Raw genomic sequence first — 72,089 nt, forward strand, 5'->3', positions numbered from 1 at the left:
TAATGTTACACATCAAATATCTAAGCTTTGTAAATTTTGAGGAGGACATTCATTATTATTAATTTCCTTTTGCTTGCCATGTTATGATACATGGCCAGTTTTCCGCCGAGCTTTGTTATATATGTGCTAAAGTAGCTGAAAGTCCTTTAAAATGACGTGTTTTACTAAGGAACTACATTACCAAATAGATATTCTTGTGGTCCTGTGCTAAAGGTATATAAAATATGCCACTGAAGTTAAAATTTGAGTCCCTGATTTGATATAAACAAATAATCGTATCTGGAAGTACAATGCCTTGAACTTAGATAATATTTTTCATGTTGCATTTCTACCGGATCCTTACAAGTATGTTTACAAATCTTGCGGCTGGGAGAAAAATCACATTATATTTGACCTTATAACTTACATGTGTATAAAATTGTACACGGATGTAAATGATACTATATCACGTCACTAATCATTGTGTGTTTGCGTGATTTTTATTTAAGTATTTGATCTTCAAAGTCAAGGTCATTGATGAGTAAAGATCATGATTAATTAGATTTTATTTAAATGTTACACCGACTTTACATCCGGCTTGTTAGTATTTTAGAGCGGGAACTTTAGGCATAAAATATAAATGTGTTTGTTTCCCCTTCACTTTACGTTCAAATAAAAGAAATAACTGCAAAAAATATATATAATATGAAGAAAAGTAATGCATGAAGTTTGCCGAATTGTGTAAAATCTTTGACAGACAAATATACAAAAAGAGCACCGCTAGGCGCAGCATTATATGCCCGACAGTGTTTTTTTTGTTTTTGTTTTTGTAAGGATGAAGCATTTGTAAGACAAGGGAATTAGATAAAGTATTACCTCCTTCAGAAAGCAATCCTCCTTTATAACTTAAGAACCTTCATATATATATACGCACCGGGTTTAACATAATATAATCAAATTTTAAGGGCATCTTATAGATGTACTCAATAAAAGTGACCATCTTATGAAGTTTGACAGTTGTAAAACTGTTAACAATATTAAGGTTATTTGATATTGACCTTTGACCTTGTGACCCAAATATAGATATGGATCTTTTATTCAATATACATGTAGGCAATCATTCTATGACGTTTGAACACTGTTAGCTAACTGGAACTTGTTTGCTCCAGAAAGCACAATTTTCAGTGCAAAGATCATTGTGACCCTGACCTTTGACCTTATGACCTTAAAATCAATAGGGGTCATGTATTGGACATGGCTGTTCATCCTATAAATTTTTACAGCTGTAGGTGACTTTAGTTATTGAGCGGAAACTGTTTCAGTTTAAAGGTAATAGTGACATTGCCCTTTAACCTTGTGACCCAAAAATCAATAGGGGAATTCGACCCAATAGTGACAATCATCCTATAAAGTTTAATCACTGTGGGCCAAATGGAACTTAAGTTTTGCTCCAGAAACCAAAATTTTCAGTGTAAAGATCATTGTGACCTTGACCTTTTAACCTTATGAACCTAAAGTCAATAGGAGTCATGTGTTTAACCTGGCTGTTCATCCTATAAAATGTTACAGCTATAGGTTGATTAATATTTAAGTAAAGGAGCGGAAACTGTTTTCAGTTCTAAGCTGATAGTGACCTTGACCTTTGACCTTGTGACCCCAAAATCAAGAGGGGTATTTTTTCTTAGATGGACTATCATCCTATGCAGTTTGAATATTTTGGGCTAAATGGAACTTAAGTTATGCTCCGGAAACTGTTTTCAGTTTTAAGGTAAAAGTGACCTTGACCTTTAACCTTGTGACCCAAAAACCAATAGATGTCTTCTATCTAATATGGACAATCATCCTATGAAATTTGAATGTTGTGGGTCAAATGAAACTAAAGTTATGCTCTGGGAACCAAATTGCTAATGGACGGAAGGACAGACAGAAAGACGGACGGACACCAGGGGTATAACATAATTTGCCCGACATTCTTTTTGGCATATAAAAAGGAATGAGCGCATTTAACTGCTTACCATTATATTTTAAGTTTGACTATAAATAGTTACAGGATAAGATCATATTTTAGAAAATGTACGCCAGCTTGACGAACACGCACAAGCAGGTTATATCACGCCTGGGTTTCCTGGCTTCCTGTCTCATTACGGTTCCAATTCAAACTGACATTCGGAAATTCTTTTTACCATCAATACTAATATCAAGTTTGGCAAAAATTCACCAAAATGGGACTCCAAATGCGTTCATTGTTTTTTTTTGTATTTTTTTATTATTATTATTATTCACCCGTAAAATACGTAAAACTAATAGGACATATTGAATAAATAGCGTGAGTGAATATTTTGCCGAAAATTTGCAGATGTGTAGTAAAAATTGTGAAACTGGTGTTGTATATATGGAACATTCTGTCAAAGAGCTCGGTTTGAGGCTTTGCCTTGTTTATATTATTCCCTGCGGTCTGGAGACCGCAGGGTATTGGTACGCGTTTAATTTTTGAGGCATGGAGGAGCACGTGACCTGTTTTCGGTACATGGAGGAGCATGTGATCTGTAAACCGTACATGATTGGTTAATTGACCTTATCGAAAACCTTGCTAAATACCGTTTGCCGGTACGTTACGGATAATCCTCTAGGGCATAAGTCAGAATTACACCTAATTGAGAACAAAAACTATTACGTGATATTTTTAATTTTCTATAATTATAATACCGTTTAAGGTGGAAAAACTTAAATGATGTGTTTGAAAATTATCAATGTTTCTTAAATATGTATCTCAAAATGTTACAAACAATAAATTGTTTATACTGAAAATCTACAAAATTAAAATATTCGTAGTGGCATCTGCCATAATAAATAGAGATGTTTTCTGCGAAAACTTGTGTGTTTGCTTTTTTTTCTTTTTTTGCTCGGAATTATTCATAAAATGGTAGGCCTATTTAATCATTTTCTTAAAAAGAAATAATTGTTTTATGTTCGACCTTCTCCGGTCATTAACGGTCACCAGTTTCCAAAGACCTTCTTCTATATTGATCGATTATTGTCAACTATATTCCTGATACAAACGTTTATTTATCCACCCACCCAAACAATGTTGAAGACAGTTAAATGAAATATCCTTATATCATCAAAAATATTCCCCGCAGGAAACCATTTTACTTGTATTCTACTTACCTATGACATTTGTCTAATGTAAGCTAAATGTGTAAGCATTGCAAAACGATAATGTCACATACATTGTATTGTACAACTTTAAATGATTCTTATTCAGTGTTGGGTCGCACTCGGAAACCACTTATCAAACCCTTAAGGGTCGGAATATCTAGGCTATTATTCATAATTACCTCTCAATTAATACGGATTGAAAGCAATTTTACCACGTTGTTTTAGATGTAAACATAAAGTCTATTTTTTGTACAACTATGAATGAAAATATGTCTGACAATCAAAAATAATTTGAAATTGCCCACTAATGTATAAGTATAACCAAATAAAAATTAATGTCAACAGGTAGACATTTTGTACTTTCTACAACCATAATGATAAGTATATCAACAATGTTATGTTTATTTTTATATTAGTTCTTGAATTGACTTAATTTTGTTTGATTTTTATCCAATGTTTTGGAATAAATTAGAGAAGCAACTATTAGTATTTAGTTACTATTTGTTTACATGTTTAGTTTCTTAGCGTAGGTTAGACCAAAGTGCCTTATTCGTTCTATGTATTCTTACTATTGTGTTCGAGGTCCTTATACGAAATTTGACGGAAAGGGCCGAAAAGATGTGCATGGCTTTTCACATAGCAATTATTACATCCCCTGACTGCCATTTTAGGGGTAATTCCCATTATGTCATTTGCTTAAAATAAGATTAATATCTCTATTGTTATATTTTGGTTCATTATATACCCAACCACAAAAGAAAGTAGTAGTTCTTGTTAAGTAAATGAAAGACATATGTTTACAAAGCTAAAATTTTAATTTGCTGATTCCCAGATTATATAACTGTGTTCGAAACTGATGAAACCATGTATTATTTAACAACATGCTGCGCATCCATAAAATTGCAACTTTCAGAACTGTTCTCAATATTAACTCATCCGTTGAAATTACAGTCCTAAATTTCAAATAATTGTTAATACATGTAGCAAATGTAAACAAAGAGATGTGTTGGTTTATTCTTATTTCTCTTTATTTTATACAAAATTTAGTTTTAGTTCGATTGTGAAGAAAGCTTAACACAGTCTCGAATACGTTCTAGGAACCAACCAGTACTGAACAATGAGTGTAAAGTTTTTTGTTAAGTTTTCCTGTTAACACAATACTAAAAAGATGTTATTAAGTGGATTATTGTGAAAGCACTTATCATTAAACCGAACGCTCTTATAAATACATATAAGTTGACATCTTTGTACGGACTACTAATGATGTTAAGAAGGAGAGAAAAAAACAAAATTGTTGAAACTTGGTTTTCTGGCCAATTTTTAAAATTCAATTGATTCGGAACATTTTTTTCTGTATACGAAAACAGTTTCACATCGACTATGCTGTAACGATACACTAACCTCATGAAAGGATACGTTTGGATACAAGTATGCATGAAGTATGGACTGAATGAGGGTCCATCCGCTCCGTTAGTCACTGGAGTACGTACCTCGGACATGTCACCATTAATGTCCTGAAATTTTGCATTCAGTAATTCACTGAATCATACGAAATAATACATTGTTGAGTAACGTTTCAAGCGGTTTTGACAAGTTATATCACTAATTAAGAAATAATATATCCCAAACAGTGATTTTATCGCTCAATAACATCACTGTTTGGAGTTCGGATGCGAGGAATTATATCACGAGGGCGTAGCCCGAGTGATATAATGATGCGCATCCGAACGATAAAGATAAAAAGAAACAACATCTTTTACTTATTAGTAGTCAATCAGAAAGAATAAATAAAGTATCCATTTTCAATTCAGCTAAAACTACAAATAAAGGATTAAAGTGTGTCAACAAATTTGAAAGAAATAAAAGGTGAATGGCCGAATATACCCAAGAAATGCTTTTATTTTTATTTCTAAAATAATGTTTTGATGAACTCTTGTTGTTCCCAAAAAGGTCCTTGTTTGCCATTTACATGAATTATCTTTTCCTTCTGTTACTTTTCTTGCAATAATTTCAGTTATAATGATAAGGTATTTTGTAAGGAAAACAAAAATACCACTTTGTTTACAATTTGCTACTTTAATGACAAAGAATGTTTCGGTCAGCGCTATTCCCACTAGGAGACCAGTATTTAACATGCCCTAAAACCATTATTCACATGCCATAACACTTATTGTTGCCCTTTATACAAAAGAAAAGAAACACATTAGTTTCTGAAGCATAATAAGCATTTAAACTGATCAGATTGACATATTTTGAACAATGTATGAAATTAGACGGTGTAAACTATTTTGAACTATTTATGAAGAAAACAATAGACACGTTTGTTGGTTTGAAATACATAGACTAATATTACTATTTCAACCGCATTAAAAATGGCTTTTGTTTTTACTTCAGGGAATGCTAAATGAACATGAATATCATTATGAGATTAATGTTATCTGATCCACTGATGATGGGTTATTATTTCATTTATTTTACGTATAGACCAGTATTGAAAATATCATATTTCATTTCCTTTTATTTTAGAAATTTAGTTTAAAGCGAGTATGAAGTATGTACGAAGCAAGCATTAACATTTCTAAAGTATGTTTATAATGAACCATGAATGTTTTACTACACTGCAATATCAGAGATTCTTGTCAGCTTACGAACTTTAAGTTTTCTTGGCTTCAAATATGTTTTGAATGGTAACAACAGTCGTTGTTCTATGGCACAAAAGTGTGACAAAAATAACTTCTGATAGATTCACGTATTACAGTCTTCGTTCGCTCGAACTCGGAGGGCCTGTGAAAATTTGTTACAGAGATCGGTAGTTCGAGCCAACCGAGGTTAAACTATTATTACATAGAATATAGGCCCAAAGGTTTTCCATCTTACATCGGTCAAATGATAAATACATGTACGTCAATATAATTGTTTGTTAGTACATCTGTTTGTCGAATACGTCATATTTAGAATTGACGGTACGCTTTGTTAATCTATATTCATGCATATTGTAATTGGTTGAGATCGATTGGGCGAACATTATCCAAACTGTGAACAATGTTCAAAATATATTTATATGTTTATTATGGGATGAGTTTGATTTCAAACAATGAATTTAATAAAATATTGAAAAAAGCAACATTTTACAGCAGCATCTATTTGTAGTCATTTACTTAATTAAACACACGTACAAGTATCATTCTATAAATAAATTGCACTGTTACAATTCACGACACATGAACCACGGTCGTAATTAAAGCCGTCCGGGTAAACGTCATTTATTTATTGACTTTTGAGCATTTCAGGAGTTATTTTCTTTTTATTGTTACTTAAGACGGCAAATATAAAATTTAACATAACAAACAAATCAGTTACAACACTTTTTATTTTGTATCAATAATTGCCTTTGTCACGATCATGAGGTGTTAAAATCATGTGTCGCCGACTGCCAAATATTTAGAACATGCCGAACAGACTCTTTTGTTGTCTGTTTGTGTTCGACTGAAAATGTGTGATTTACACTATATATCTGCAAAAGGGACCAGAGATCAGGTTCGAGAGTTCGAGCGATGGGTGTTCGAGCGATCCGATGTAGAACAATATATATTGTATAGGAAATTTGCCGCGACTGGGCGATGAGTTCGAGCGAGGGGAGGTATTCGAGCGATCCGAGTTTGAGCGAACGAATTTTTACTGTATATTGTATTTTATTATATGATCTAAATATAGATGCAATCTCAGTGGTCCAAACGGTGAACCATTTATTAAGTCATATTCACCGGGTGAAGTATCATATTAACAGGCTAAATTGGATTTTCCAACTATAAAAATAGATTTAGACTCATATTCAATGAACATACATCGTAGATTGTTAACTGCGCGAGCGTATAAAATGTAAGTGTTGCGTTTTGTTTTTAATGTCATATTTCTCAATTAAAATATCATTTTGTTACTATAATAGTTTAAAGCTGCACCGCAATGATGTTAATAAACTTGAATTACTTTTGTTTGTGCAGCGTTCTCGCAGTCGTTGAACGACTGACGTCATCTTGTCTTCAGTGCGTCTTTTTTCCCCGTGCTTTAATGAAAATTGACAAACGTTGTGTTTTGCATTTTATTATAAGGCTTAAAGCAGCAGGACTTTACCGTCGTAGTAATATTTCAAAATCCCTCCTCAAAACATTTATATATAGTTTAAAGAAATGGTAATGACACTTCAAAATGTTCATATTTTAACATCCTTGTTATGAAGAAAAACATTTTGCTTTTCCGCCAACGGGATTCGTACGAAATCCGTTTTTTTTCTAGTTCTATATGATTGTACAGGTCAGTATGTCGACCAGTGATCCGGAACGAACAGACTCCGGGATTTTATCAAACATAGAGGGAAACGAATAAACTGCTTAGGTTTTGATATTTATAGTATTTTGTGGCACTAAAATATAATTGATTAATTTTATAATATATATGATAGCCAATATATCGATTTAAACTTTAGCTTGAAATATGATGAGAGCTAAACCATTGACGAAAATTAATATACGACTCCGGGGTACCGGATACTGGGAATTTTCCGAATCACTGTTGTTACACGTGATCATATTGAATCAATTATCTTCTATTTGTACATGCTACTGCGCTAGTAATGTAGTAGATTGTGCAGAGAAGGAACACGATATATTGATGCTTTTGGCAACATTCTTTCTTGAATTTAGATGTCGGTAATAATGGATTTACACAATTTTACTAATTAAATCTTAATTTACATTTTATTTCATTTTTTCCATATTACCATCTGGAGGCGTGTCTCTTTATCTTTGTGTGTGCGTACGTGCGTGCGTGTGTGCGTGCGTGCGAGTGTTTACGCGAGTGCGCGAGTGCATGCGCGCGTGCGTGTGTGTGTGTGTTTCAATTGTATCAAAGCGCATCATAAGGTTATAAATTCTTTAAAGATTTTCTGACATGTAATTATTGTATTTCTTTATCTATTAAAGTGAAAATCACTCAAAGCTAGGTAGTTATCGTAACATGATACATTGATTGTTTAAACCTCTTATATCATGTACTGATTAAGTTTCATATCTCTTGTGTAAGTGTCTTCTTTAATCAGGTGAACTTGTAAAAGCATTTTATGTATAGATACCATTGGCGTGACATCTTGAATTATTGCATTATGTTGCATGCAGTAAAAGGGTTCAATCAAACTTGAAATATTAATATATCTACGAAACAATCACAAATGTAAAGATACATTCAAATGAAAGAAATTGGCACAACTCATACTGATTATAACTTTTCTTAGGTCAGTATGGTATTGGTGATATAACAAAGTAAGGCAAAATTGCATGAAACGGTTATCAAATGACTAGTTTAATGGTTCATTGATTATAGTAATAAGACACTATGTACAATCAGTCACGAACAAACAAATGATTCATAACTTCCTGTGCAAATCATGAAGATCAGGAATTGATTTTCATGATTTATTTAAAAGACCTTTGCTTCAATAATCACATTGCTGATTCATGATCTATCAAATTTATAAACATTTATATATATTTTACAAGCAGTAGAGTGCACTTAATTAGCTCACCAGAACCGAAGGTTCAGGGTGAGCTATAAGTATCAAAGGGGGATACTCCGGCAGCCGTCGTCCGTCGTCATACGTCAACAATCGTCTTCTTTTCTGAAACGACTGTGCAGCTTTACTTCAAATTTGGTCTGTAGTATCAATATGACAGTCACACTTTAATTTGCTTATGTCATTTCAATTAGGAAAAACATTTAAACTTTTAGGGGCCATTAGAGCTAAAAATAGGAAAAACATTTTAACACCTTCTTCTACAGAACTAATTGATGGATGATCATCAAACTTTGTCTAACATTCTTGGATAGTCTTTTATCAAGTTTGCTGGCACCTTTTAGAGGTCTCTAGGGCTAAAAATAGAAATACCTTTAAATGTCTATTTCCACAGAACTAATTGATGGATGATCACCAAACTTTGTCGGTAGCCTTGTTTGGTTTTTGTTCATATCAATTTGATTGGCCCTTATAGGGGCCGCTTTAGCTAAAAATAGAAAAACCTCACGACATACTCTTCTACAGAACTAATTGATGGATGATCACCAAATTTTGTCTGTAGTAGTCTTTTATCAAGTTTGCTCATATTTATTTAATTGGCCCCTTAAAGCTAAATATAGAAATACCTTTAAACGTCTCCTTCTACAGAACTAATTTATAAATGATCACCAAATTTTGTCTGTAGCATTTTAAGGTACACATTTATCAAGTTTGTTACTATTAGTTTGATTGGGCCCTTTTAGTGGTCACTATTTAAGCTAGAAATAGAACAACCTATGAACATCATTTCCTACTAACATAATTGATAAATGATCACCAAACTTTGTTTGTAGCATTCTTGGTAGTCTTTTCTTGAGTTTACTCATACTTATTGATTGGCACCCTTTAGGAGCCGCTAAAGCTAAAAATAGAGATACCTTTTAACGTCCTTTTCTACAGAACTAATGGATGGATGATCACTAAATTTTGTTTGTAGCATTCTTAGGTAGTCTTTTATCTAGTTTGCTCATATTAATTTGATTGGCCCCTTTAAGGCGCCGCTTAATTAAAAAAAGCTTTGAACATCATCTCCTATTGAAATAAATGATGGATGGTCACCAAACTTTGTCAGTAGCATTCTTAGGTAGTCTTTTATCAAATTTGCTCATATTAATTTGATTGGTTCCGTTTAAGCTAAAGCTTTAATGCCCCAAGTCATGGAATTTCTTAAAATTATTGTTTAAAGATATTCTTTGCTCAAATTTAATATTAAAAAATATTGACAATGGATCATTTTCAACACAGAAAAGCAGTTGTTTCTGGTGCGCGAATCAGGGCCATCATGGCCCTCTTGTCTTGTTTTGTTGTTTTTCCCCTTTATAATGTAAAAAGCTTGACACCTATACTGGATTTGTTGTTGTTTTCTCACAGTTTTAGCGCTTATCTAAATTAACAAAAAAGTATTAAATTCATGTACCCACATTTTTTAAAATGCGCTATTTATAAATATGTTATAGGTGACTTTCAAATTGTAGAAATATAATGTAATTTTCAAATTAAATCTACAAAACAGAAAGTTTACTAAAGAGGAGAACATCATTTAGTCTTCATTTATTTTTCTAATGAATTATAAGTACTGCGTGAAGAAAGTTCAAAGGCGTTCTTAAGACCAAAGATGTCTAAAAAAGACTTGATATTTACTAGATTATGCATCTTAGTTCCTCGTTATTGTTCCATCATTGTTCATCCATTTCTTCCTTCCTTTTTCTAATATCTTTTTTTTTCTTTGAATATGTTGTGCGTATCTGCTAATATACAGCTGTAAGCAATCAAATGAGATATTATTCTGCTTCTTTTTATTAAATTCTTAAACGAAAAAAAATTACTTAAATAGATGTTTGTCTTTTTGTACTTTTTTGTGAGTTACTTTATTCTTTAATCATTTGTTTTATTTTTTCTCTCCTTTTTACTGCTTGCTCTTACATATGTTACATTGTTAAATACGTAACTATTATGTGAATGTCTTTGAATACTTCAACTTACCGTTGTGTATGGTAATGCCATGAACTGTGTTATTGTAAATTATTACAACTGTGAGAGGACACTCATAAGCTTTATAGCTTTCTGCCCAATCCTAAAATGTACTTTGTTAATATTGTTCACTTGTTAAATGTTTTGTTTAATAAATACGTTTAATGGCGTTTGAGATGTTTATCATCTTATAAGTCAATAGATCGATAAACTCTCATCCCCTTCTTGTATGAATCACAGCCATTTTATCTTAGGGGTATTTTAGACCCTATAAACATATTGTTTACTCTTTAGTTTTTGATCCTTAAGATGTACTTTTAGACTATAAAAGCTAATCAGCATGTTATTTTTAAAAATACATGGTGCACAAATCAAGACGTTTATTATAAAATATTTGTAAAAAAAAAGAAAAGAACACAAGTAATGATAAACAAGTTTTGTATTTGGTGAGCAATAGGGATCGCAAGAAAAGCAAAAAATAATGACACCTTTTTAGCGGAATTTAAATAAAGCCATTACCTGAAAATGATACACTTGTCAATAATATCTTGGCTAAAGGAACCGTTTAAATACAATAGGATTATATAAAATGCATTTGTTTTATGAATTAACGTTTATGATTGTATCTTTCTTTTGCAGGTCTACAGGAACCATGGATTTGATAGACACGCAAACATTTGGCTTTATTATTGCTTTTCTCGTCGCTTTTGTCGGATTGGTCATAGCATGCTCGAAACGTTTTCCAAACGGTAAAAGGATTTCTTTTTTCTTATATATTAATGCGTATAAGTTTAACAATAAGGGACATCCGTGGTCGAGTTGTTAGGGTCGTTAACATCAAACACTTGCCCCACTACGTTGTGGGTTCGAAACCCACTAAGGATGTGAGGATTCAATATTTATTTCATGTATTGAATCTATCCAGCTGGCTTACGGAACGTCAGTGATGCTACTCACTTGCCTAAAGCAATACAAGGTGGGGTATTTTAGGTCTCCCGCAACCAGTAAAGCTTGAAACTTGCCACATGAACTATATAGTGATTGAAGACATATCAGCCAAACAAACAAGAGTGTCGCAAATGAGGTGTTTTATTCGCCCTAATGCACATTTGTTTGAGTACTCAATCAGGGGAGAGACCAAATCAAGAAACTTATCTGATGATGAATATCAGGTTTTGCAGAGATATACAATAAAAACAATTTGGGAATAAGGAAGTAACGGCTATGATATGACTATTATTCTCAGATATTTTTAGTTCATTATGAACAAATTTTGAGTGTCTGATCACAACAAAAGGCACGTTTTTAAACATTATTTTCGGACACCCGTACCCCCTTTTTGGTGTGGAGACAAATACAGGTAAACTACATGACGGTATAACATTAAATATATAAATATAACGGTTATTCGTTTGGGTTTTATTTTATGGGCCATTTATTTTCAATTAGAATATAATTTTGAATTAGGACCACAAATGGACACGTGGATGTCATTGATCAGAACTTTTCACTATGTAGAGAATATGTTTAAGCGGCCGGATAGCTCAGTCAGTAGAGCAGTAGAACAGTATTTCAAGTTCTATTTTCAAGTTCTCGTTGTCGAGTCCCGGTCAGGCTGCACGGTTTTTATATACGTGTGACATTTGGTGCCAAAAGTGGGTAACCGAGAGAAATTCCAGCGTATCGGGGGAGTATGACACTATTCAGAACTTTTCACTTTTTATTGTATGAGGTCGGAAAGCTCAGTCGGTACGGCCACGAAACGGTATCCGATGGTCCCGGGCTCGATGCTCAGACTGCACATCTTTCTCACCCTGTGACATGAAAAACTACATGCGCATTAATCATTATCCTCTTCAACTCTTGCTAATATTCACAGAGGTGATCAAAAAGCGGTTTACGTTTACTTCCATCACACATCAATCGCTTGATTTAATAATGTTTTGAGCTTATTTTTGTTTATTTTCTTTATCCTAGTGCTGACTTTTACATACCCATGACAACAAACATTTCTAAAAATAGACTACATCAAATGACAATGCATGAATTGAAAAGAACTGTATAAGGGTCTAATAGCTTTTCAATTTTTTTTTTTATACTTAAATTTGTAAAACTTACTGTTCAATATTGCGCTTAATTATGTTTACCGGAAATCAACAGATCTTTTTAATCGATGCACATTTCGATGAATCATATGAAGTTGGTCCCTCGTGAATAATATCCGGACTGCAGGAATACCCTCGTTTTATAGGACATTGTGTTATACATAATTTGCTTGGATTACACATGATTAAGTACTGGAAGAGGACCCAACCTGATATTTGGCGGGTTGTGTCGGGGCTTCCTTTAACGAAACCGTTAATAACAACAGCAGTTGAATTTTGTTTAAGTTTTGTTTTACAAAGGGATTTAATAATAAGACAGATTAAATTATTCCAGAAGTCAGTAGGTTCGATTGATTGGGAACAATATTTATTGGATTTTTATGTCCATAAGATACACCTTGATTCATTTTACATTAAAAACTCTGCAAAGTTTTCTCTGTCCGGGCTTGGCCAAAAGTCCAGTTTTCAGACAATTCCGTTTTCAGAGGTTTTATACATTTATTTGTAATTAAGATGTGTTTGAACATTGACTTTGTTTAAACATTTTTGTATTTACTTTTCAACCCTTTATATAGGTCATATTTTTATTCCTCTTTTTGCAATAAATGTCTTGAGTAATTATGTTTTGCTTATTCATAAATATAATATTAAAGAAAATTAGAAATTAAAACAGCTCATTATCTGAAATAGAACCTGCCATTGAAATAAATGATATTTGGACATTTTTATCATAATTCTTACTTCATGTTCATGCACATTTTTCAGCTTAACAGAAATCATTTAACAAAATGTTCCTAACCCTCTTCCACATTATATAATTATATAACAATTATGATTTAACACATACTTTTAATTTTTCATCATACCTAAAAGATAATGTAATTACCATTGACTGGTAGTTGAAGATTTTATCCGATCATCATGGGATTATGTTTAAATGCACATGAAATACACAGGAAGTTGACACTTAAATATTATTGATGTCCGGTTTTCAAAAGATTTCTAATGCACGTTTTACATAGAACAGAACAAAACATAACATATCGTTTATTATATTTTAGATTTAAACATAGTGTTCCATATAATATATATATAATAATTATAACATAAAATAAAGATCATGTCAAATAAATTATTAAATTAATATGAATATAAATATAAAAATCATTCGCGAAACTGAGGTTTAATTTGACAAAGGAAGTAGCACTTTAAACAATCGACTTGAAATTTAGAGTATATGATAAGTCATTTTGTCGTAGCAAATTTCCTCAAATTTTAAGAGCACATTTTATAAACATCACTAATTGTGTCATTGTCTCATGATTCACATATCTTAGCAGTTCCATAAGCTTAAACATATTTGAGTGAAGTGTGTTATATTCACTTATATACCGTTTCCTTACTACTCTGTATCTCGCACATATAAGCATAAAGTGAAATTCGTCTGCTACCTCGCCATTTTATCATATTTGACACTCTCCTGTCTATTATATTATATACCAATAATACACGTTTGACTTTTATATCACTTCTCCATTCCTGAAGAAAACAGTCAATCACAATCTGTTTAAAACATGGAATCACATTTTTACCGTCTATGATACTGTCTTGTATATTTCCCAAAGATATCCATGTCCATGTTTCCTAATAAAACTTTTAACTTATATGCCCAGTTCTTTTAACCATGAATAGCATAATTTAACAGCTTCCTGTATGCGTTCTTTATGATACAATTTTTGGTATTTAAGTCTGTAATTTAGAACTTGAATATCTCTACAAGACGATTAATATAAAGTGGATAGCGACCTGACTCTCCATATACAGAATCATTACACACTGGCATTTTAGCAGTAAGAAGTCTTTTACAAAACCTTAACTGCACTTTTTAAATATCTTTCGTTTTTTGATTACTCCACACCTCTGCTGCATTACTTAATATAGATGTTACACATAAACCAAACAGTTGACATTGAATTTTGGAGTAGAATCGAATTCACGAATATTATAGGGTTAACTACGAAAGACCGGTAGGGCCATTTCATGAATTTCCGATTTCATCTTCATGACTTCACAATTTAAACCTCGTGAATTCTCGTTTTCAAAATACGGAATTCACGAATTCACGATTCAGCTTCACGAATTCACGACTTCAACTTCACGAATTCACGATTTCAACTGCATGAATTCACGATTTCAACTTCACGAATTTTACGATTTCAACTTCATGAATTCACGATTTCAACTTCACGAATTCAACTTCATGAATTCACGATTTCAACTTCACGAATTCACGATTTCAACTTCACGAATTCACGATTTCAACTTCACAAATTCACGATTTCAACTTCATGAAGTTGAAATCGTGAATTCATGAAGCTGAAGTCGAGAATTTATGAAGTTGAAATGTCCCCACCGGTCTTTATAGGTTAACAAATGCATATACTTTATTGCTTTACCAATTTACGATTGCTGGTTATAATTAAAATTACGTTTTAAACCAACTACAGTTCCAGATAATTACATGTATCTACAATATCCAACGATTTCCCGTTATACTACCATTTCCTTTTCGTCTCTCAACGTTCACGTCGGTACATTTGCTTGAGAACTTTTAACCCAACCGACAAAATAAATTCGTAGTTGTCTAAAAATGTGCTAAAAGAACAACATATTCTACTTGCCACCGTTTTCAAAAACCAAAAACTTTAATTAAAAACCGGTGCCTGAAAATCTCCCCCGAAAACTTTTAACAAGATGAATTTTTCGATCCCTTGAAGATTTCAGCAAAAAAATTTGTTGTATTGAAGGTTTTTTTTTCAACTTTTTCGGCTTTTCTAGTTGGGTTTCCAAATTTCTACTTAATTTTTTTGGGCCCCCCCTTGGATTTTCCTTTTAAAATTTTGTTTTACGTCCTTATTGGAACGAAAAGGCTTCATAACCCTTTACCCCTTTTTCCTTTTTTTAATTTTCCCCCTTTTTTCCCCTTTAGGCCCCCCTTATATTACGGGAAACCTACGCCGCTTTTAAAGGAATGGCCCTTTTTGTACTTTGGGAAGGTTTCCAAAAACCCCGCCGTGACAATTCTGGTTTTTTAAAATTCAAAATTTCCCCATTTTGAAAATGTTAACTGCTTAAGCTTTCTAGGGGGGCCCGGGGAAAACTTGCACTTCCAAGGGTTCCATAAAAAGCTAAAATCCCCGGAGCCTGCAAACTTTTTTCTTTTCCTGTTGGGGCTTTTTTTAGGGACTTATTTATCTATTTTTACAGTGCTTTTTATCGTGTTCTACAAAGACCTCATTACCCGTAAATTTTTTCCAGATATTTCAAGGTTAAACATTTTGTACCATACCGCGTTCCTATAAACGCTGTTAAAACATTTGCTCAGGGTCTGAGGGTCAGAAATGATATTATTTTTATACTCTTAGGTTAAACGATTTATTAATAGAGGTGTAAACAGTTTTGCTAGGACACTGATCAATGTTATTCAAAGATAAAGATTAACATCTTTTTCGTTTCCCTTTCATTAAATAATGGGATTATTATACCTTCCGATCATTTATCAGGGGAAAAAACGGTATGGAAAGATCTGTTAAATGGCAGATACATTTGGTGAACTATTTAATACAAATGATTTTAAGACTGATTCAATTAATTTATTTGATATATAACAAATCTAGAACGCTAGCTAAATACATTGTAAAATCATACTTGTACAGACGTGAAAGCATTTACAGATAAATTTATAGTTATAGCTACGATTTTTACAAATGAATTTGTTAATATAATTACTTATGACTTTATGTAAATATTTCATGTTTATTGAAGGTGACTTATAGGCCCAATGGGCCGGCGATTTAATATGTTGTATTATTTGAATTTGTAAAATATGTTTACACTGTCATTATAATAAATAAATTACTTATATATCCCCTGATTTAATGAACAATTATCAATAGAGCCTGCCTTTCACGTTTTAAAGTTTTCAATGCCGCTAAAACCTCTGCTCTGATATTTAAAATTGGGTTCCAAAAAGCTCCGGGAATTTTTTAAAATTTAGAATTTTTTCCCCGGAAAATTATTATTAAAAAATTCCCCCCTTTTTTTTTTTCCCCAAAGGAAATTTTTCCCCGGTTTTTAAAAAACCAACCATTTTTTAAATGAATTTAAAAAAATTTCTTTTTTTATTTTTCCAAAAAAGTTTTTTTAAAAAAAAAATTTTTTGGTTTTTTATAAATAAACTTGTAAAAAACAAGGAGGTAAAAAAAATATTTTTCTAAAAAAATCCCTTTTTGGAAAATTTCCACTTAATTCTAGAGTGACTATATAGAGACTGTCAAGTTGTTCCTACTTTCTCCTATTGTAATAAGTGTCCCTTCTTTTTCCTACGTTAATCCCACTTTCTGTTTTAAATTCCTACTTTTTAAGTACTCAAAAATTTGCAAAAATAATTGTACTTATAAATCTGTGTTAAGTATCAATTCAGGATAGATTGTAAGAATGTTTCATCTGTGTAGCACAAAGACCCATGCTGGCTGTCCCACATGCTATTTAAGGTTACCTGTGACAGTCAGATGGGTTTTAGCCTTGACCAGATGGAGGACATAATAATCTCTTTTGAAAGTTCAAGATTTGGCTTGAAGGTATTAGTTTCTGAAGAAAGACCTGCTTAGTGAATATAGTCTGTTTTTATTGACCTGTTAGTTATGAATATATTATAGCACTCATTTAAATATTAGATCCCACTTCGGTTTTGTCCGTCATATTATTCAAGAGAATTACTATGGAGTATATAACTAATGTTTAGTAAAATTAAGTCACACTAGCTTGTATGGGTTCTCGTCACATCCACGGTAACTATTTATTTTTGATGCATATTTTAATGAAAATGGCCGAGTGCTTGCAAAATTGTCTCCACTGATATGTAACAATTTAGAAACACTGATTTGTTTTGTTTTGCATAGTCTTTAACAGCACTGAAATGACATTTATTGATTTCAAATCAGAATGAAATCTGAATTTTAATTCTTTTATTATGTTATAGGGTTAACGCACGTTTTTCCGTGTTATAACGTCTGCATAGTCCCGAGGAACGGTTGGTGCCCGAGCCCGGTAGGGCGAGGGCTCCAACAGTTCCGAGGGACTCTGCAGACTTTATAACACGAAATAAACGTGCGTTGACGCTATTATAGCATAAAATTTTTAAAACAGATTCATGATGTATATTATATAAAAACACAAACATAAAATCCTTGTGCTTGAACGGTATTTATCCAACTCTACATGTTTTAGGTATGCGTTTTATTTTTTTCCGGGGCCAACAACTTGAGAACCGAACGAAATTTCGAATTTTAATTGATTTAACAAAGTTTAACTTTGGGGATATATTAAGTTAAGAAAAACATAACATTACTGTAATCTCCCCAAGACAAAACAGACGCCTCAGAAATTCCTAGAATGATTACAGATTGGCGGTAGGAAAAAGATCAGTGACATCAGATTCAAATTCAGAATCGTTTTTTTTAAGCACGCAAGTTTAAAAAAAATCAGGCATAAAACATTATTCTCTCAAAGAAACATACAGGACATTTATCAATATAAACGTCAATAAAACAACGTTTTTTTTTTTATATTCATTTTGTGCTTTCCATTTTTGTAAGTTAATCGGGGGATTAAACTGAATGACAGATTCTATTTGTTTACATTGAAAACTGTCAGTTTCTAAGAAAGGGCGACAACCAAGATAAGCGGCGATGTCTATACGCCGTATTGCCGGCATAATTACTTGAATGCTGCTCGCCGTTATGCGACTGAGACCCTCGAATTAATAATTCCAATATAACAAGAGCGCATGACTATTTGGCAAACAGTCCAAATCGTCATTTTTTTTGTTTGTTTACTGGGCCCTGTATGTATTGCGCATAGGTAAAACCGGGCTATAACAAGAGCGCGTGACTATGTTAACGCATGGTTTTGGCCCCGTTATAACATTGGCAAAAGAGGGAAAAATAGCCGATTTTATGCTATAATATTCAAAAGAATATAGCCTTTACCAAAATAAATGAGTGCAAAACATACTAAAAAATCCAAAAAAATCATAGCTTCAATAATGTTGAAAATAGTTATAAATAAGAAAAAATAAGTATTTTAAGACACATAGGACATAAAAAACATATAAACCGGTAGTTAACTCTATTGCGCTATAAAGGTCAGAATAATTATTTCATTAAAACAAATCATATCTAATCACATCTTACTGTGTGCTTCTCACGAAATTTGTCGTCGATTGATAAATTGTGTGCATTGACCATGCAAGAGCACCTACGCTCCGGTTACAGCACCTACACCTCCGGATACGCCACCTACATCCAAGCCAAGAGCACCTACACCTCCGGCTACGCAACCTACGTCCACGCCAAGAGCACCTACACCTCCGGCTACGCCACCTACATCCACGCCAAGAGCACCTACATCCGAGCCAAGAACACCTACACCTCCGGCTACACCACCTACATCCACGCCAAGAGCACCTACACCTCCGGCTTTGCCACCTAAATCCACGCCAAGAGCACCTACATCTGAGGCAAGAGCTCCTTCACCTCCGGCTACGCCTCCTACATCCACGCCAAGATCACTTACACCTCCGGCTACGCCACCTACATCCACGCCAAGAGCACTTACACCTCCGGCTACGCCACCTACATCCAGGCCAAGAGCACCTACATCTGCACCAAGAGCTCCTTCACCTCCGGGTACGCTACCTACATCCAAGCCAAGAGCACCTACACCTCCGGCTACGCCATCTACATCTACGCCAAGAGCCCCTACACCCACGCCAAGTTCTCCTACACCTCCGGCTACGCCATCTATATCCACGTCAAGAGCACCTACACCCACGCCAAGGGCTCCTACACCCACGGCTATGCCACCTATATCCACGCCAAGAGCACCTACACCCACACCAAAGGCTCCTCCACCTCTGGCTATGCCACTTACACCCACACCAAGAGCGCCTACACGTCCAGCTAGGGCTCCTTCACCACCGCCTGTGATACCCATACAACAACAAGCGGACATGGCGCAGCAACTGGCAAAGGAACAAGGTAAGAGACAACCAAGTCACAACTTAGTTTCAAAGCTATGTAACGGAGTATACTCTCAAACTATAAAAATACACGGTGTCAAAAAGTTAACCGTCCATATTGATGCAAAGAAATAACAATAACGTCATTTCTCGTAAAACGGACAAAAATGTAATAAACGGGGAGCGTAAATTTATGTAATGACCACATTTATTACAAAGAAAAACTATATCTTTGAAGAATGGTCAGTTTGAAATAGTATATGTAAGCTCTGACCCAACAAAAATACAGGATATTTAGATAATGGTTAATTTACTAGGACAACATCTAAGCGTCACTTGTGTTTAGGGTGAAAAAGTTATGGCTCACAATATCAGATTAGGCAAGCGTAGAACTCAATCATCTCTTTCTTAGTTATAGCTATGATTGTTTTGTATGGGTCGGAGCACAATAACTATTTCTGAATACGAAATGATTCCAATTATAGATATTGTTCAATAGAAGTTTGCACCTATCGTCATTGCATTAATTGAAGCGAAAACCATGGTAATTGGGACAGACATATAAGACATATGAAAGTACAGGGTCCAACACAACCTTTATTGACCTTTAAAACAATGTTGCGCTTCTTAAGCCTCGACCAACAGTTGAATTGAATTGTTTCCCTTAATTTCGGAGGTTTTAAACCAAAAAACTGCCCGTTCAGTTTGCGTAAACATAAAATGTAAGTCTGATTTGCAGGCTTATAATAGATTGGATATTTTTGATCATCTATTAACTAAAATACATTGATTGATGTTCATTTGTGAAGATTCTGCTGGCGTATTTACGAAAATACGCTTCTTGTTTCAGACCATGTCAGACATGTCTCAATGAAACACAATTATCTACTTTTAATTGAGGAATAATAACTATTTCTAACAATGAGTCTCAGGTGTGATATCTAGGGCAAACAAGAACCTCTTTTGACAGGGATCATAGTTAGATATAAAACGATTTATTTCAGCATAAAATATTCATCAACATTGCAATGACAAATTTTACAACATACACAAAACTATTGACATACGTGTATGAATGAAAAACAAAGACCTGCCAATCAACATCTTATGTTAGGGAAAGCACAAATGGGTCGTTTTTGACACTTCTTTCCATTGTGCCTTCATTGTAAGTTAAATATCAAATTCTTTTAATTGGGCTTAGCTTTCGGGGCAAACAAATGGTTGTATTTAGTCGTATTTTATATTGGTTTTCCTTGGATTCTTACAAAATGTAGTAAAAAATGATGGATTTCTTTTTTTTCTAGCTGGTGCGATGACGCATGAGAAACATTTAAAGAACAACAAATACCGACAGTGGGTCAAGGCTGGCTTGGGCTTAGGTTATCTAAAAGAGGGACTTGCACAGTTTTGTGATGACATAGGAAAACAGCAACATGAAGATATTATAAAATATATTCAACAAACAAAGAATCCGAAGCCAAATGTAGCATGTGGCTTCTGTAAGATAACAACTCTCCAGCCAGACCACGTCCGAGTCTCAAAAGGGAAATGTCCCTTGGGGCAAGATAAATGTAACTGTTGCTTTCCAAATAATAAGAAACCCTGTCCAAACAACGTATGTGGTGCCATCTACGACAACATTATACGGAATCATGCATCAAATCCACCAGCACCTTTTTGGAAAAACAGTGATGCAGCTATTTGGTCCACTGACAAATGGAGCATTTGTAAATGCTTTATAAATGCTCCTGGTTACAATGACAAAGCATCGGCATTTGACACGGACTGTTCAGGGTTACTCCATGTTATAATAAATAACAAATATTTTCACAATCATATTGGATGCAATGTTACAGCACCAAACAATCTTTTTTTAGAGGTAAATGCATTTAAGTACTATGTGTTTCATTTTCGTTTTTCGTAAAAAAATTATCATTAGAGTTAAACTTTACTGCATTTAGGTGAAGATAATCTCTTTTATATAAACTAATCTTATAGTAAAGCTTAATTTTCTGATTGTTGTTTAAATATGAGTTATCCCATTACTGCACCAAGGTGACGTTGTGTCCATATAATTATGAGACTAATGTAGTTAATTGCTAGAGAAACAACTTGCTGCAGTGAATTATGATTCAAAAATTCTTATGCAACAAAATTTTAAGTGATTAGCTATAAATGTTTTAGCGAGCCTTAAACTTTATGTTGTGTCCATAACCCTTGCTAGTTTGAATACTTCAAGTAAGTAGATGATGTTATATCTACGTAAATTTTATGCCCCGAATCTAGGGTTTTGGGACATTTAGATTTGCCCTTGTCTGTCCGTGCATGCGTCCACAAATTGCTCTAACAGTAATTTAACTAGAGTCAAAACACTTTACAGGAATGTAGTTCACCATGTGAACTTGTGCATCTTTTGTTTCGCGTGTGAATTAATTCAGTTTACCGTGTCGAGGAGTTGCAATTGAATAACTAACTTGCTTGGCATTTTTAATTCTAATTTCTAAGAGTACTGTTAATTCTTATTGCTGAAAACAGTATAATTATGTGTTTATGTTTGACTTAGACTTGTTTTCAATTCAACAGGTCCGACATTATCGCAATAAGATTTTTCACTCAAGCAATATGGAGTTAGAGGAAACGGAGGCTAATTCCTACATTTGTGATATGATATCCGTTCTACAAGATAGTAAGGAGCTTGTGCATCATCCAGCTTCACAACAAGCTGTCCGTAAACTTCAAGATGTAAGTGCAAATAATGAATTCTTTGAATAAGTAAGTTGAAATCCTGATGAAGTTTAGTTTCGATTTAATATATTCATTCAGAACGTATTTGGGGTAATTGAAATTGTTTCATTGTTGTCAATTTGAATAACAATTGCCTTAAGTTAACTTTTATTTGTGAAGTCATAAACAACCCAGTCAAATATGAAATTGTTTTAAGTAACCGATTTTAGGTTTTTAGAAATATGTAAAAAATAAAATGCTGAAAAATAGAAATGTCTGAGATATAAGATGTCTTTACCACACATCCTGTTACATGAGCGGACATCAACAGTCCTCAAAAAGAATGAGTATGGAAGTTTAAATAAAATAACAATTGAGATAATACTGAAATGAAGTCTGACCTTATATTGCATGGTTTTAAGAGATAAAATCAAAACCTACACTTTTACATCTGAAGGTCACATTGACATATTGTTATTTTTTCATCAGCTGAAAACAAAGGACTTCATTATAACTACTGAAGGCGTTGGTGAAATTCTAAGGCAAATAAAAGAAACTGCTGTAACGAAAGATGAATATGAGGAGCTTAAAAACAGAATAACTGACATTGAAACACAATTGTCCAAAGAAAAAGAGGTAACACTTAAAGTTTCTATAGTTTACTTCTGGTTAATGTAACATAACATGTAAATACAACTATGATTTTAATGGAGTTATCGTTTGTATGATAGACCAGTATTAGCTTGTTCATAATGGTGTAAGCAATCTTTGCAATTTCATGATGCCCGCTGTCGGTTTATTCCACATTTTTAACTGAACAGAAGATAACATACACTTTATTTATTGGTTTAAGCATCAAAAGCTTATCATCATATTACATATACAAATACAACATATGATACATAAATGACACATGACATGAACATATTAAATTGCAAAATAATGGTTTATGAAACATGAAAAATGTTTAATGAGATACGAAATTACTTAAAAAGCATATGAATACATGTATATAATTCACAAGAATTTGTCTATCCTTACCTAACATTATCAAATTATAAAGTACAATACAAGATTGAGAAATTCGGTAATGCCTTCCAATAGATTCCACAAAAAAGAAAATTCGCAGTTTTAATGAAAAAAGTGATTGTGACAAATGAAGGGGAAGAACTTATATAACTTTACATAACAAGTATTTTAGCATTCACTTCCCGTAATTATTCATAATCAATATAAATAGAAAAGAAATACGTTTACTGATTTTTTACGTTTATATTTAAAGGAAAAAAAAACACACAATACCGACAAATAAGCGAAATAAACAAAACTTAATTAAAACGAAATTAGACTTAGTAGAATTAAAAATATTATTTTTGTCAAAACATTTCAACAAGGTACACATATTTATATTTTGTTATGTGTTGGAAAACAGACACGCAACTTTATATTTTATTTGAGAAGCATTCAGTATTTTCTTGTGACCAGCTGTTTGCGTTAACGAAATGAATTTAAACATACTTGTGTTGCAATAATGATATCTTGGAATGAATTGATTTCTGAACTCAGAATATATCAGACATTTAATGTTAAAGTAAAATTCTTCCTCTATATCATTCATATAATATAAAGTGCACTTTCGTTCATTCCTTGGTACATTATTATGTCTTCCTAACTCGAAATTATGTTTGTTTGAGGACAGTCTAATTTTGCCTAAAACATTTCTATATAAGACTTTCACTATATTTTATATATAACGATTATTCAAATGTGATCTTATATTCCCTATAAACAGTAGGGTGAACGTTTCAGTTTATACGAAAAACGCTCTGAAAAAAACAACAAATAAACACTCACAAATGTTGCACTGCACGAAGACATGGGAAAACAACAAAGTGCCATGGGCGCCGGGCAAAAATTCGACAAAACTACTTAGTCGTATTTTTGAGTTTTCGCCAGGTGCCTAGCGAAGCAACAGTACGTCATGGCACCAATCAGCTACCACAAATGTAGAAAAGGAGGCTAGCTTTTGTATTTGTACAAAAATATAGAAATAGTAAAATATATTTGTAATGTTTTCTCTATACATGTAAACATAATTGAACTATCAATAAATGTCTTATCCCACTACATCAAAACTTTGTATAATACTCGTAATATATTGTTATTGTAATTTTTGTCAATGTTATATGTGTTTTTTGTTTTCAATGTGTGTTAATTGAAGATTAATTACCTGTTTTTTTTTAAAACTATCTAACCGATTACGTCACGGTTTAGAGGTGTTTACTATTAAGCACAATATAAATAAAATGTGTAAGTGGCCGGACAGCTCAGTAAGTAGAATCGCGGTATGTATTCTGAGGGTCACGAGTTGAAGTCCCTGTCAGGCTGCACATTTGTTTCACCCAGTGACTGACATATAGCCCAATGTTTAATTCACAATAATCTGTAACCCTGGGACATTCAAGAAAATATTTGTACATATAGTAGGGAAGTATTTTACGGTTTAGAACTGTTCAGTATTTAGGGGAGATAAAGTGTAAGCGGCCGAATAGCTCAGTGGGAAGAGCTGCGATATTGTATTTCGAGTATCAGGGGTTCGAGTCCCTGCAAGGCTGTTAAATATCAATATAAATCTGGTAATAAGAAAAAAAACAAAATGGGAAGGAACTTTCTAAATTAGATATCAACTGAAATAGGATTCGGACAGTCTTTGAAGAACCGTCAGAATATGAATTGGTAAAAGGGTGGGGATAATATTACAATCACATAAGTTCTGACGAACATGATATCTGATATATTGGTACGCATGTCGAATACCACTCTAAGTATAAGGGAAGGGTGCTGCTAAAGGTTCTGGGCTTGAGGGTAGCTGTAAAAATACAGAGACGCGCTCTCAGAAAATATTTATTATCAATCAATATGAAGTTTGGCTCGCGCCAGGTAAATCTTCGGTACGAGTGCAAATACAAAATAATGAATGACAAATGACACAAAATTAAAAAAATGGCAAAATGTAGAATAGCAAGTATGGGGATCAATACAAACATTCATATTTACCTGTAAAAATACAGAGACGCACTCTCAGAAAATATTTATTATCAATCAATATGAAATCTGGCTCGCGCCATGAAAATCTTCAATACGAGTGCGCATGCTTGAAGGTATTAAGTGCGGAAATAGAATATTAAGGATTGAGGCCTATACCAGTGGTTAGTACATACTTGTTAATAAATGAATGCAAGAAGAAATGAATGAATGAGTAAATGAATAAAAGGATGAATGGATGAAATAAAGGAAAAGGGGACATAAATCTAGGACTTCACAAGATATATACATTACAAAATACAACAGACATGGCATGGACATGTAAATAATATAATCTACGGTGTACAATACGAGACATACAGTGACAAACAACATATAACACATTAATATGACCCTGCGACACCCCCCCCCACCTTCATAGGGAAAATGTCGTCCCGACATTTGAAACAACCAATGCCAAGAAATCTTACAATGTAAATGCTTCCTTAAGATAGACACTTACACATAGAGTTCAAAAGTGTACATACACAATAAATTTAAAATAAATTCTCTACCTTCTGGTAAATCAGCTGTTTCAAAAACTATTAAAGTACTTAAATGAACATCAGGCCTGTATTGTTCATATAGTACGAGTATATTATAAATAATTCAAATCTCGGTAGAGGTTTGATCTTATCGAAAAAAAAACAAACATCACCTACAAGTGTATGATATACTATTAAGATAACATCATATTAATACACAGATGGCACTCAAGTCTGTGAAAAATAAGACTATCTAATAAAAGAAAAAAAATAAGGCGCAGCGAAAGGAACATTGAATTCCAAATAGTACCTTTATTTTACAAAGACGCTCTACATCTTAAATCAGTCAGTTACAGATAAGCAACATATCAATATTCTTCCAGCAAAACTCACAACAAATCTATGTACTCTAGTTTACAAAATTCTACAAAATCATGCATCTTCAACTATCATTTTCAATCATATGATCAGAGTACAAACAATAATTCATACTAAAAAAAATGTTCTCACAAGAACGATAACAATTGCAGCAAACAATTACAATCTGGGTAAAGTTCTATCAGCTAACAAAGTTTTATGTCGTCCACTCAGGGGATGATGACGACTTTGGCTGTCTTTTGTTCCGAACTAGGCGACTGGGACAAAACGGTTTGGCAAATAGGTCAAGAACTGTTTTCCTCCTTGCTTGGATTATATACTTCTCAGGGGAAATATGTGAAGTGGGGAAAGAAGCAGATAGAGTTTCATTCAAGGGATTACTCGATGAATCTGCGACTATTGGATCAGAACTTTGATAAGTGGATTTGATGGACTGAATTTCACTAGCATCAACAGTCTGAGACATAGAAGTATGGAGAGGAAGACCCATAAGAGGTAATTAGAGGTTTCTATGGACGGTCTTCGAACCTTGGCCATGCTTTCAAAATACAGCTACATGATTAGCAAGATTATCAGCCCAATTTTTCACTCCTGACTGAGTCTCACCACTCCTCATTGTGTCCTTATGCGAGGTACCAAGTAACGGTGGAGACATCGGAACACATTAAAACTATGAGCGCACAAAGGGCAGTAATACACATCATGTGAATAATCCAATTCATGTAGTTATGGCTGCTTACATGTATGCTCTGCAATTTCATGCACAAAATAAAAGGATACTTTGTGAAAAAGGACAAGTCAAGACTTTCTGTCTAGTTATTATGGGAAACAGCTACAGCTTAATACCATGCTTCTTTTCATCCTGGGAAAGTCTACTGAAGACATTTCGTCCGTTGACTCCTAACATATTTCCTGCTTTGGCAATTTCTTGTGAATATTTTTAATGAGAATAATGCTAAATTAATAAGATTTAAAACTTCTTGCTGAACTTTTAAGCAATTAAATGTCTAAAAATCATTAATACCTTAATAGTTATGAAATAGCACTGGCTTAAAATGCTAAAAATCTCAAGGAATAAATACATTTATTAAATAACATAATTTACTGAAAAAAGCACTATCTATTTATTTAATTATTAAAACTAAACAAAACAAAGAAATCATGATCAAGGTTTGAACTCAAATCTCCTCGGTGAGAGGCCCCCATGCTACCACTGTGCTCACCGAGGCTCCCATGCTACCACTGAGCTAATGCAACATTCCGAGATGTCAGGACATCATTTAACAAGTAGTTTTACATATACATCAATGCAGACGATGTGGAATTATAGAGTTTAAATACTCTACATGCAGTATCTTTAAATTGTTTTGCATCAATTTTATTTTCACAAAGTAAATCGAATCCTTCTACTACCTTTTGAAAAAGACATGAACACTTCTTCATCACTGTGTTTAAGCGACCACAGTTGTTTTTTTTGTTGCTGTTGTTGTGTTTGGTTGTTTTTGTTTTTGTTTTTTGTTGTTTTTTTTTTGAGGGCGAAAGAACCGGATCCAGATCATGTATTCAGCAATAGAATAGCCTGAACAGCATAACATCTTTCAATGAATCAATAAAATTACTTAACAACACCTTGCTTATTCTAAGAATATTTGAGGCATACAGTAAACAGAATTTCAGCATTTTTTATAAACGTTTACATATAATTCTTTTAATCTGCCAGAGTTTTGTTTACAACCGGTACAGTGGAAACCGTCGAACTCGTAACAAAACTTAATCGTACTCATTTTAGTGAAAGTGCCTTTAATTTACTAGAAATGGTTTTCCTGCAAACTTTTATTAAAATATATGTTATGAATCATATTTCAACAACTTAGAACACAAATTAGTAATGTTGAGTGCAAAAAACATGCTCCATGGTTTGCATTTAATGAAATAAATGTCAGAAAATGACGTCTAGATATTAGGTAAAAATGTAATTTTGGAATAGAGCACAGGCAAGCCCCAACTTTATATTGATATAGTTGAAGCCTCTGATACATTACAACACAATGGTGTAATGATTTTGTTGGGTCTGGACTGTGCTGATACTTTAATTTTCGTATAAAACACCAAAAATACGTGAATTTTTCTAAGTTTGCTGGAAAAAGGGGTATTTCCATAGAACATAAATCATTATTAATGTAAACATATGTCTGTAAATTCATATGTTTTAAACAGTTTAAGGATTTAACTTATAAATAAAACCTAAAAACAAGAACTTTGCATCAAATTACTTTTTGCCAAAATCTTGGGCAAAAATCCATGGTTAGTGAATCTAGCTCTTTTACTATCTCGATTACTTTATTATTATAAAACCATTCACTTATGTAACTATGTCAACCACCTTTTCTTTTCAACATTAACTTCAAATTCAAACGATAACAATAGGACAATAAACTAACTAACAATCAAACCTTAGTGATATAATATAAACCGGACCTAGACTCTGAAATGATCGCGGCATCCACAGCAAATAACAATAAATAAATTGATATGTTGTCGATACTTAAACCAACGTCAATATTTTCTTGCACGTGTAATTCGATATCATGCAATAACTGAGAGAAAAATATTGGAGAAGTTATCGCCCAACAAAATAGACTAATGTTACTTTTAATGACATCAGATAATGTTCCTAAATGTTTAACACACACTAATAATTATTTCATCTCATTATTTCTCCCAACATTTTTGGGAGATATATTGTTTTTGCCTTTGCCGTCTGTCCGTCCGTCCGCATTTACCTTGTCCGCCCTTCACAGGTCAAACTACTGGTGGGATTTTAACAAAACTTTACAGGAGTGATCAGATCAATCCGTAGTTGTGCACATCACCGGCATGTTCCGCTTCACGCACAATATCGCCGCCAGAGCTAAAAGTAGAAAAATATTGTCCGGCCTTCAAAGGTCAAACTACTGGTGGGATTTCAACAAAACTTTAGAGTTGTGATCAGTACCTTCTCCAGTTGTGCACAATACCAGCACGTTTCGCTTAGCTGCATAAAATGGCCACCAGAGCTAAAAATAAACAAATCTTGTCCAGTCTTCACTGGTCAAATAACTGGTGGAATTTCAACCAAACTTTGCAGGAGTAATCAGTACCATCCCTTGTTGTACACAATACCGGCACGTTCCTCTTCGGTGCACACAATGGCCGTCAGAGCTATAAATAAAAAGATCTTGTCCCGCTTTCATAGGTCAAGCTACTAGTGGGATTTCAACGAACCTTCACATAAGTGACCATCAATACTTTAGGGAGACATATGCTTTTGTGACAAAAACTCTTCTAGTTATACATTGTTCTTATATCTGACAGAAATTTGTCGTCAATACCTGTGTTTATAAGTTTGAATAATAACATAACCTTGACCTATCAATACAGGCATACGCTTTTCTATAATCAACAGAACAACCCTATAATTTCATGCATGGAAATGGGGCGGAATTCAATGGCAGATTCCGCCTAGAAATATAAATTCTCCCCCAAATATAAAAGTGTTAAATCATTTGCTTTCGGCGGCACGTATTCCTGCCAGATTCCAAGCGGAAATGGGACGTATTCTGGGCGGAATTGGGACGAAATATGCAAATGAGTTGGGCGGATATTTGGAGCGGCATTTTTGGGCGGAATTTCGGAGCGGAATTTTGGAGCGGAATTGTCAAACAAGATTCTGGGCGGAATTCGGGGATGGAATTCGGGGCAGGAATGTGTGAGACGGAATTTTATGAGTTTAACATGATAACATATTTATGATAAAATTATCGTTAATGTATCACATTAAACGTTCTTTCACAAAATTTAATACATATCCTTTAGTCCAATACAGAATAGAATACCCTACATTCACTATAACACAAACAGTTTTTTTTCTAGCTGCAGGTTTTGGTAGGTACTGGTTTTCTTAGAATCCAACACTTTGTTGTCTTTTGTTGTTTTTTTTTCAATTATTTTGCTGGAAGTCTGTCAGTGAGAAACTGTTTCAATCATAAATTTGTTTCAAATGTTTCGGATTATTTAAATTACTTTTTCTTTTATTAATGTCTGTTTTTAGTCCACTGCCTGTGTTTCCTAGAATTTATTGTGGTTATTTAACATTTGCGTATAGCGAACGTATAATTTGAAACAGTTTCCCGTCTACACCATTTTTAATGAGTTTCAGGTATAGTGATGAACGGTCAATAAAATCGTATGCTTTCTTCAAATCTAGAAACAGGCAATACAGTCTCATTTTGTTCCTTAGGTGATGTTGGATGACTTCATTTAAAACAAATATTGCGTCTGTGGTACTAAAGTTTGACCTAAAACCGAACTGTGAATCCGAGATTATTTCATTTTCGTCGGACCATAGTTTAAGCCTATTATTTATAATAGACATGAACAATTTTGCGAAACAGCTAACAAGGGTTATCCCTCTATAATTATTCGGATCATTTGTCTGACCTTTCTTAAAAATTGGCACAATAATACCTTTCGCCCATTGTTCAGGAATCGTACCCGTTTGTAATATTTTGTTTAATAATTTTTTCACATGCGGTAATATTATGTCGAGGGTTTCTACAAAATATTCAGACAATAAATTGTCAATCCCGGGCGCTTTATTTCGGTTAACTCGTTTAGCCGAAGCTAGTATTTCTTCTTTAGTTATAGGATAGTCTAACTCTTCAAATGTGACAGTATTTGTACCTTATAACGTGTTTTCGTCAAAACTACTGATAAAATCTTGAGTTTCTGTATTTTCGAATCCATTTGACAATGATAAGGACATAAAATAGTCCTGGAATTGTTTAAGCGGAATTTCGTTGCTTTTTGCCTGAACTTTGCTTTGAATAGTTTCCAGAACTCCTTTGGTTTACTGCTTCGCAATCTGTTCATTTCGGAACACCTTTTGATGTTTAAAGAATGCTTCGCTTTCCGTAAACAGTACTTATAGTCTTTTTTCCGTTTGCAATAAAATCATTCTATTTTCCGTGGATCTATCACATATAAATTGATGTAATGCATTTTGATACAATGTTTTCTTTTCACGGCTTTCACTGTTATACCACAATTTACTCTTATTGTGTCCAGTTTCATTTAATATACAACTCTCGGATATATATACTTTCTTTTGAAAAAAAAAACTTTTCGGCTTTCGACAAAATAAAATCACTGAATTGGTCCACTTTGCAGTATAATACCGTTTAAAATTTCTATATTTTGCGTCATACTATCTCGAAATTCCTATCGGTATTCATTATTCCATTTCGAGCAGGTAAAAGATCGCACTTTCGGTTCATATTTGTAATTATTTACTTTAATTGAAAACGATACTGTAGCGTGATTGGAATTCAAAGTTTGAAAATCTAGTTAACACAAGGTCAATTTCGCTTTCGCCATTTGCTGTTATACACGTGAATTTCCCTGGGTCATTGTTAATTCTTCCGTTACAAATACACGTTTACCGTTTTACAAAGATCTCAAAAACGATTTGATCGTTGGTCAAAAGATCGGCGTGGAGGCGGAGAGTCATTCAAGTTGTCCGTTAAATCCTGTGTTAGCACGCTTTCAAGCTCAATATAATCCTTCTTTTGTCCCACTCTACTGTTAAGGTCACCAAATAAAATAGTTCGGCCTAATTCTGAGTATTCTGATCGTTTGGCTCTTCTGTTTTGAAAACTACGGTATGAACGAATAGGAGCATTATATCCTTTTAAGTCATTTTTTGAAGTTTTGTAGTCCAGGTTTCGCTTAGACACACAATGTCATACCCCTCGATAGTGTTTAAAAAATCTTTGTTTTCCTTTTTTAAGTTTGTCAGACCTTCGACGTTCCAACATAAAACATCAATATTATTCTCGCGTTCATCCTATATACTTCCGCCGGCGTCCGGCGACGGCCCGTCGGCCCCTTGCGCTTCGGCAGTGTAGTTTGCCGTCGATATATAATTTGTCCCAAGAAATGTACGCTTTCTGGTTTCTTGATTTTGCTGCTTTCATCAGAGGGACAAGCTTGCGTCTTTTTTCCAGAATTTCTTTACGGTATTGTGGGCTTATCCCGTATGGGTATCTTTCAAATTAGGCGCTGATTTACGCACATTTTCTCTGTCTTCTTGGGAATCGAATTTAACCAGTATTGGTTTTGTTTTACCAAAACCGTATTTTCCAATTCTTTGCGCAGATTCTATTTTGATATTATGCTTCGCTTCGTCAATTTTATGTTTTCTTGCATGATATTTAAGATTTTATCTTTGCATATGTCTGCAGTCTCGTCTTTTTCTTCGGGCACTTTGTAAAACATAAGATTGTTTTGTAAGTCTTTTGCTTTCATTTGCAGCAGCGTAGCCTGGAATTCATTTTCCTTCTTTTTCTGCATCTCTTGCCTAGCCTCGAGTTTGTTCACTAATTGCTCTATAACCTTTTGTTTTTCTTTTAAGGAGTCGGCGTTATTTGAATCAAAAGCCCCTACTCTTCTCAATTTCGGAAACTTTCATTTCCATGACCTTTACCCTTTTTATCGAGCGTATCCATTTTTACCATTATTTTGTTCACCGATACCTTTATACTGTCCAGTTGGCCTAATCTTTTATCGATACATTCTAGTTTTTAGCTCGACTATGCGTAGAATATGAGAGCTATTGTAGTCGCCCCGGCGTCGGCGTCGGCGTCAGCGTCCGCGTCGGCGTCTGCGTTGGTTAAAGTTTTTTGTAAAGTCAAATATCTCAATTATTACTTGAGATATTCAATTGAAACTTACAATACTCATTTATAGTAACAAGGTACATCAGATTGACAAGTTGGATAACTCTGCCTACAATATTGACAGAATTATGCCCCTTTTTAACTTAGAACTTTTGGTTAAAGTTTTTGTAAAGTCAAATATCTCAATTATTTCTTGAGATATTCAATTGAAACTTACAATACTTATTTATAGTAACAAGGTACATCAGATTGACAAGTCGGATAACTCTGCCTACAATATTGACAGAATTATGCCCCTTTTTAACTTAGAACTTTTGGTTAAAGTTTTTTGTAAAGTCAAATATCTCAATTATTGCTTGAGATATTCAATTGAAACTTACAATACTTATTTATAGTAACAAGGTACATCAGATTGACAAGTTGGATAACTATGCCTACAATATTGACAGAATTATGCCCCTTTGGAACTTAAAAATTTTGGTTAAAGTTTTTTTGTAAATTCAAATATCTCAATTATTGCTTGAGATATTCAATTGAAATTTAAAATACTTTTTTATAGTAACAATGTACATCAGTTTGCAAAATTGCACAACTCTGCCTGCAATATTTGCAGAATTATTTGCCCCTTTGAAACTTAGAAATTTTGGTTAAAGGTTAAAGGTCTTCAAAGATATTTACTTGAAACTTTACACATGCACTTAGGGTCATAATTGGAGGGTCATACTATCAAGCACATAGAATAGTCGAGCGTGCTGTCCTACCGACAGCTCTTGTTGTAATATCAATGACATTGTCTGATCATTGCTCACTTCCTGTTGGTTTTGGTTTAATGGCGTCCCTGATGACCCTTGAAAATTAGGTTGAGGAAAATGTTGTTGTAAAATGTTTGTCGGGCTCTGGTTGCCAAACTTGTAAGCATTCTGGTTTATAATATATGAAGGTTGCCCTGTATTCTGCATTGGCAAACACTTCGATGAATTGAAACTCGGAGAATAATTCTGCGCCATAACTGACCTCTTAGCTGGGGTGTCTTTTCCTTGAGGCGAATTTTTATCCTTCTTATTACCCATTTACGTCATTTGTCATTTCACTTGCATATATACTCGCTTTCTGATTATAATTTTATATATATCAAACTATTGTCACACCATATAAATAAAAAATTTAATCCAAATACTCCTCAGATTTGATTTTTGTGTCCATTTTTTCCACGCATGCGCAATAATTAACAATCAGACAACAATTAAAGTATACGACGATTATTTAGCAGTATAAGGGTTAAATTGGTTTGAATCATTAAGTGGTAAATGCATAATTAAGTGGTAAACAAACCTTTCAGTATCCTGGAAAACACTTGATTTATGTATCATATTGATAAGTCTTTATGCACAACTTGGCATTATTAACAATTTAAGTACATCCTTACAAACACATATACATACTTAGCCGACAGCAATTTTATAAAACTCGATGATCCGGTAACCGTTATAATCCGTTAGACGTTATTACTTAATACGAGACAGATGATAATGTAAGACGCATATCATAACAAGTAAAACAAGAGCCCGGTTTGAGCTGGGTGATGCTCCCCAAATAGGTTTTGGACACAGGAAAGTACACCTCTTGTAGTTTCAGAGTTATGTCCCTGGAAAAAGTTCAAAGTGCAATAATTCCAAAATTCGGCAAGACAGAGTTACTGTTCTTTGCACTGCACTTTTAATCAATGTGATCTATCAACCTACAAAGTTTCTTGATGATATCTCTTATGATTTCCGAGTTATGTCCCGGACAACTTCAAAAAGTAAAAATAAACAAAGGGCAATAACTCCAGAATTAGGCTAGGCAGAGTTATGATTCTTGTGCACTGCACATCTACCCATTGAGATATATCTACCTACAAAGTTTTATGTTAATATCTCTTATAGTTTTACAGCTATGTCCCGGACAAGATTTTTCTAAAAGGGGAGATAATTAAACAATGAGGCTTAACAGTTATGGTTCTTTTGCACTGCACCTCTACTCAATGAGATCTATCTACCTACAATTTTTCATCTTGATATCTCTTATAGTTTTAGAGTTATGTTCCGGACAAAGTTCAAAGTGTTAAAATTAACAAAGGGCAATAACTCCAAAATTAGGACAAAAAGAGTTATTATTCTTATGCACTGCACATCTACCCATTGAGATCTATTCACCTACAATGTTTCATCTTGATAACTCTTATAGTTTTAGAGTTATGTTCCGGACAAAGTTCAAAGTGTTAAAATTAACAATGGGCAATAACTCTAAAATTAGGACAAAAAGAGTTATTGGTCTTATGCACTGCACATCTACCCATTGAGATCTATTCACCTACAAAGTTTCATGTTGATATCTCTTATAGATTTAGAGTTATGCCCCGGACAAGATTTTTCTATAAGGGGAGATAATTCAAAAACCGGGCAAAATAGAGTTATGGTTCTTTAACACTGCACTTCCCCTCAATGCCCTCTACCACTGTATGAAGTTTCAACAAATTATCTCCAAGGATTTTCAAGTTATGCTCCGGACAAGACAACGGATGGACAGACAGACGGACGGACGGACGGAAGGACGGACGTTCTCACAGGACAGTAATTATGTGGTTACTCTATTGTTCTCTCTGTTGTTCTTTTTAGCCATACAAAATAAATAGCCACATAGAAGCATTACGGAATGAATGACATCAAAGAGAAAGAACAGTTACCTATTGTCCCTCTAGCCACATAATTACTGTCCTGTGAGTGCGGACAGACGGACGGACGGACAGACGGACAAGGCGCCGACTTTATGCTCCCCCGAAATTTTTCGGGGAGCATAAAAAACATGGAGAAATATTCTGCAGTTTTTATTTTTGCGGTGCTATAATTGATCACAGACTACGCAGAAATAAAGGCATCGCAGAAAAATAAAACACTTATACGGTATTGCAGTGAGAAAGCTTATAAAGACACATGATTGTTGTTAGAAGCACTTGGAAATAGTTACTTGATTATATCAATTTAAATTTATTCTTATATTCAGTTCTTCCCCTTAAATTTGACAAGAAGTCAAACTGTTTTTAGATAAATTTAAGACGAATTTAAAGTTTCTTCAGACCGATTATTTAAAACATTAAATTGCCATTATCCTAATTCCATGGATTTCCCTTAAGTGCGTAGTAAAAACAAACAAATTAGCCTGAACTGCCTTTTGTAATCTTCTTCAAAAGCAATATAAATTATTCTATTTTACAATAATAAATTGTGCGTTATGGGGCTAAATGGCCTTTGTATAAGATATTTAGTACTTATGGCAAATTGCCTGGGTGATGTAAATCATAATCATGGGTCAAACAAAGATGTTAGTGGCATTGATTTGGCCTTCAAATGAGACCTTCTTGACATGTACATTGTTGCCTGGTATTTACGCTTGAAATGCATTAACAGAGGTATCAAACGGGTCGAAAACACATGGAAACAACTGAATTTTACATACATTTTAATGGTTTTATGCTCCACGAGTCGAACTTAGCCCTATGCGCCTGTATATAAAGAAATATTCTACATGTAGACAACATTTTTAGAAGGCAATTCTAACCGGAAATACACCCCGGCTTCCGTTTCACATACATTAACAAAGAGCAGAACGGGGAACCACGCAAGTGTTGCGGGAGAACACTTCCTATTTAGAAATTACCTTTTACATATAGAAATTTTCTTAAAATACAGGCACATAGTTCTAGGTGCCACTCGTGGTGGATAAAACCATTTTTAAAGTATATAAAATCCAGTTGTTTGCATTTGTGTTCGACTCATTTGATCTTTTTGTTGATGCATTTCAAGCGTAAATACAAGGCTACAATGTACATGTCATGACGGTCTCTAGTCCTATAACATAAGACGTTGGAGTGTACGTAGTACTAACGGAAACGTCATATGTTAAAGGACTATGATTCCATGCGAAAATCCGACGATATTACCACCCGGTGGAAAATTTTGATACTGAGAACTAACATACCCATAATTTTCGTACTCGGGTGTTGCATACCTTGTCTACTGTATCAATATATTTTTTTTTCATTTTTTCTTTTTTTTAATATACATGTATTGATATTTCATTGCATAAATAAGAAGGTTAGACACATTTAAGGTCAAATAAATGCCACTAGCACCTTTGGGGTAAAATAGAGCCTACTGCAACTTTGAGTTACATTAGTAATTTGTTTGAGGAAATAAAAATCCTGTCACCGTAATTCACTACAATGTTATGACCTTGTTTTTTTAAAGTCTGATGTTTAACATATGGTTTTTTATCCACACCTTATATAAATATATCATAATGACAAGGAACAAGTGAGATTGAAAAATATAAGCGAATGCAGATATAAAATCTAAAACGGATATCGCAGGCGTCATATTTTTATCTGAAATAGTGCAAATGTATTAGTGGCTACTTTTGCTAAGGGAAACTGATAGTTAGTATAGAAGTCACTGGTTGCTATATAAAATCAGTGGTGTCTATGGAAATCGGATTTAAACGGTAGATTCAATCGTGACAATTAAAAGTTGATGTTTGCTATTGAAATCGCTTGCTGCTTTGTAAAAAGTCAATGTTTTCTATTGAAGTCACTGTTTGGTATGGAAATTTACAGTTTGCTTTGAAAAGCAAATGGTTGCTATGATGACACTGCTTGTTATTGCAAGCAAACGGTTGCTATGGCAGTCATCAGTTGGTATATATAGTTAATGGTTGCTAAGTTTTGCTATGGTTGCTATTTAAGCTATCGAAGTCAATGGTTGCTATTTTAGTCTATGGTTGCTTTGGAAAATCAGTGGTTGCTATGAAGTCAATGGTTGCTATGGTAAGTCAATTGTTGCAATAGAGATCACTGGTTGCTACTGAAATTCAATGGATACTAAGGAAAGTTATGGTTGCTATGGCAAGTCACTGTATATTGGGAGCGAAAGAAGTATATGGTAACAATGGTAGGCAAATAATGGCCATAGGAGTCACTGATTGCTATGAAAGTTGATTGTTTCTATGGAAAGTCACTGGTTGCTATGAAAGTCACGTGTTGCATCGAATAGTAACTGGTTGATATGGAAGTCAGTGGGTCCTATGGCAAATCAATTGTTGCAATATTGGTCACTGAGTGCTTTCAGAAGTCAGTGAATGCCATTAAGCTTTATGTCACATTATGGACTACGTTGGAACACAGACTGATCACAACTACCATACAAAACAAAGCACAACTCAGCATAAACTATTTAAATATATATTTACAAAAAATAAATGACTATTCATAAATGAAATTAAATGATGAGCAATAAATGAAGAGAGGAAAAGGGGAAAACAAAATATATTAAAGTTCCGTGTCCTGTCGAATAGCACTTTGTCACATTGTCCCGGTGGCTTAACTCAAAACAAATACACTGATGCTCGAGATGTGACCCATCTTAAGCAGAAAATCGATTCTGTACTGTCTACAGAGTGTAGATCCAAGACTGGATGTGGGGTCTCTACGTCACAATCTCCAGATGTGGCCCATTCAAAGCAGGAAGATCGATTCTGTACTGTCTACAGAATGTAGATTAAAGACTGCGTCGCTACGTCACAATATCCACTATCGTCGCAATGTTGAACACATGCGTGATACAAAATTGAAGGTGAATCCTCCGAGTAGAAGCTACAAAATATGAAACACAGTAAATATCCATGGTACACAAATATAAGGGTATAAGTATGTTCCTTTGGAATAGCCGGAGCTTTGCCGGATTCCTATAAGCATATAATGTCCATTATGGAACGCCATACACTCTCGTGTAATTAATTCAACGTTGATTATATATTGTAGCACGTTGTAAGATATAAAACTTGAAGCCAGACCGGGTGCCACCTAAATATCGACGAAATCTTTCCATGAATCGAATCCATATTATTTCGTACAAAAATAAATAATGATGATGAAGTGATATGAAAATTACTTAAAGAAATAAGAATTATATAAAAAGAACATGCACTCAAGGCGTTGATCGCCTTCCAAACATACAACAACTATCAATGATAATTAGCAGATTACAAATATTCAAGAAATGAATGAAACACTAGTCATAAATCTACAGAAGACGAAAAATTAGAGAACGAAAAATTACTGTCAAAATGCAAAATAAAATTTCTATAAAACGAATATGTAATGAAAAATTATCTGAATTACGATATTCTGAAATAACAAAAAGTTTACTAAATAAAACAACAAGAAAAGAACAATATACCTTGCGCAAGCTTAAAAATTTACACCACAAGAATAAATTTGTCTGTCATAATGACCTTGTGCGTCTTGTGAGTCCCCAAGAAGATTTAAAATCGTTCAATATATATGCATATTTACCCTAAGCAGAAAGCGTGAAACATAACTTTCACGATTTTCTTGCATTCCAGAACGCATGTATAACAAAATATACAGGCCCGTAATATCAAATTTATAGACCATAAATAAATTTGCACTTTATCACAAAAATCTAACTTTCTTATTACTGGACAGAATTTTATGAAAAATATGTCAAAATGCTTGGAATGATACCAAGAAATTTAAGCAATAAATAAAAATACTGAAATAATTTATTTCACTCGATAACTCTGAATTTACAAAAAGATGATTAAATAATTTACATTGGATTTAGTATAAAATTGAGGTTCGGCATGAAAATAAAATACTACAAAATCAAAGTACTGAAAGCACTTCTGAGCATTGACGAAATGGTTTACATTTCGACACTGTACTAAATGCTATGAAAAGTCAATTGTTGTTATGAAACGGAAATGGTTGCTATGACAAGGCATTGTGTGTTATATAAGTCTATTTTGTAATGGAAAGTTTATGGTATCTATATGAGTCATTAATAATTATTGCTATGGAATGTCACTGATTGCCTTAAAAAAACATTTGTTGCTAAGGAAGTCATTGGTTTATATGGCAAGTCATTGGGTGTTACATTGGTCTATGGTTGCCATGAAAAGTCACTGGTTGACATCACATAGCACTGGTTGCTATGAAAATTCACTTGTTGCTAACCAAAGCCATGGTTGCCATGGAAAGTCAATGGTTTCTATGTAAGTCAATAGTTGCTATGGGAAGTAAAAGGTAGCTATAGAATTAAATGGTTGATATAAAATGTCAGTGGTTGCTATGTCATTCAGGGGTTGCTATGGATGTTAGTGGTTACTATAGAAATCATCGGTTGCTTTTTGTAAAGTATGGTTTCAATGGAAAGTCAATGATTGCTATTGTAGTCAATGTTTACTATCAAAAGTCACTGGTTGAGAATTTACATGTAATCTATGTTTCCCCGGGGTCGGGGGAATTTTGACGCCATAGCTATAATTTGATTTTTTTTACATCCACCAGTCTTTGTTTCTTGTTAAATATTGTAAGATATATTGCTTAAAGTTTTCAAGAATAACATTTTTGGAGTATTTACTATAGAAAGAGATACAAAAAAAAACTTTTTTTTTTTTGCTTTTATTATATATATCAAAATTAGCCCCGCCAAATGGGTCAATAATTGTCTTTATTTTCCTACTTATGTAAATAATTGTCCCAATTTGGCGGGGATTATTTTGACCCCAAAGCTTCAATTTGAATAATGTTAATAGATGTTCACTAGAAAACGTTTCATACTAAATATCTGCGCTCCAGCCCTTGTTGTTTTGAATAAAATAAAATGTTGTTTGTTTTTACTTTATGCACATCAGAAAAATACATTTTACTCCCGGTTAATTTTGTCACCTATGTTATAATTTGAGGAGTCTTTGTAGTGGTCCTCCAGATAATGTCTTTTGAAAATATTTATGCTCTAGGTCTTATCGGTATTTTTCTTATAATTCCTTTAGGTTGCTATGACAACCTGATTTATAGACGGAATCCATATAACCCTGGAAATATGGTTGAAATTTCACCAGTGGTTTTTAACAATTAAGATGTTTTAAGTTCCCTATATTATGTATATAACACACCCACCAACACACACACGCGCACGCACACACACACACACACACATACTCGTGCACGAACGCATGCAGACACACACAAACACAAGGGTGAATCGCTAATTTTGCAATCGCATTGCAGACGTATCAAAGTGAAACTGATAAATATAAATGGACTATAGACTGTTTGAATATGTTTTTTTTTAATTATTCTGCAATTCCATCATCTTTGAGAAAGCTTCAATAATCGTTACTAAATAATGTAAAATTGCACCGAAAATGTCAACCAAAAAAAACAGTTTTTTTTTCTCTTGGAGTAGAAAATTCCTCCATACCAATATAATTGTTTTTTCATGAAGGTATAAAATTTATCTCAGCACTAACTTCATTTGATGGGTTTTATTTAGATATATATGGATATTGTATTTAAGATATCCAGACTTAATACATTTTTTTTTTGAGAATTACCGAATTAAACACAAATATTTTGATTATTTACAACAATATTTTTGAGAATTACCGAACTAAAGACAAATATTTTGATTATTTACAACACTATTTTTGAGAAATACCGAACTAAAGACAAATATTTTGATTATTTACAACAATATTTTTGAGAATTACCGAACTAAACACAAATATTTTGATTATTTACAACAATAATTTTGAGAATTACCGAACTAAAGACAAATATTTTGATTATTTACAACAATATTTTTGAGAATTACCGAACTAAAGACAAATATTTTGATTATTTATTATGCTGTAGGTGAATCAAAGACTCAAGATAGAAGATGCACGTCAACAGAAACAGTTAGAATATGAACAAGCTAAATCAGGTATGTTATTTTCTCCTTGCCAAAGTCAAACTGGATATTAGAAATGGCCTCGGACACAATTGTTAGAATACACAGAACGGATACGTTTTTCGGTCTAACCTACGCTAAGAAACTACACATGTAAACCAATACTAATTTAATGCTAGGAGTGGAAGACTATATTTATACAAATATATCGAGTAAACGTCCGTCATTCTTCCGGTAAGGACCTCCAACATATTAGTAAGAATACACCAAACTGATACGGTATTTCGGCCTGACCGACACTAAGAAACTTAACATGTAAACAAATAGTAATTTATTGATAGGCGTTGAAGACTAGTTTAACTATCAAATACATCGAGCAAAAGTCCACCTAAGTTAAGTATATTTACAGACATAATAGGTAACAGAACATTATTTATATACTTTTATTATACTTATTATTATGTTTGTGGAAACCGAAAGTACAAATTGTTAACATGTTGCCATTTATTCGAATATAGCAATAAGTGTACATCTGTGCATATTTTGAAATTGACTATGATTGTCCGACATAATTATATTCAATCAAAATTTACCGAAATAGACTTCGGTTTATATAAGGAATAGTTATTTCAGTTCGATTGTGTATGAAGCTACACTATCGAATCCGTTCCTGGAACCAACAAGTACTTAGTAATGAAGGAAACAACATTTTGCTCCCGACGGGGTTTGAGCCTATGCGGCTAGCGATCATTTCAAGTCCGACGTGTTAATCACTCGCCCATGCCATCGCATGAAAACATACTTTATTTCCCTTTGAATGACACATATATACATTCGTTTCACATTTTCAAAGATAATACCCTCTGTCTTCATTTATATTTAAAACCACGTGGTTATCAGTATTAAGTCCAAGGTTATTATAGTATCATAAAGGAGTAGAACTGAACGACATGCGCTTACTGTAGCAATTATAAGGTTCCTTATAGATTACTTGTATTGTGTTATATCTATGTATTTATAGGTGTATTAGTTTAATCTCGGGAAAGGGCTGAACTACAAGCTAATGGACTTACTGTGTCATAATAATGCATATCTCAGTCAATGTCCCATTAAAGTCCCAGTCTCACGGGGCCGTATCGAAAACCTGAGTGAATGAAGTATGCACACTGCTATAGAATACCTTATTTACTGATTGTTCAAACCTAGTATTATGGCGAAAAAAATACATATTCTCACGCTCGTCCCGGGTCGGCTTTTATTTGTTTGGGTCGTCAGCCCAAACAAATAATGGTAGCGAAATTTCAGAGTCTGATGCTGTTAATTGCAAATGCCGAAAGTAGGCCGCTTTTTTGAAGCGGTTACTTCCCTTTATATGTACACTAACGCCGAAAAAATTCAGGGGAGATCACTGCGTAAAGATGGTCAAATGACAGGCGCATTAATTTTCAAGCAAAATAATTCCCGAAGGTCGAAAATTTCTAATATTGTTTTATCCTTTATAGATATACATGCTTATAATAAGCTCCATGATTATTAACATCTGTGTTAAACAACAGTTAGCGTCGAAATAATAAGGGTTACAAACCCTTATTCAGAATATTATGGTTTTCTTCAGGCCTTTTACATATAACTTCACCGTGGCCGAGGGGTCTGGAGTTCAAATCCAGGAAGGCAACTCTTTTTTTCAAATTGTTTAGATCAAATAAACATTGAATTGAATATCAGTGTTGCAATTAGACTTAAAGCCAATTAACTACAATTAAAACGCTGGAAAGCACTGGTGGCACTATACAAAATATGATAAACAAGATCATCAAGGAAAGGCGGCGTTCAAGGAACACAGCCCCCAAACAAACAAATAAGTTTATAATCTCACAACCTTCACCCAAACAAATTCAGCGCTTTCTGTGCTTTGATTTTTCCTCACAGGTATGTAGCCTGACATAGATTATTGTAAATATATTGTAAAGGACGTGAGCCTCACTTTAAGACGTTGGGGGTATCAATGATATTCAGACACTTTACATATAGCAATCGGTTCATGTATTTAACTGGGGTGATGGCGATAGAGAAATTTGTATTTTATTAATTGATATTGCTTATTGCTTATAACAATTATACCGATTCTTGACTAGTGAAAGAGGACACCTGAGTAAAGGCACGGGCGTCCCGTTACCTAGATGAATAGCTTCCTCGCGTCGATAAGATTCGTACCTTCAGCAAGTGGTTAAGAGTCACCTTATTCACTAGGGCTTTAATTGTTGACAAAGTGGTCAGACTTTACAAAATCTATTGATTGGAAAAAATGATGTTTTTTCTGCTTTTTACAGATCAGCTGAAAAGAAGTTTAAGAGAAAATGACGCGTGGCAGGAACAAATATAGCTGAACTATAATGTATTTTTCCTTTTTTTAATATAAATAATGCTGCTCAAGTATTTTAAGATGTTTTAACTAACATAATACATATTAACTACAATTCATTTAGTTTCATATTGGGAGAATTTAGGAATGCTTAACAAAAACACAACAAGAACACAACAGCAAAAAAAAAGAAATAATATAATAAAGAGGAAATTTCAAAGTAAAATAGCGATCGTTTGACAAAAGAAGGGGTATTAGATCAAAATGCCCAATTAAAATATTAAACTGTGTTTTTGGCGCGGTATCTTGCTCATTTATTGAAGAATTACAAAATAATTATGGTTATGCAAATAATGGTGTGTCGCACACAAAACCGTTCAAAGGTCAAGGACTCACCGTGGGGAGTGGGGAGGGGGTGGGGGTTAGCGCAAAACCAGTGCCCGGGCGTAACATCCACATGCGTGGAGGGATTTTAATATAACTCAGGACAAATGTTCTCCAAAGTGAGGAGGAGTCTCGCGCTTAAAATTCAGATGTATGTAACAAAGGTCAAGGTCACACCTAGGGGTCAAATGTCAAATAAAGATATTTAGATTTGTTTGTTTGCGCCTTATCTTTCGTATGCTTTGAAGTTTAATGCTTTGTGGTCAGAGGATTTTAAGTAAAGTCCTCTTGTGGTGAGGTCGACTTAGTCGCCACTTTTCACTTTTTGGGTTCGGTTTATCTGCGTCAATCGGTTTCTGCGTCCGTCTATATTTATCTTGTCTATATCTTGCTCATTCTTTGAAGGACGCAAAACCGCTGCTAAAAGATAAAGGTCAAACTTGGGAGGTCAAACTTAATCCTGTGTCCGGAGCGTAACTTCTACATGCCTTGAGGGGTTCTGATATTATTTTTGACAAATGTTCTCCATAGATAGGCAGAATGTCGCGCGAAATATTCAGGTGCCTTTGGCAAAAGTCAATGTCTTACTTTAGGATCAAAGGTTAAATAACAATTTAAAACATTCATCTGTGAGTATAACTATATATCTGAAGATCTTGGGCTTATATGTTCACGTTTGAAACACGAGCAGGTTCGACTTTCTACCCTTGGGCATGTCTTGTTTTGCAAACAAAACAAATATATCAAAACAAAACAAAGGATGTTGCTTGACGTCAATAAGTACAGTCTTCTGTGTAATCTATAAGGTGATCAGTCCCTATAAAATATATCTACGTATTGGAAAGCTTTCTTGAAAGGTTTTTATAACCAAACGTACTTTATCGGTCCTACATTTCAGCAAAAGGCTTAAAGACCAATTAAGACTGAAAGAACTTCCTTTAACGCCCTTCATAGTTTCCAAAAGGATACCCCTTGGCCTTATACCTTAATGGTATTTTTTTACATGTACATCACTAAAAGTTATCTTGTGTTTTGTATGGAAATACCATAGTTTTACATTTGCTATCTTTATCACATATTAGTTCATATTCAGTGTATTCAGTGCTATTTTCATCAGGCGATAAACACACAAATATTCTTAATCCATGATTACAACAGGAGGAAATTCATTTCTGAGGTATAATGTATCTTTAAAGGAAATATGTACAATTCCTATTCCAAAGTTACTGACCGCCTATTGTTGTAAAAGCGATACTATGAAAACTGATCAGTCGCAATTTCTTCAGGAAGGGGGTGTAGTCGTGTCTCTTTTTTTAGAATCAAATTTGTTATGAATTAATATTTGCTGAAAGTGTTCTGCAGTTGCATACAGTTCGATAATTTTAAATTACATTGCAACCTCCCTACAACAGCCAGCAGCCGGACAGTCCAAAATTGGCTGTTGTAGAGAGATAGCTGTTGCTCGACAGATGAAACATTTCTTACTTTTAATGTTATTGAATTGTGTAGGATTGTTGGGACATAACACATTTGGTATACCGGCCATTTTCTAACCGGTTATCATCTGTATGTTGTGGTTCATTCCTTAAAAAATGTTGATGATGACAGACGAACATAGTTTGAACATAGCCCATATTGACGTCATTTAGGGTTGGTCTCATAGCGTTAAGTGTTCTAGGTAATTATAAAACTATGATTATTCTTATTTATTTACAGAATATTTTCTAACTGTAACCATTAATTTTAAATGAAAAATGAGAAGAAAGTTTGTGTCAGAAAGGCAATTTTACTAACAAACCACTGTTTAAATTAATCGCCAGTTAAAACCTATTTGAAGTGAAATAACATGCAGTAACCTCTTTATAAATGAAAGTTTTGCTGAAAACCCAGTATCTCCTAAATGGCAGTGAATGGGGTTTTAGAGAATAAATATATTTATTACATGCTTTTCGGTGGTTTATAGAAATATATCAGTGAAATAAAACTGGTAATTTCACTGTTTGAAACAGTGAAATTACCACTTTGATAATTTCACTGTTTGAATTTAAGCCCCTTACGTTGTTTCAGTAAAATACCAGCATGCATAGTACTGGAAACAACTAAATGATGTCACATCGTATTATTATTTGGTGCGCTTTTAATTTAGCATTAAGTTAAAACGTCTTTTTAAACGTTTCTTTGCATATAATAAAAAGAAAATTTGTTTACTTAATTGCAAGATCGAAACATATTTCACCTCGTGAACACCAAAAGTTTATATTTTACTTGTGACTGCACAACTCGTGAAATATACCTTTTGGTGCTCACTCGGTGAAATATATAGAGATCTTACACTGACCCAAACAAATATCCTCTAAAAAATTGACAAAATATGAAACGAACAATGTAAACAGCTGATTTAGGTAAATTGTCAAATTCTATTCTAAATGTTAAGGAAAATAACTGAAATTACAGTCATCACTTTAACTTTTTTTTTCGTTTCTTTGTTTTGAATTTTTCATTCATTATTCTGTAAATGTCCTCAAAATGGATACATTAGGCAGTCACAGGAACAAAAAGTTTCTCCTTATACAGAATACAATGGTGGTTTCCTAACTTTACCCACGTGAGTCAGGTTAGAGTGTTAAGATTTCACAATAGTTGTCACAGTAAACTCTGGAATCATTTAAGAATATGTCAAATGAATGACTTAGACTTGTTTCAATCATACAATATCCACAACATCTGTTATTGTAACTTCCAAGGTTTGTTAAAGTCACATGACTTGTTTTAAAACTACTTGGTGTTTCTGTTGGCGTCCAAATGTTGTGTAACATATATAGATATATTTTCTCTTCAAACCAAAAATATATAGAATTTATACAGAAATTCATGCTGGGACTTAAAAAATGTCATTTTAGAGTGATTTGAGTACGTAAGATCATTTTAACATTTTGTCATTAATTTGCCTGAGTATCCCTTTTAACAGACTAATCCATCTTTTAAATCCATCATTTATTTATAAGGGAAAATTTCCAAATGTTGATGTACTGAATGGCGAACAGTGCAGCCCATGAAGAAACAGCACGGATGGCATGCAATACATTGTATTGGTAAAATATGTTTCCGCAAGCAGTTTAGCTGCAATAGCAACAGGCGTGCCAGTAAACTCACAAACGCATTTCCACAACAAAATCAAACATTTTTTGCATTTCATTAAAAAAAAGAAGCAACTTCTTTTCTTTCAGTTTATTAACTGTTACATTTTAGTTACCCATAGTGATTGTCCCTGAAGATATGTTACATTTTATGAAGGTAGAGCAAAGATTATAACATCAACTGCCCAATTCAATGGTCGACTCTAATCCTTCAACATGTCTGGTGTAGTGCACCAACACGTGACCCGCACCGTTCATAATGTTTCAACCAAAAGACCATTACTATAGTAAGTAAAGGAGCTGATATGTGAACCTGAGACCCATTGATAAGCAGTACAGAACGTTACCAATTGACCACAGATTTATTCTACAATAAGTTGAATGTTGAGGCAGAATATGAAACAGGTTACTGCAGAGTTTTACAACAAAACCTGAATGAAGTCCCATCTCACCATTATCAAAGTTTCCTCAACAATGAAAATGTAAGCTCATCCTATTGTTACAATGAAAATGACTTGATTAAACAGTAATAAACATTAACACCAAATTTGTGTTGTTTATATCTACATTATAGAAAAAATTCAAATGTTAATTCAACATATCTATTAAAATTGGGAAAATGATTACAATTTACATAGATAAAAACAGAATCCCTATAAAAAGCCCAACACTGCAAAAATGAAAATGTTGCCGGCTAGGTTTAATGGAGCCTGTTCATGGATGGTACTGGAATGTTTAAGTTACTGTCCACGCCCCCTAGCACTGACTTAAGCAGAATTCAACATTAAAACACAAAATGGTGGAAGTTTTGAATTTAGAAACATTCCCAGATGTGTTCATATAAAACAACTCTGTTTCTGCTTAAAATACATAACAAAGAACAAAAGCATACTCTTACTTTAACATACTGTGTGTAATGGTGTTAACTGTATATAATTATACTAACATTGTTGTTGTTTTTCCAGCACCATTATGACCGAGGAACGCAGTGATCTGATTCTCATACAACTTCATAGACAGACTGTCTAATGCTGGTTTATCTCCCTTTCTGTATACCTAGCAAATTAAAATAATTACATCATGTACATTATACATATTTATCAATATTCATTATCAAACTATAAAGGGAGATAAAAGATAATTTAGCAAAAAATGCCCTTCAGAATTATCTGCCCATTCCAAATAATTTAGTGAACATGTATCAAAAAAAATCTAAGTTATAAAAGGGACATAAATTTGTACATTATAACTTTAGTATTATCTGTCCTTGTGTATCTCATGATGATAATGTACAGTAAAAACCCTCAATTAAGACCACCAACGGGACTGGACCAAAGTGGTCTTAATTGTTGGGCAGTCTTAATTGCAGGGTGGTCTTAATTGTGGATATTCTTATCAGTGCTTACACATGTTATGACCACAGCCTATTTTGTTATCACTTCAATATATACATTATAAATAAACATTAGAATAAATTCTTTTCATTTTTATTTAAAAGTTTGTGTGAAATTTGATGAATTTGTGCATCTGAGCATGTGAAAAAAGATGGGGGGGACTTTTGTCCTACCTGTATTTTTTATGAGGGGGGCTTTTGTCCTATGTGCAAATTTCATGGGGGGAGGCTTTTGTCCACTTTGTCATTTTTAGATGGGGGGGGGGGGCTTTCGTCCGCGGGGGGGGGGGCTTTTGTCCTACACTCTATTTCTTCACAAAATAAATGTGCTTAAAGCAACATTAAACCACTCTAAAATTTACTTTCTCACCTTATTTCATACAATAACCCAATAACAACAGTTTTTGACACCTTGTGAAATCAAGTGTCATGCCTAAGAGCATTCAAGCAGATAACAACAGAACAACATATTTAAGATCTAGGAAGGTGTTGATTTTAATATCAGTGTTCTCAATAGTGAGGTCAAATAAAGAACAAAACAAGAATTGTTACCTTCCTTAATAAAGGTATCGACTTCATTGATTTACCCAGTATATCTCGTGATAAACGTGTCACTGATTCAGTTCCTTTATACTTCAAAAACTCTGAGATACCTATTATTTGCTATAAATATAAGAAACCTGTTAGAAATATCATATTTAATTACAATAAAGTGGTCTCTGACTTAGACATTCAGTCTAATACTCCAACTACTTGAGACTGCAATACTTATAATTTCTGTAATTCAGATTTTGGCCATATTATCACTGGTAATTTTGATATTATTGCAGACAAAAGAATTCGTAATTTATTCTTAAAAGGACCTAAATACAGAATGAATTCCCTCAGAAATTGATTTTTATGCTTGTCGTTGTCAGATTGCTGAAACAATTGAGGATTTTTCAAGTAAATGGTGTCGCCGTGAAAATGCTGATAGTAATGCTCTAGCTACTTGGAAACGTAACATTTTCAAAATTATTGATTCACGTATTAATTTTTATCGTGGAAATGAACATCTTCTTCCACCTAAACCGAGACTTACTTTAAGACATCTGAAAAAGGATATTCTAGCTTTTCACTCAAAATTTGTTTTGGTACCAGCGGACAAGGCGACTAATAATATCATAATTGTATGACGTATCCATTACATTAACGTTTTACATAAAGAACTTAATAGCACTAATGCGTATTCTAAAACTACTGCTTCTGAAAAAGACATTGTTAACAATCATGTTACTAATATTTCCAGTCTAAAAGTCCGAATCGATGAAAAAGAACTAAAACTTCCTATTATGTATTGGATTCCTAAATTACATAAAAAACCTTACAAAGCCAGATTCATTGCTAATTCTACATCTAGCACAACAACTAAACTTTCTATTTTATTGACGTCTTGTTTGGCTACCATTAAAACGCATGTAATTAGATACTGTGATAAAGTATACGAAAATACAGGCAAACATCTATTTTGGTCTATTAAGAATTCCGGTGAAATTCTGGATAAATTAAAAATTAAGAACTATCGGGCTTCAACTGTCAGTACATACGATTTTTCTACCCTTTATACTACACTGCCACATAATTTAATTAATGATAAACTAATTTCCCTTATTCAGAAAACCTTTGCACGGGAAAAAGTTACATTTCTTGCATGTAACTCTCGAAAAGCCTTCTTTACAAACTGTATTGTTAAACAATATACTATGTGGACCTGTGACGAAGTTTGTAGAGCACTCTCTTTTCTTTTAGACAATATTTATGTCAGGTTTGGTAATACCCTATTCAAGCAAATCATAGGAATTCCTATGGGTACTAATTGTGCACCCCTGGTCGCCGATTTGTTTTTGTATTGCTATGAAAGAGATTTTATGTTAAGTCTCTGAAAATACACAACAAGATGTTATATCAGCATTTAATAACACTTCCAGATATCTTGATGACATTTTTAATTTAGATAATTCATTTTTTGATCAAATGGTGTCTAATATTTATCCTACGGAGCTACAGCTTAATAAAACGAATTCTTGAAATTTAACTACATCATTTTTGGATCTTCATATCACTATCAAAAACAATTCGATTCACACGAAAATTTATGATAAAAGAGATGACTTTGATTTTAGTATAGTAAATTATCCTCATTTGGATGGAGACGTACCGCACGCAACATCTTACGGGGTTTATATATCTCAGTTAATTAGATTTGCTAGAGCTTGTAGCGACGTAAAGGATTTTAACGAGCGAAATATTTTCATTACCGGTAAGCTTCTTAAACAGGGCTACCGCTATTATAAATTACGTAAATATTTTACAAAATTTTACAATCGTAACTTTGATTTAATTTCAAAATTCAATAGTGATCTAAAAACACTTCTGCGACAAGGGATTAGCCAGCCTGATTTTTACGGTGATGTTGTTTACAAACTTCGTAAGATCTTGGGTCATTGTAATTTTTCTGTTGTGTTTACTAAAATTATAAAACGTTTTATTAAAAGGGGTTATGACCCTACTATTTTAAGACATACCGCATGCTTAGTGTTCAACCCATTTACAGTTGGACACTACGCTTTCCTCTTTTGATTACATCTGACGGGCCAAGTGGGAGACTATATGATGGACAGTTCTTAAAGCCCTTTGGGACTGAATTGCCTTAATGTTTGTCTTCTGTCTTGCTTCCTCGGGCCCTTGTAGGTGATTTTCTTGTTGCTCTGTCTTCCTTTAAGACATCGAGTACTTTTGTTATGGTCATTGGGTTTACTTTTATATGTTTCTACATGATCATTTTGGTGTTTTACTTATTCAACCTTTTGTAACCATAACAACTGTTAGAATTTCATTTGGCGGGGATTCATTTTATTTACACTGTCTCGTTTATAGGAACATGGTGGGGCTAAGAGCGAGGTTTGGTGCACCATTAACCGGTTTAAACTCCCCAGTAGTCATTATTATGCTGCTGACCGTTCCAAGGCGGCGCCCCTCTGTGTTCCTCAGATGTATGTCTATGTTGTTTTATACTGTTTTGGTGACACTTTTGCTCGTGTCTCTTGTTGTTTCTCGTCTACGGTAAGTATCTTCCCTTTGTCCCTAGTTTTTATTTATCCCCCCCTCCTTCCCCGTGTCTCATGTCCCCTTCCCCTGTGCCTTTTGACATTATGGGCCTTATATTAAATCATTTATTTGTTTTGTTTTATTTCCTTATAAGTTACTAATTATGTATTCTGATGTAGTGGTTTGCCTGCCCGTACTCTGCCTTATGCCCTGTCCTGTTTTTCTTTGGGGTCCTCCTGGGCTCCTTGCCGCTGGCGCTTGTTGCTGGGTCGGGTAGGGGCTGCGTTCATTGAATGCCGCCTTTCCTTGTCGATCTTGTTTATCATATTTTTTGGGACTGAATTTGGAGGTCTTAAAAGTGTATAAGCCAGGTGGTCTTAATTCTGTTCTTTTAAAAACTGGTCTCAAAAGCGGGTTGGTCTTTATTCTGAGGTGGTCTTAAGCAGGGATTCTACTGTATAAGTAAATTAGTTTAAAGCTTTGGTAGTTTCTGAGAAAATGCTTTAACCTTTGACCTTTTGACCACATAATGAGTGTGACAGGTTTAAACCATCAAGGTTAATCCACATATTATGAAGCTTATAGTATTGAAATAAATGACTAACTATATGGAAAGTTAACAAAGGCCAACAATCTGATCATGACAAAACCTCTTAAAATATCAATCTTGACATACCAATGCAATATATTTAAATCTTGACATATGGATGTATTAATCTTGATAGGATATATCATTCATACTAATTAACCTTTCTCAAGTTGGTCACAACTTCTCCTCTTGTCCTCTTGTCAAGTCTCGCAGGTCCAGTTTAATATATAGTGTACAGATACAGTCTGTGTTACACCCACACCAATATATACCTGAAAATATTTATTAAATGTTGTCACAAGATGAAACTGTCCTGTATTCATATTGTTCAGCATAGACAGATTTCTCATGAAATTTGACATTATATCCTTTAAAGCCTTAAAATGATCATTTATGGTAAAATTAAGATGATGATATTGAAACACAGCCCTGTTTCCACAGTAAAAACATTCATGTTATCACTAAGCATTGATTTGTTTTACTATAGGTAATATCTATATAAGTTCCTAAAATAATGGAAAGGGAAATAACTCCAAACAATAAACTTAAATGGTTAGTTATCCAGGAAAGTTTTATTTGACTGACTGTTGAGATATGATGAACAATATGTTATAAGGTGTAAATACCTGACAATCTATAAATGAGCCGTGTCATGACAAAACCAACAGGATCCATGCTGTTCGCTTACCAACCATATTACAAGTAGAGAAGTTGGTTTTGTCATGGCACGGCTCAAATAAATAAAAATGTTATACTTTAAATTTTTAAACATTTTCTTACACAACATAATATTGTCATTTAAGATTGAATGTTTGAAGATTTGTTTAATATATTGACACTTCATGACTTTTAATTTCAACACACATCAAAACATTCATCCAGTTAAAAAGTATGAAAACTATAAAGGACTATCATCCAAGCATTATGTCATATATCAGCTTTATATCTAACATACCTTCATCTTTCAAAATACAGAGCCGGTAACCATCCCCTAGTTTAGACTTAAGTCAAGATGGGGTACCAGCACATTTCAGTTTGTCGTCTGCTATAATTAGAATCCTATCCCCCAAAGTCACTGCCTCGTCCATATTGTGTGTGGACACCATATTGTCCTTCCTAAAAGATAAAAGTTAAATATCAGCTTGTTTTATGCTAGCAACACTAGTAATTTGCCTAAATGAAAACCATCGTGCACTTTTATGCATTATGCAAGTATGTAAAAACAAACATAATACTAGAAAGGGTTAGGCTAGCCAAAAAGGTACTTAACTTTCAACCTTCACTATTGATAGTTCCCAATTTTAATAATATTTACCTCTCTTGCCAAAAGTGGCAGCCATTATTGGGGTAAATTTTCTATATCATGTGACCCCTATGTCTTATTCCCTTTTATAATGAAGAACAAAACTGAGGATTACTGGTTAGTAGATTTAATTTGCAGTAAACATTATAATTCCAGGATACATCATACATCATGCCGAATTGTGGATCAGACTCTGTAAACTATACCTCCGTCACTCACACTGTGATATTAGCTCTGTACTGCAATTACAATTTCTCAATCCAAATGCTTATTAATTATCATATTATTTTAAGTACAACACATAGGTCTACTTCATCTACATAGTACAATGACCAACAACTTCTATAACACAAAGAAAGACCTCAGGTGACCTTAACTTTAGGAGGGAAACATTATGGATGAGCAGATAGCAGATTTGGACAAGGGAGCTAATGACATAAAAGTTAACAAACTCCTCACAGTGATTACCTCCCTACGCCGAAGAAATAAGGGGAGATCACTGTGTGGAGATTGAAAAGTTAATAGTAAAAATCAAACAAGGTTGACAGAGTTGTCTTTCTTGGAAAATAACAAATTAACCTTAAAAATAGCACTTTGTTACAATCATTTATTACATGCTTTTCGGTGGTTTATAGAAATATATCAGTGAAATAAAACTGGTAATTTCACTGTTTGAAACAGTGAAATTACCACTTTGATAATTTCACTGTTTTGAATTTAAGCCCCTTACGTTGTTTCAGTGAAATACCAGCGTGCACAGTACTGGGTACCAACTTAATGACGTGACGTCGTAAATGACGTCACGTTGTATTATTATTTGGCGCGCTTTTCAATTAGTAATTAATTTATACCTTTTGGTGCTCACTCGGTGAAATATATTCCGATCTTACACTGAACTAAACAAATATCCTCTATGAATGTGTCTTCTTATTTATGATGAGAAAATGAAATAAAGTATTTCAGATTTTTACTTTATAATTTTATGTACAGTAATAAAATTTGGTAAAAATTTATATCATATAGGTTTTTAATGTTTTTTTTACTACTGTATTCCGTAAAAAGCGCGAAACTAGACAGTACGTTGGGCAAAGTTCGACAGTACGATGTTGAAAATATGACAGTATGATGGTGACAATGCGATGGAGAAGCACGACGTTACGATGGTGATCGTCCATCGTACTGTCGAAACGTAACCATCGTACTGTCACAATGTCATCATTGTATATACTTTAGTTTCTTTTAATGCTTTGCAGTTGGTCTTCAGCTTCACTATTTAGGGTACATACTATTGATGACATGTTTTAATATTAAAGTAAAATATAGTATTTTTCTTGTAAATTATAAAGTATATGTATAATACAGTCTCTTGTAAATTTGTTCAAATTTGCCATATATTTTTAAATTTTGCTTTGTAATGTGTTGTATATAATGTGCATGTATTTTGGTGAGTGTATAATAAACAAAAAGAAAATAACACCATAGTGCTAACTAAAATGACAGTGAAACTTGTAGCTTCTAATAGTTATGCCATGTACGTTGTATATCTCAAAACGAAACAAACTAGATATTGGTAAATCGTTTGGTATTATAACAAAGAAGGTTGAATGAGGTGTTGCTTATTAATTGTCAAAATGACTTGTTCTGAAGTGTATCGTCCACCTACAAGAGGTAGGAAAAATAATACAATACACTTAAACACGTGTCATTGAATTGTCGTCTGCTTTGAAACTGAAAAGGATGGTTCCGTATACGAATAGAATAGTCGATTACCGACATGTTTTTTAATGTAAATTGTTTCCAGTACATTGATCGAGGCTATATATATAGCGGCCATTTAAATACAGATATAAATTATTGACCGTCATCAAAAACATCAAATTGCTTTACAAGATCAACAAATTCTGAATATTTTACTCTTCCTTTTATGCCACAATCATTTAAAGTACCAATATTTTTAAACAATGATATTTCACTGATCCCTGTATGTCTTAGGTTTTAACATAGTGTTAGCTTGATTCAACAACTGATAAGCTATTAGCTATTTTGGAACTGCTACGAGTTTTGTGTTGTATCAATGAATGGATATTTGGATCCGTTACCTCTAGTGGTGGACCTTGATGAACTGATCGACCAACGTTATACGTGAAGCTGGACTACCACTATACGTAATCTGTAGTTTTAGTTTGGTTCCGTCCGGAAGAGTTATCTTTCGATATTTATAATATTTGAATCTGAAATCCATTCCGACTCGAACACGTTGTCTTGGCTTGATTGATCTTTGTGGTCTGCGTCATTTGAAGTTATCATAGATGTTACAGCACCCGGTTCCCGTATTTGTCATTTGGCGTTTAATTTCGTCTTGTTTGATTTGATACAGTCAATTATTCTATGTTTAACGTCTGTATGTCTTGATTGCATTTGTAAACTAAGCAAGTTTTGGAAAATATATTTCTCAGTGTTTGACAATTAAAGAAGCAAGATAAACAATGCTGACGTTTCGCGTTACATGTATTTTGCGCAGCATGTTTCTGTCAGTTTTAATAAAAAGTGACTGAGTTTAGAAAAACCGTCAAATTTATTCATTAATCATTGTCATATCGTAATGTATATTCAAAATACATTGTTCGAGCCTCTAACGGGAATCGAATAAATATGTGAATCAGCGACATTAAATGTATACATAATTAGCTTATATTTCTTACATTAGATATTAATACATTAGACAAGTATGGCCATACAACATAAGTAAAAGATTAAATAAATACTAGAAAAGTCACCCTTATGCCACCGTAAACAATTGCCACTTTGTGGCTTGTATGATTATTAGATGCCGCGTGCACGCTGCTGCAAGTAAATATACATTGTTCCTTACTGCCTTAATATGGGAAACGGACAAAAGCTCTCCCGTCAAAAAATGACAAGGCGGACAAAAGCCCTCCCGTCAAAAAATGACAGGGCGGACAAAAGCCCTCCCATGAAAATAACAGAGCGGACAAAAACCCAAAAAAAGACAAAAACAAAAAGTGATTTGTACTACTTTTTTAACATTTTGCTTCAATTGTTTTTAATAACTTCACATTTACCACTACTATCTTCTGATGATAAGCATCTGGCATACTCTAATATCATTATTAAACGTTATAAAACCCCTGTTTGCTCTGCATGGATGGTGTGGATAGAGTGTCAAAAATGTAGCTGTTTTCCACTAAAATTGTCGGTTGTATGACAATAAAAAGTATTTATTTGTAGATCTATCATAATAATAATGTAAAATTCAAAAAAGTCTCCATTAGTCTACGTAAAGTTTTTTCTTCTTTTGCCTCTCCATATTGTTTATGCTTTCTTCTGTCACTTCTGATAGCTATGACGTCTAAGCGAGCACTGATCATGACTAGACTGTGTCTCGCGTGAAAAAGACAGCGAGTCGCAGAAAAAGGACATCAGCGACACGTGTCATAAAACGGTCATACGACGTTGTCACAGACGTACGACACCGACAATAAAATGTCGTAGACTACGACACGTTGATAAAACGGCCCCCAGAAACGTCGATCCGTTACGAACGTTTGCACTTTGATTATGTAATGATATTTGGCGAAACATTTGTATATAACTATCACTAAATTATATTAAGAGATTAATACACGGCAGAGTAGGACCGGAAGGTGATAATCGGCCCGCAAAATGAATAATGGACCCGAGGGCCTTATTCATTTCAGGGCCGATTATTACCTTCTTTCGTTAAATTCATTTCTAGATTGTTACTATTCTGTACAGAGATGTTTGTGTGTTCAAAGCAGTAGAATCTAGAAGTTTTATTTTCATTTATTTTCGGAATGTCGTTTTATTTCTTCAAATTTCAATAGTTACAAAAATGTGTTTGTACGAAGTACGCCTTTAAAAGCTCCCATAATAAAATCAAGCGATTCGTGCTGATAACCTACTTTCACTTTTACAATTAACTGTTTGATGACTTAATATGACGTCATTGTTTCAGTTTGTGCACGTGCACATGTTCTGCGGGTTGATAACTAGTTCTCGGTCCTGAGCCGTAAACTCATAATAGGTCACGTGACACTCGTAACCAGTTGAAATCATATGCAATTTTGTTACTTTATGTAGTAACAAGTGTATTGAAGTACATTTCATAAATAAATTATTGAAGTAAAAATGTCACGTTATCATTCCTTAACCAGTAAAATAATTTAGTTGTAACAAAACTTTAATAAATCAAAAATAGTATTACTCAGTCATTTTGGGATTATCAGGTGGTATTTGCTGTAATTTTTTTATCTTGTGGCCACTACGGAATCCCGTTTCCGCCATCGACTTGTCGACTAAAAAATAACCCGACAACTAGAAATTAAGAATAAAATTTCGACTTTTCGCGATAAAAAATTACCCCGAAAACAAGACAAGTTGAGGTTTTTTACTCGTTTATTATCACAAAATCGTCAACTTGTCGACCTATAACTTAGCACGAAAAGTAGAAATTTATTGGCCTTAATTTCCACTTCTCGTGTATTATCATAAGTATTATCACAAGTCAACAAGTTGATATTTGCATGATAATTATCAAGCAAACGTCGACTTGTCGACCCAAAATATAACCTGACAAATAGAAATTAGCACTCAAAACCTCGGGTTAGAATTATATATACGTTTACTATGTACTCTTTTCACCGTACACCGCCAGACTAACCGGTGACGATAGACCGTTTCCGGTGTAGCGTGAGATTCGTCAGACCCATGAAAAATGTAAGATCTTACGAATCTCAAGGGAGGGCCGTGAAAAATGTCAGACGTGAGAAACGTAAGACTATTTTAGTCGATAACATTTCCTGTTGCAATTAAATTTAATACTGCATAAATAAAGTAATGGTTAAAGCGAAGGAGTTTGTCTGTTTTACGAGTCAATAATAACAATTTTAATCAATGTTCGGCTTTAAAATAGCCGCTCTGATGTTCATGATTTTCTACAAATTAATTTGGATTTATATATTTTGCATACTATAAAGTAACTAATGGACCACTCCTTATGTTTTTAAAAATAAAAATACAGTAGTGAATGTTGCTGTCCATACACAAATGCCGAGTAGTAAATTGAAATCATCTTGTTCGGCCCTAACTAAACTCGACGGAGTCGATCATCTCGGCCACGATCTGTATCTGTTCAAATAATCCATATGATTTGTTAAGAAATTATCAACAGAAGTTTTATAATAAATAATAACACCAGGTATTATTAATTTCACATAGGTAATACTTGAACCATCACCTTTCTTAGGCTGGTGCTTTAAACCTATAGATACCTTTTACCACAGACACTTTGGGTGCCTTTAAAATTCAAATAAAATATATCTTTATCAATCCCGGCACATGTACTGATCATATATGTAAAAAAAAACTTAATATAAGCCGTTTTGAAAAAAAATCATATTTCAAGGTCTATAAATAATACACACACACGAGCTCCACATCCCAAGTGTCTGTGCCTTTTACCTGCACTGTGCTGTCCTATAAACTTACATGCTAGAAGATCTTTCGTTTTATCAGAGGAGACTGTCACTCAAGAGACAGGGTCCCTACAGATTCTTTCAAACATCACTAGTTGCAGAATACACTATTGCAGGAATGAGTGGGTACCAAATTTATTTCAAGCACCAAACTATAATATTATAGCAATGCTACACCAATAAATCAAAGTTCCTGGCAAGTTCAAACACAACCATAGTTAGGTCAAGTAAATTAGCTGATTAACCTTTTATATTTCCAAATAATGTATAACCCCAAAAAACATGTTTCAATCATAAACATGATCTATAGACTTGTAATCAAATTTTCACTTGTCAAGTCATTACAGTCAGATAATAAACATAAATTATAATTGAAGAAATAGAGGATAGCCAAGTTTTTTCTATAAATACAATATTTATTTTCATTGCGTGGTATGAACATAAATATTTCATGAGTGGTGGTAGCCACGAGTGAAACATGATAATTTTCATACTACAAGCTATTTATAGAAAATACTTAAATTTACTTGTTTATTATATGCATTTCTCTTTTTTGACATCACAATATGAAAGACTTACTCGGCTGAAAGTAGCAGAAAGTAGTCTGGCAAGACACCGGTGAAAATACGGAAAATATGTTTCACTGCAGTGAAAAATATTTTTTTGCAGTGAAAATAAGGAAAATGAAAATAATGATTAATCATTTAATTTCATCAATATTTCTCATCATTTTATTTATAAGTATATAATAAAGAAACATAACCCATCCACTGAGACCTGGAAATACCATATTTCCAGCTTGGAAAGGGGTGCACATCTTCTCTTCGAAATGTTCTTTTCTATTCGTTTCTGCCGGGTACTAACATACCAGTCGAATACCAAATATTAAAAAAATACCCAGATTCTTTCAAATATATCGAAACACAAATCAGCAAAACAGTTGTACAAAAATGAATTTTATCAATAATCAATTTATTATAGTCTGTCCCAAACAAAATGGAAATGAACTTTTGCCTCGTATGAGATAATAAAACGCTTTTTGATCAAACATAAAAAAAAATCTAAAACTAAAAAAAACTCACCCTCGAGAATTTCAAGGATTTTCTGAAAAGATGTCTAGATTGTAAGAAATCTGAAATAATTTTTTTCCTATGGCAATTCACTGTTGTTTATTTCCAGTCGCCATTGCCAAATCTTTTTCAAAAAAGGAGAAGTACGGCAAAGTTCACGTGAATTGTTTCGAAAAACACATGTGGTTCTTGGGGTTGTCTCAAAATTGTTTATGAAAAATTATTTTGAAATAAAAATGAAACAAAATACTACAGCATTACTTTTTTTATTGTTTATCACATCTCCCGAAGACGGTAAGAATTAAAGAAATAAAATTCCTCAAAAGTCAAAGTTAATTCAAATTGAAAATGAATGTTTTCACGCGCATTTTGTTTATCCGATTCATTCGAAACGTTAATGGCACAGGAAAATATCATGAACGAAAAAGCCAAAATTCTTTATAATTTGAAAGCTTTTTTTGAGAAAGAGAAAGAAACACGGAAACCCTGGCACCTGAATAATATTTTACAACGAATGAAAGTCGCGACAGGTTTGCCATCTAGTACAATCAGTAGAATTGTGAACAGAGAAACCAAGCCCAAGGTACAGTATTTTTATTTTTAATTTACAAATGAAACATTGATAGCTATTTATATTCAGAAGATCTACTCACGGTCATTATTTCATTGAATGCATGCCTATGATCAAACAATCTTCTCCTCTCAACAACAATCTTCCACTGAACACCACAACATTGTCACTGATGTCATCATGTTTATACATCGAAATTATTCCAATATTACTTCCACATAATGTCTTATTCCTTGTTGAAGCTGTTTTTTTCCTTCAAATATTTGAAGTTTTCCAGGCAATGAAAGAATCATGCAAAAGAAACAATAACTTGAATCGCAGTACTGCTCAAGTGCATGATCCATTGAAAACCTGTTTATTAATATCCTTTTCATAAAATCATTTTACCAGTGAATTAAAAATCCAACATATTTTTAAATGAAAAGGCAGTAAAACTTTGCGTGTACACAATCAAATTTGCCAACTTACTGCGTCATAGCTCGAGAAGAATGATGTCATGTCCTAATTCAGTCGCGTAGCTAATTTTGCTTTTCAAAGCACAATACTACCCCATCTATAGGTAAATGTTTACGTAACTTGCGGCGTACCTTATAAGTAATAAACTTTTAAGGAAGGCATTAAATATATTGTAAACATTAAATGAGAGTTTAACAATCATAAAGCAATGACAGGAAATCATTATTCTTCTTAATCACAAAATACAGCACTCAAATTATATATCAATACAGTTTTCAAATCCTAAATAGAAGTGTACAGGGTAAATTGGGTTAGAAAGAACAAAGAAGATTTTGTTTTGATTGGGTTTTACGTCACATCGACACAGTATATATAAAGGTCATATCGCGACGTTCCAGCTTTACTTGTGGCGGAAGACCTCAGGTGCCCTTCCGTGCATTATTTTAGGCACGAACGGCACTTGAGTAAAACCACTGACGTTCCGTAAGCTAGCTGGATAGCTTTCTCACATGAAAGAGTCGGGATTCGAATCCACAGCGGTGAGGGGCAAGTGGTTTGAAGTCAATGACCTTAACCACTCCACCACGGACGCCCGAACAAAGAAGAAGCTCAAAAAATAGAGAAAAACAGAATCCCTAAAGAAAGCCCAACACTGCAAAATTGAAAAGCCATGCGATAAAGAAAAAAGTGAACAGTTTTCTGTAAAATAGTAACTCTATATAGTTATAGATAATGACCCAATTTTTTTAAGAGGATTGAGTACAATTAATTCCATGCTCTTGCTATATTGAAAGGCTATTCACGTTATGGCAACCTATTTATTTTGCTCTTTAGAGGAAAAGTTCAGCTTTCAGTTGCAATATTGACATTGCCATACTTTTTCGTAATTTATAAATTTGTACATATTGATGTTCAGATATTTTTTTACAGAAATCAATTCTAATGCGACCTACATGGCGTTGTCGGATGGACACATTTGATCAAGGTATTGTCAGACGACTCATACATTCCATGAATAGAACAAATGAGAAAGTGACATTGAGGACGCTAGCACTGAATCTAGAAAAACAAGATATTCAAATATCTAAGTCGACTCTTCATAGAACAGTTCTGAAAATGGGATTTAGGTAAAGTCATCATATTCATTGAAATAATAACAACATTCACACTTCCATAGTTCACATAATTATGGAACAGACGTGGTCTATGCGAAAGTGTTTAAGTTTTCAAAATAATCATTTGTTTTCCGACCCTTTGTCGGAAAGAACCAGGTACCGGACGTTTTTCCTTTCTCACGTTTAATATATTTTATTTTGTTTTAAAATGTCTTCGTTACATGTGCAATCTTAAATAACACTTGTATATTACCGGTAATCACAATATCGAAAGTTATTTTCATTTTTTATCATTCTCGTAAATCTCAATTATACTACGAAAGAAAAAAATAAAAAAATGTAGAAGCAAGTTGTATAAAATAATAAAAAAATATATTACCATGATCGTAAGTACCATGATATTGGTGTTTATGAGCAGAAGTAAATTATCTTATACATATCTGAAACCAATAGCATAACAAAGATTTACCACAATATCAAACATAATGAAAAGTTCATTTGTTACACACAGTAGAAAAAAGTAACCATAACTATAAAAGCTAGTGCACGTTGCGCTTTTTCGCTTATCCACGATAAGCAAGGTGCAAATAAATGTCCCATATACATTATTTGTTAACAGGCAGTGCAGCATGTAACCTTGATAAATGCCAATATTCAGACTGTCTAACAGGATCCCAATTTATAAAAAGAGTCTCAGTTGAAATTGAATTAACTTCCATTTCAGTTTCGTTCGACAGCATATTCGACAGCCTAAGTGAAAAAATATAATGTCGGTTGCATCGTGTCCGATGGACGAAACACAACATAACTGCGTTATAACGCCTGGTACTATATGATAAGAGCCACCGCCTGGTGGGGGCAACGCTCTGTAGGAGCAAATTTGTCTCGGAGCACATTTGTCTCACGAAATGTGACCGATGTGATCGTTAACATTTATATTTGCGACAAATTGGAAATGAGACAGATGTGTTCGACACACAATAGGACACTCGAAGCACATTTGTCTCAATTTTTTTCATAAAATTCTTAAAAGTTAATAATTACGCCTGTCTGTATACCGGCTACCAGCCATTGTTCTGTGTTTTCTGTATTTATAATACCGTTTTAAGGTCACTTCCGGTCAGTCAAAAACTTCCTGCCTCTGCATAGGAGTCATATCTTAATTTAAAGAATATCCCTGTTCTGCACGTCACAATGAAAATTTCTACAAGCGCAGTATCCAGAACCTAAACACATATGCAGCAAGTCTATTCTTATTGTTATTTATTGTGATACGTTTATTTTCAATGCTTTATAAATGATTTATGGCACTAGAAATATTCTTAGCAAAACAAGGTAGTGTCTACGGTGGCATAAAGGAGACACAGAATTTTCTTATTAATTACGTGTGCATACGATAGCTTTACGTGGCCACGCGATACTATTACGTGCGCACGCGATAGCTATTACGTGCGCACGTGGATCTGTATTCCACATTTGAACCCTGACCAGGATCCTCGCATGAATAGTTCGACGACCCGTGTATGTGTCGAACCAACATCGGTAAGGGGCAAGTGGTTTTTTAAAATCATTCGTCCACGAAGCCCTTAAATGATCAATGGAAGAAAATAAGAAGACCATTACACGTTTTTTTGTTTTCAATAGTAATATATGTATAAAAAATCGTCATTTTCCAAGAATTACGGCTTTCAGATCCGCCATTGAAAAAGCACTTACAACATGCATAAGTTCCTAAAATAATCCGGGTAATGCCATAATTATGGAATATCGGGCCACTCAGAATCGGGCGAGACGTGAAATTTCGATGAATCGCGAGCGAGGCACGATAATGTAACGCAATGTCGAAGTTTCCCGTACCACGAGATTTCAGAAATTAGTTCTTTAGATAGGGCAAGTATGAATTTATTAATATTCAAATAATGATTTCTGAGGAAGTTAGATGCTTGTAACCCAAAGAAATGCGCGATAATTGTGAAATAATGCGCCATTAAAGTAGCAAAATGTAAACAAAGTAGTATTTTGACTTCAATACAAAATTCTAAATCACTTCAACTATGCAAATTGCAAGAAAACAGCAGATGAAAAAATGCTTCAGGTAATTAGCCAATGAGTATTTTTTGTAGCTTTAAAAGTATACAAAAAATAAAAAGTTTTTGAGGAATACAAATAAAAGCATTTTTCAGGCATAATGTGCCTTTAAGTGATTTTATGTAGACTATAAAGGGAATACTACTTAGCGGTATATGACCTGGAATCAATTTCTTGTCTCGCGTCGACGAACGAGATGCGAAGCGTGACGCGAGATTTTGGCGAGATGCGAAAAGAGTCACGATATTGAATCATTCAATACCAACCGATTACGTTGTTCCGTTTGGACATAAGTAACATTTTTGTCTCCATGAACAGCTATGCACAATGGTGCAAAGGTGAAATTGAGATGGTACGATGATTAAAACACGATGGCACGATGGTGAAATCACGATGATGCAATGACACGATAGAGAATATAATATCGCTTTTTATCATCATGCCATCATGTTTCATCATATCGTACTATCGTATTTTCACCATCATAACATCGTATTTCACCTTAGTACCATCACGTTTTCATCATCTAGCCTTCGTTGTTTCACCATCGTACAATCGTTGTTTCACCATCGTACAATCGTTGTTTCACGTTCGTTCCATTGTGTTTTCACCATCGCATCATCGCGTTTTCATCAACGTACCATCGTGCCACCGCGCTGTCACCATTGTACCATCGTGAACAGGATTTAGTATGTTTCAGTGTACGCCTTCAGCTTAAGACAATCAATTTCTTGAATTAGAGATATTATAATTAAAAGTTCAATTTAGGTTTTCATAAAGAAAGCATAAGCAAAGGGATAAAACGGCAAACCTCGAGTCTAAAAAAGAATTTCTGCCGTGCGGAAATATGTGACAAATAATTCATAAAAATGACATGAGTGAAATGTGCTTCCTTGTCGCTTAAAAACACATGAGACAAATGTGCTTTCTTGTCCCTTAAAAACTTGATCGGAGCACATTTGTCACACAAACGAGTGTTTTGGGTTAGACATTTGAGTTCCCATTTGTCTCATGTGGGACAAATGCGACCGCATCGGTCTAACGTAAGACAAATGTGCTCCGGGACAAATGTGCTCCTACAACGCTCTACTTTATACTTTTCGAAAATGGTTATTTTTAAATAGGTCGGTCTAGTCATACTTTTTGTTTTGTTAAAGTATGAGTCATGGTATTAAGGTTAGTTCAAGATTTCACAAGGTCTTGTTCAAAAGGTTGTTTTGTCCAAGTATGAAAATAATCCATTGATTAATTCCTTCCCGGAAATGTCACCAAGGCGATGATGACTGATGTTTCAGATGATGTTATGTGTATTTCCATGTGTGATATTAACGTTTTTTCGTCCGAATGTCAAATTTAACCGACAAATAAAAAATGAAATGCTGACGTTCAAATTAACACGTCCTATTATCACTATCATATTGGTAGGATATGGTGCTATTTCCTTCACAAGCGTTTAAGTAAAGTATGAAAGTTGAAATATGATAATTTTCATACCACAAGATGAAAATAAATCCTGTATTTATAGCAAAAAAAGAATTATATGTTTTTACATACATTTTTCTTTCTGATATTACAATTTGAATGATTCTCCCTTAAATTGTGTGTATTGGCTGAATTTACAGGAAAGCAGTCCGGCAAGACGGAAAATGTTTCATTTTTTACAGTGAAATATGGAAAATGAAAATACGCATTTTATTTCATCAATATTTCTCAATATTTCATTTATAAGTATATAATAAATATTTTTTTATGTTTTGTGAAAATATATGCAATAATTCACTCTAACGAAAACAAAACGCAGTTAATAATAAGTATAAAATAATTTCCAAGTAATTTGATTAAAATGTTTTTTTTTTTCTAAAATATGAATGTTTTAAGTGTATTCTTCTTTTTTCAGATTCTTCAAATGCGGCTTAGGACAGAGATTTGTGAAAGAGCGTGAGGATGTTGTGTCTTCCAGGCATAGATATCTGAGAGAAGTTAGAAAGGCTAGAGAGAGTGGAGATATAATTGTGTATTTGGATGAAACGTGGGTGAATGTGAATCATTGTGTACAAGGTGAATGGAGTGATAGTGTAGTAAGCATGACATCGCGTATGATAGGAAGTGAAAGAGATACAGGTAGATTTGTCCCATCTGGTAAAGGCAAACGTATGATTGTACTTGATGCTGGTTGTAGGGATGTAGGTCTTATTCCCGGAGTCGGTGAAGTATTTGTGGCAAAAAATGATAGTGGAGACTACCATTCTGAAATGAACCACAAATATTTCACTGACTGGTGGAAAAACACCCTACTTCCTGCATTACCAGGACCAAGCACAATTGTTCTTGACAATGCATCTTATCATTCTGTAATGACAGATGATTCCAGGTCACCTACAACAGCAACACGCAAGGACGATATCAAACTTTGGCTACGGCAAAATAATCTACAATATTCAGACGAAATGGTTAAAGCTGAGCTGTTGGAAATTGTCAGGAGGAACAAACCTCGTCCAAAGTACATCATCGATGAGCTTGCAATGGCAGCTGGTCACAGGGTCCTTCGTTTGCCCCCACGGCACTGTGAATTAAATCCAATAGAGCTTGTGTGGGCTAAAATGAAGGGTCATGTGGCTAGAAACAACACATCTTTCAAACTTATTAATACCATGGCCCTGTTTAAAGAGTCTAAGGCACTTATAACGCCCGATTATTGGAATCGATGCGACGACCATGTTATTAATAAAATTGAAAGTGAGTTATGGCGCATCGATGGTGTACGTGAGGATGAGATTGCACCTGTTGTCATTTCCCTCGGTGAAGATGACGATACGGACGAAGACGACTATGACATTGACGATGAATCAAACGAGGACAATGACTTACCACAAGATGGGGCAAATGTTACTATGCTTGATAGTGTACATGGTGCGAAAGATATTAGAAGTGAAGATAAATGTAATAAGTGTGGAAAAAGAGAGCTTGATGTTTGTGTGGATGGCCAGATTGATTGGATTTTGTGTGATGCATGTGAAAAATGGTTTCATTGTCAATGTGTTAATATGAAAAATGTTACTTCTACAAAAAATTCTTTTTTTTGCTTTTCATGTGAAATTATTTTTCATACATCATTTTAACAGGGCTTATTACTTTAAAGGTAAATGAAAATCAATATATAAGCTTTACTTACTGAATAGACTATAGTAATTATATATTAATCGTGTATAAGTCAAATTTTTATTGACATTTTAATTGATATTAAGATTTTGCCATATAGGCATATAGTAATGAATAAATGCACATATATTTATCTTTGATGTTGTTTTATTGTTTATTCTATTATACGAAACTACAGTGAAACGTACAGATAATTAATCAAGAACATCTATAAAAATACTTGTCATAGAAAAGTATGTTAGTCGTCCCATTAAGTATTGTTACCCAAAACGGCTTCAAGGACAGAACCGTCCAGGAACAGACTAAATCAAACTGAACCTGCAACGTTTTCAATTTTGCCGTTTCTGACTTTCTTTAAGGATTCTTATTTATATGTACGATGAACACAAAACCGTTGAAATGTGTAATTTGTGTAAAAAGCTGTGTTTCAAGGTAAAATTCTTCATGTAGTGTGATATTACTTTCAAATGAATTCTTTGGTATTTATAAATGCGCCTGTTCACAGATAATATCAATAGCCATTTATAATCAGTCGACTTTTTATGTTGTCAGATAACTTATGTTTAAAGCTGCATGCCTACAGATGAGTTAAAAAGTTCAAGAAAAAAAAACTTACATTCTTCTGAAAGTGGAAAATTTACCCGAAAGAGTCTTATTTCCATTTCCTGCAAAACTGCCGTATGTAGCATAATACAATGGCTACCATGTAACAAAGAGTTAATTAAAAAAAAAAACAACTATAGTAATATGATATGACAATGGATTTCTAAAAAGTTTCTGTGCATGTTTAGTGCAATAACTTAAATTGCTGAATTTTTGCTCCAAAATAATAAATTAGCAAAGACGTCAGTGTGATTCTAATGTTGCACATAAAACGGGTACATTCAAAAATCTCTGGCGTATAAAGTAAGCCGTCCTGAAAAATAAATATCTAAAAAAAAAAGATCCCTCGGAAGCATTGAAAACAGCAAAATTACAAAAAAAATGAAAATAAGTCGCAAAGTATCATTTTGTGTATTTTTTTTACCCACATCACTTCAACGTGATTTTCTTTAAAAGTGTGCGTTTTAATCGCTGCATTTATCTAGCAGACACGGTATAACTCGCATATATATATCCAAAATAATCAATTTAGCCACGGTGTAAATAATTTAGCTTGGGCTTAAATTCGATATTAAACAACCGCGAATAAAATATTTGAGTACAGCGATCAAAGGTGGTTCGTTATTTTCAAAAAAAAATTTTTTTCCAACTCCGGTAAAATTCTACCCATACTGAAACAAAATAATTTTCTTACCTACTTTTTATCGTTCAGTATCGCGTTCTCATCTTTCCAGCAAAAAAGATTTTCATTTATAGTTATAACCAAACTAAATTACGTATTTTCTTTTAGCAATTGAAATTAATTACAATTGTGAGACAACCCCTAAATGACGTTCGTATGGGCGCCGCCATTTTGAAATGGACGTCACGTCAAAATTCAACGTAAGTCTACGGAGAAAATTACATTTTTACCATTTTAAAGGTTATCATTAATTCTTTTAAAAAAATGAAAAACATGCCTAGAGATATTGACCCTAGGATGTACTTGAAAATTATTTTGACCAGATATCTTGCAATTCGTATAAAAAATGAAATGTTCAAATTTCGTGGGACAGACTATAATTATAAGTAGGTAATTTTACTGTTTACTATCTTTAGGGGGGGATATAGTGGGTTTATAATGAAACTGACACTGAAGGAGTCATATGGCAAGTTTCAACCTGAACTGGAGTGAAGAAGGAAGATACACTTAGATATCATTTCTGGCTTTCACCAGAATAAAACTTATAAGTATACTTAAGGCATTTTGCATACTTTATATTTATCACTATTTGTCCTAGATGCTAACTGCTTTCTAGGTAGTCTCATATTAGAGTATTTCTTTCCTTATCAGATCTGAATAATCCATGCTAGAGGTATGGGTAAGCATGTGGCAACAACCATTCTTGCATATCAGACAGGATAATCTACTGTTTACGCCGGTGCTAAAAAAACTTGCTTACACCCCTGGCTTAAAAGGCAATATCTAGCTTTCGGGTAACTGTTTACAGAAAACTCTGCAGAGCATATTGCCGAAAACAACTATGCTTAAGCTAGATGTTCAGATCTGTACTGACAGCCAGTGTAAGATTCTTATGTTATAACCAACTAGTATGACTGGTACCAGTTTGAATACATTCAGTGGTTTAATGCAAAATCATTAAAACAGAAATTTGCACATTTCACCCAGAGAAAAATCCTTTTTAAGCTATCAAGCACTTTGAATATGTCAATAATAATATTAATAAAATTATAGGTTAGTAATATGCACATTTTTGTAGCTAAACTGATCATTCTAGTCACACTTGTTTTGTCTAAGTATGAATCATTACCATAAATAAATGACTAAGTTAAGAAAATGTAAGCGAAATTCAATCATCTGACCTGGATGGTCAAGGTCATTTAAAGTTATAGCCGGCTACATGGATTTCATTAATTTGACCTTGACGGTCAAGGCAATAACTTACCTTCAAGTTCAAGATCATTATGAGTGAAGGTCAAGTTTTGTCTGATTAGCTTGAAGGTCTATCCTAAAAGATTGTTGTTTTCAAGTTTGAAGACAATCCATTCAAAATTATCAAAGTTATAGTCACTAATAGCAAAATCAATCATAATTATGACATTTGACTTTGAAGGTCAGGGTCATCTATGAATGAAGGTCAAGTTTTGTCTAGTTTACTTCAAGGTCCTGCCCAAAGATATTTTGAGGCAAAGTATGAAGACAATACAGCAGGATCTTAGTATTGTTATGATCAAGGTTTAAGTTTGCGGACAACAACGGAAACGCTGCCAATAGTGAATATCTCTATTTCTTTTTCCTAAAAAAATTCTAGTTAAAAAAAATCAAACAAGGTAAAGTAGTGATTCTCTGGCACTGTAATTCTTCCAAATGGTCTCTATCAATGTGTGAAGTTTTAATCAGGGGACATCTCTTGCAGAGTGGTTATGGTTGTTGACTTCAAACTACTAGCCCCTTACCACTGTGGATACGAATCCTGACAGGGACTTTAGATTCTTTCATGTGATGAAGCTATATTAACTAGCTTAGGGAATGTCAGTGGCTCTACTTGGGTTCCCGTCTGGACCAGAAATAATGCTAGTTATATTGCTTATGATTATGCTTCAAATAACAAATGATACATATGTATTCCAATTGAGTCAAACAAAGTGCGTCCTAACCTTAGACATAGGTGTTAAGGGTAAAACACAGCAATATCAGATGAATTTATGGTTTGTCGCAACTGTTTAGGCAGTTTGATGACAGCTACAATAGCTTCAATTAGTTATCTTTACATATTTTCAAATATGAGTTACCTGGTATACAACTATAATTGTTTCTTATGTAAAACTGAATGAAGCATAATTGTTTAAATACAATGAAAAGTTGACAATGCAACAAATAAGGTCCTATAATTATTTTTTACTGTTGAATTTCAATATTATGGAATAGATATTTACAAAATAGGAAAAAAATAATGAAGCTATAGTCTATCACTGAATTATCTGCCTGGATCCCCTCATGATAAATCATGAAGATAAAGGACTGAAGGTTAAATGAATTGATCTAGTATTCCCAGGTTAACCAAGTTAAATAGAAGATTACCTACTTAGGTGTTACATGTCAATACTTGAGCTTTTCTAACCCTTATATAAAGTACAATTGATAATATGAATGTAAATGTTAAATACACTTTTCCC

The 72,089-nt window shown here is 33.7% G+C and overlaps 2 protein-coding genes and 1 long non-coding RNA gene across 3 annotated transcripts; 2 read left to right on the forward strand and 1 right to left on the reverse strand.

Annotated features, from left to right (window-relative positions):
• Positions 1–17,360: 17,360 nt before the first annotated feature.
• On the forward strand, positions 17,361–44,434 carry LOC132754765 (uncharacterized). The gene is made up of 7 exons (XM_060745453.1): positions 17,361–17,459; positions 19,133–19,919; positions 21,205–21,779; positions 22,484–22,642; positions 23,114–23,260; positions 42,043–42,112; positions 42,713–44,434. Exons 1-7 carry the CDS (start codon positions 17,361–17,363, stop codon positions 42,847–42,849), a joined length of 1,974 nt encoding a protein of 657 aa, XP_060601436.1. The 3' UTR covers positions 42,850–44,434.
• LOC132754762 (uncharacterized) lies at positions 38,549–39,829 on the reverse strand. Its single transcript, XR_009629122.1, has 2 exons — positions 39,560–39,829; positions 38,549–38,973 (listed from the first exon to the last, which is right to left on the reverse strand). It is a non-coding gene; the product is annotated as an uncharacterized LOC132754762 (long non-coding RNA).
• A 21,881-nt stretch (positions 44,435–66,315) lies between the features above and the next one.
• LOC132754764 (uncharacterized) lies at positions 66,316–68,162 on the forward strand (the record flags this gene model as incomplete). The annotated part of the gene is made up of 2 exons (XM_060745452.1): positions 66,316–66,326; positions 67,048–68,162. Coding segments are annotated over exons 1-2 (1,126 nt in total), but the record flags the coding sequence as incomplete, so codon positions are not given.
• Positions 68,163–72,089: the final 3,927 nt, after the last annotated feature.

Source organism: Ruditapes philippinarum, unplaced genomic scaffold (assembly GCF_026571515.1).
Source record: "Ruditapes philippinarum isolate M1 unplaced genomic scaffold, ASM2657151v2 ctg5811_1_1_1_1, whole genome shotgun sequence".
NCBI lineage: Eukaryota > Metazoa > Mollusca > Bivalvia > Venerida > Veneridae > Ruditapes > Ruditapes philippinarum.

Bases quoted from the DNA above. Each gene is read 5' to 3' on its own strand.
- LOC132754765 (XM_060745453.1), top strand. From the start codon at position 17,361: ATGCTATTTAAGGTTACCTGTGACAGTCAGATGGGTTTTAGCCTTGAC. The intron at 17,460-19,132 runs GTATTAGTTTCT...TGACCATGCAAG, and splicing joins GTTCAAGATTTGGCTTGAAG to AGCACCTACGCTCCGGTTAC. The intron at 23,261-42,042 runs GTAACACTTAAA...ATTATGCTGTAG, and splicing joins AATTGTCCAAAGAAAAAGAG to GTGAATCAAAGACTCAAGAT.